Raw genomic sequence first — 72089 nt, 5'->3', positions numbered from 1 at the left:
ATCAAGTTACATCATCCCACATGGCTTTTGTGCAAAAACTGTCTTACACAGATGTGTCTCAGAGAACTTCATCCCTGGGGCCTCACTATCTGTAGTCTTAGATCAAATCATAGCACCTGGGGTGGAGAAGAGGATCTGCAAACTGTTTTCTAACCTGTGTTTTTCTCCTGGATGCGGGGCTTCAGATGTAGAGCCCCAGGGCTGAGAGTTTTACACATTTCTCCTGGGCACTAGGGGTTGGTGTTATGAAAGTATGTGGGTTAGGGTATTCATCACTTTCTATAAAGACCCACCTGCACATCTACACCCCAATTCACAAAACTTGTACATACCCCTGACACTGTGGGCTTTGCTTCCAGCCAGAATTTCAGCTTGTTGCAGTGATGTTTCCTTTGACTTTTCTAATCCTTTTCCAGCTTACCCCTTTTGTGAGTTTCTTGGTTGACACAAGCTGCTTTTCTAGAATGAAAAAGAGAGCACATAAGGATGGAGACGTGGTGATTGCTGGGTTTTTCCCTCTCTACACTTTTGGAGGAGAGCACAGCATCAGTGATACTTCTAAGCAAGGAGAGAATACGAGGTAAGTAACTCATCGTTTGATTTCCATTTACTGTTTTGTTCTCAGAGTGGGCACTGGCTGAGGAAACTATGGGTACACACATCTGTCTCCTCTATCCTTTCTTCCACTGCAGTAGAAACATCTGTTTTCTTCTCCTTCTTGTCATCTTTAGGTAGGTGTGCAAAGAGTTTTGATTTAACAAAGCAGTTCATAATATAATATATATTGGTCAGTGTCACCCTTTGAACATTCTTACACATCCCTCCCCTGCCTACCCCTTCCCTACCTACCCCTTCCCCCATTCTCCTTAATTTTGTAAGATATACATTGCAGTCTTCACCGCATTGTCCCCTCTTCTCTTCATTTTTTCACCTCTTTCCTCTTACCCCACTATTTTTGAGTGCCTACTTTCTGGTGTTTTCTTTTGCTAAACTTGGACTTAGCCTCTCAAAGCAATTATATACTTGCATGTACTATATTTTAGTTTATACATTTGCAGACACTCATCTACTTTTTTTTATTGTGAAAATACCACACAGAGGGGTTACAATTACATGGGCAAGATAACGAGTACATTTCTTATCAAGCATTGTTGCCTCCTCCTTTGTTTCCCCTTCCCAACCCTTCCCATCTTCCCCTCCTCCCTCCCCCCCGACAAAGTTGTAAAGTTCGTTTTTCGACATAACGATTTGTACATGTCATTGTTGCAATGGGTCCACCTGTATCCCAATTTAAACGATTTGTTTATTCCCTTCTCCTCCACCAATTATACCAACATCAAATACAGTGAAAGCAGGGGTAATACCGTTGGGGAAGGACATACAAAGCAACAAAGAAATAATCTTATAAATATGTTAGAAACAATTGCATGAAAGCAAAAACATTTGAAAACTTACCTTGGGGTTCATTTCACCTAACATCAACTTATCTGACCTTTTCTGCTTTTCTCAGACATATACTAGTTATTGCAAATAAGGGAAACCATGGGACGTACGTTTCTTTGGGACTGGCTTAATATAATTTTTTCCAAGTCTTTCCATTTCCTAACAAATGGGGCAATGTCATTCTTTCTGACGGAGGCATAAAATTCCATTGTGTATATATACCACATTTTCTTGATCCATTCATCTACTGAGGGGCATCTGGGTTGGTTCCATATCTTAGCTATGGTAAATAATGCTGCAATAAACATAGTTGTGCTGGTAGCTTTAGTATGGTCTTGTTTGCGATCATTTGGGTAAATGCTCAAAAGTGGGATTACTGGGTCATAGGGATGCTCTATGTGGAGTCTTTTGAGGAATCTTCATACTGCTTTCCAAAGTGGTTGAAAAAGCGCACACTCCCACCAGCAATGCAGTAAGGTTCCCATTTGGCCACATCCCCTCCAGCATCTGTTGTTATTAGAGTTCTTGATTGTAGTCATTCTAACTGAGGTGAGGTGGTATCTCAATGTTATTTTGATTTGTATTTCTTTTATGGTTAGGGAGGTTGAACATTTCTTCATGTGTTTATTGGCCATCCTTCTTTCCTCTTCAGAGAAGTTTCTCTTTAAGTCTTTAGCCAACAATTAATTGGGCAGTTGTTTCTTTGAAGATCTGTTGTTGGGGAATTTAATTTTTGAGTTCCAGGTATATTTTAGATATGAGACCCTTGTCCATTGTATGGCTAGTGAAGATCTTCTCCCAATCCATGGGCTTTCTATTGATATTGCTAGCTATGTCCTTTACCATGCAGAAGCTCTGCAATTTCATGCAATCCCATTTGTCCAACCTTTCTTTGATTTGTTTTGTTTCTGGGTCTCTATTAAGAAAATTTTGGCCTGTTCCAAGGAGACCTAGCATTTCTTCTATTCTATTCTGTAATGTTTTCACAGTGTCTGCTTTTACATTGAGGTCTTTGATTCATTTGGAGTTAATTCTGGTGCAGGGTGATATATAAGGATCTAGGTTTAGTTTTCTACAAGTAGTTACCAATTTTGCCAGCACCATTTACTGAAGAGGCTGTCTTTCTTCCATTCTATTTTTTTTAGCTCCCTTATCGAAGATTAGAGGGCTATAGGTATGTAGGTTCATTTCTTGGTTTTCAATTCTATTCCATTGGTCCTGAGGTCTGTTCTTGTGCCAGTACCAAGCTTTTTTGATTACTATGGCTTTGTAGTAGAGTTTGAAATTTGGTATTAATACTCCTCCAACCCTGTTTTATTCTGTTAAGCATCATTTTTGCTATTCGGGGTCTTTTATTGTTCCATATGAATTTTTGGATTGCCTCTTCTATTTCTTTGAAGAATGCGGTTGGAATATTGATAGGTATCACATTGAATTTGTAGATAGCCTTGGGAAGTATTGTCATTTTCATGATGTTAATCCTTCTAATCCAGGATCATGGGAGGTTTTTTCCACTTTCTAAGTTCTGTTTTGATTTCCTTTTTCAGGTTTTAAAAGTTTTCATCATAGAGGTCCTTCACTTCTTTGGTTAAGCTAATTCCTAGGTATTTTATTTTTTGTGGGGCTATTATGAATAGAGTTGCTTTCCTAATTTCAGCCGTGCTTTTCTCATTGTTGGCATACAGAAAAGCCATTGATTTTTGAGGGTTAATTTTAGAACTCTTTGTTTTGTTTTTGTCAGTCATAGGGACTGAACTGTGAGCCTGAGCACTGTCCCAGATCAAGGCTGGTGCTCTACCACTTGAGCCACAGTGCCACTTCCGAACCCAGAGGCTCATGCATACAAGGCAAGCACTCTACCACTGAGCCACCCTCTCAGCCCCTGAAGGTTAATTTTATATCCTGCTACTTTGCCAAAGTTTTGAATCAGCTTGAATAATTTGAGAGTGGAGTCCGCGGGATTCTTTAAAGACAAGATCATGTCATCTTCAAAGAGGGAGAGTTTTACTTCATCTTTCCCTATTTGGATCCCTTTTACGTTTGCATCTTGTTTTATTGCTGTAGCTAGGCATTCTAATACTAAATCGAAGAGAAATGGAGGGAGTGGACATCCTTGTCTCATTCCTGAGTTAAGAGGATATGGCTTTAGTTTTTCACCATGAAGTATAATGCTGGCTGTAGGTTTGTCATATACAGCCTTTATTGTATTGAGGAATGTTCCCTGGATTCCTAATTTTTCCAGGACCTTCATCATAAAGGGGTGTTGGATCTTGTCAAATGCTTTTTCTGCATCTATTGAAATAACCATGTGGTTCTTATCGGTGCTCTTGTTGATGTGATGAATTATATTAATTGATTTGTGTATATTGAACCAGCTTTGCATCCCTGAAATGAATCCTGTTTGATTATGGTGTATGATTTTTTTGGATGAATTGTTGAAGTTGATTGGACAAAATTTTGTTGAAAAGTTTTGCATCGATGTTCATCAAAGAAATGGGTCTATAGTTCTCTTTCTTTGATGAGTCCTTGCCTGGTTTTGGGATGAGGGTTATGATGGCTTCATAGAAAGAGTTCGGTAATGAACTTTCTCTTTCAATTTCATTGAAGAGTTGGAGGAGTATTGGTGTGAGCTCTGCTTTGAAGGCTTTGTAGAATTCTGCTGTGAAACCATCTGGTCCTGGGCTTTTTTTAGATGGGAGGTCTCATTGCTGTTTCTATTTCAATGCTTGACATGGATCTGTTAAGATGGTTTAACTCATCTTGGTTTGTTTTTGGCATGTTGATATTTGCTAAGAAAAGGTCCATTTCTGCCACCTTCTCAAACTTATTAGCATAAAGGTTTGAGAAGTATTCCTTTATAATGTTCTGAATCTTCGTTGTTTCTGTGGTGATATTTCCATTCTCATCTCTGAGTTTATTTATTTGGGTGTATTCTTTTCTTTTTCTGATAAGATTTGCTAAGGGCCTGTCAATTTTGTTAATATTTTTGAAGAACCAACTCTTTGTTTTGTTGATTCTCTCTATAGTTTTTTTTGGATTTTAATTCATTTAATTCTGATTTAATTTTGATTATTTCTTTCAGTCTACTGAAAAGTCTACTGCTGCTCTTTTCCAAGGAGGCTCAGATGTCTCATTAAATTGTTGGTTTCAGATCTCTCCAATTTGTTGATGTAGGAACTCAGAGCTATAAACTTGCCTCTGAGTACTGCCTTTGCTGTGTTCCAGAGGAGCTGGTAATTTGTGTGCTCATTTTTGTTGAATACCATGAATATTTGAATTTCTTTTCTAATCTCTTCTATGACCCACTGGTGATTCACCAGTGTGTTGTTCAACCTCTGTGTGTTATAGGACTTTCTTTGGTGGCTTTTGGTGTTGAGTTCTAATTTTATTCCCTTGTGATCTGAAAGAATGCAAGGTATAACTTCAATGTTTCTGAATTTGGACAAGTTTGCTTTGTGACCTAAAATGTGGTCTATTTTAGAAAATATTCCATGTGTTGCTTAGAAAAACGTGTATTCTCATGCTGCTGGGTGAAATATTCGGTAGATGTCTGTTAACTCTAGTTGTTCTATGCAATTGTTTAGATCAGTGGTTTCTCGGTTGAGTTTTTGCCGAGTTGATCTATGTGGTGGGGAGAGTGGTGTGTTAAAGTCCCCAACAATTAATGTCTTTGGATCTATGTGAGATTTGAGGGAAAGTAGTGTTTCTTGGATAAATTTGGGTGCTCCTTTGTTTGGCAAATAGATATTTAGAATTATAATATCCTCCTGAAGGAGAGATCCCTTAATTAGTATGTAGCAACCTTCTTTATCTCTTCTCACTAATTTCAATTTGAAGTCTATTTTAACTGATATTAGGATTGCAACTCTTGCCTGTTTATGGGGGCCATTTGCTTGGTAGATTTTGTTCCAGCTTTTCACTTTCAAAAGTTTTTTGTTTTTATGGGCAAGGTGTGACTCCTGAAGGCAGCAGATAGAAGGATCTTGCTTTTTAATCCAACTAGACAGTCTATGTCGATTAATTGGAGAGGTAAGTCCATTAATGTTGAGAGATAGGACTGAGAGGTATTTGGGAGTTCCTGCCATTTTATCTACCTTCTTGGGGCCTGCGGCAACTGGGTTCTTCCTGTGGTTCTTGGATTCTCAGATTGGGTGTGGTTTCTTGGCCTTTATTGTGGTCTTGTTGGTTTTCTACGTGTAGGACATCTTTAAGAATCTTTTGTAGGGCTGCTTTGGTGGAGATATATTGTTTCAGTTTTTCTTGCTGTGGAAGGTTTTTATTTGACCTTCGGTTATGAAAGAGAGTTTAGCTGGGTACAGTATTCTTGGTTGATAGTTGTTTGTTGTTAGGGCATGGCATTCATCATTCCAGGGTGTTCTTGCTTTAATTGTGTCTGCTGAGAAATCTGAGGTGATTCTAATTGGTTTCCCTTTATAGGTGATTGATCTTTTCTCCTTGACAGCTTTAAGGATCTTTTTCTTGGTCTGAATTGATCCTGTGCAGATTATAATGTGACAGTGGGATGTCCTGTTCTGTTCTGGTCTATTTGGGGTTCTAAAAGCTTCTTGTATCTGAATAGGCCTATCTTTTTGCATGTTTGGGAAGTTCTCTGCTAGGATCCTGTTAAACAAATTTCCTAGACCATTAACTTCTGTTTCTAGGTGCTCCTCTCCACCCATTATCCTCAGACTAGGCCTTCTGATATTGTCTTCCAGATGTTGAATAGATGTATCATATGTCTTAGATTTGTCTTGGATGGTTGTATGTTCTTTCTCTATAATATCTAGGCTGTCTTCAATCCCTGAGATTTGATCTTCTGCATAGTCTAACCTACTATCAAGACTTTCTACTTTGTTTTTTTTTTAAATTTCTTTTCCTTCTTATTGGTGGCTTTGATGGCTTCAGATTCTTCGTTGGAGCTTTGTTTTAGATCTTGTAAGAACTTCTTTACTTCCTCAATTTGGTATTCAGTGTTTATTCTCAAATCACTTAGTTGATTAGTTACGGTTTCCTTGGACTCCCCTTGCTTCTGTTGGTCTCCATTCAGCATTCCCTTTGTCATCTCCCTGACTTCTTTCAGCTGTCTCTTTATGGATTCCATGAATGACTCTATTGATCTTGGTTTATTCTCATCCTGCTCTCTCAATTCCTGTATTACTTTTTGATTAGCTTCCTCATGCTCACACAATTCCTGTAGTTCTCTTTGAGTGTTCTCAGCCTGCTCACACAATTCCTTTATTTCTCTTTGAGTGTTCGCAACCTTCTCATGCAATTCCTGTATCAATGTTTGAGTAGTTTCCTCATGCTCATGAGCTTCCTGTATTGATCTTTGGTTTGCCTCCTCCTTCTCCCAATCGCACTCACACTGAGTCCTTTGCAGGTTTTCAATCTTTTCATTCACCATGTTTACCAGTAGTGTTTGTATAGCTTTTTGGGAACTCTCCTCTGGATTATTCATTATCTGTTCTGTCACCTGATTATTATGAGTGGGAGTTGAGATATCTGGACTTGCCATTTTTCTTGTGTTTTTCTGGCTTGTTCTGCCCATTTGGTATGAAAGTAACACCATTTTCGTGCTAGAGCACTATTTTAAAGCAAGCATCAACACAAAGTCCTGTATTTGCACAGTCAAAAGTCTGCAGATACAATCTAGTTAAACAGATACAATCTATTCAACATCAAACAATTATGAATTAATGGGCTATGAGCAGCAGAGAGGAATTTGGCAAACCAGAAATTATTAGGTTTAGGGAGAAATGTGGGGAAAAATAGAATTAAAGGGATGTGGAAATGTAAAAGTAGAGTGAATTTAACCAAGTCCTAATCTCAAAGAGGGAAATGGATTGGACAGAATAGTAGGAGAGAGAGAAGAGAAAAAAAAGAAAAAAGAGAGACAAGAATAAATGGAAGAACAAAAATTTAAATTTAAAAAGTGAAACACTTAAAAATTATGCAAGTGTAAAAGAAGTAATATTGAGAAGAGAATGGGGATAGGATGAGAGGAGGGGAGGGATAGAAATGAAACATGAAAAACTAAAAAATAAAAATACTTAAAATATTATATAGGTATAAAGAGATAATACTGCTATTAAGGAATTTAAGCCTCAGAGTTTTTGAACTGAGTAATAAATTTCTGGATTAAGTGTGCATGCAATGGGGGATAAGGTCTAATAATTGACCACAGGTATATCTGAGTATGAGCAGAACAGTGATTAAGTCGCGCAGAAAAGAACGATAGAGAAGAAAAAGTAAAAGAATGAGAAAGAAGAAGAAAAAAAGGACCAAAAGGTCAGTAGAGATAAAAAAGCACCCACACACATATACACCTAAAATAAAAATTATAAATGGAAGGAAAAAAAACGATTAATAGTAAACAATTTTTTAAAAAAATTAAAAATAAAAAAAAGGTACCAAAAAAAGAGTTCTTTAAATTTTTTTTGGCGGCGGGGGGAGAGGGAGAGTGTTGGATGGGAAGCTCCTGTATCTCCCTTGTGTCCATAACCAGTCTCTTGGTGGAGTCTCTGGTCTGCTTGTGGTGTTTGATTTTCCTGTAGCTTGGATGGTGACTTAAGTCAGTTTGTTTAGGCAGGCAGTAAAATGCTCTGTTTTTCCCAGGATTTTGTAATCCTCCTCCCAGGCTAGTTCAGTGGGAGGGAGATCTGTTTTGAGTATCACAAAAGAGGGAGATGGCTGTTTCCTCTAGTTTGGAGATGCTGTGATGAGGATAGGTTCTGGGTATGCCTTTCAGTAAACAGTAGCTTTTCCCTGAGTGGGCAGCTCCAGAGACAGTCACAGAGCCTAGCCTGGAGCCATTCTCAGGGTTTAGGTTTACTGAATTTCAGTTGATTTTCTAGGCTGCTGTAGGGAGGGGAAGCCTCTGGCTCTGTTAACCCAATGAAGAAAGCCATTCCTCCAGGGGCAGAGTTTTCTCTGCCTGAGCTGGATGACTTTCCCCTGGGTGGAGCTGAGCCTGGCAGGTCAGGTTCCTGTGACCTGCTAAATGACTCTTTTGTTTTCTTCCAAGGCCTGAGTTGGAGCTAGCTGCTGGGCCTTTATCAGTATCAAAGATGGAGATCTCCAGTAGTGGGAGGGGTGAGGGGTGGCCTTCTCTCCTCTGCTCCCTGAGAAGGAGTGAGGGTGTTAGGGTTCTTCTCACACTGGAGTGTTGGTTCCTGGGTTGTCCCTGGCCTGCAATCTATAGGATGAAGATATGTGCTCCTTGTCAGTTCTTTCTGGTGTTGAGTAGAATCTGCTCGCCCGCTGCATCTACCTTTGTCCCGGACTCTCTGTGTTGTAGGTATGGCGGCTACAGCTGCCTCTGCCACTGCCACAGCCACAGCCACAGCCATGACTCCTGGCAAGTGCTCAGATCTGTCTCCTTGCCTAGATTTTCCCTCTCTGGCCAAACTCTCTACTGCAATGGGACACTTAGTGTGATTCTCTGGTCTAGGACTGTACACTGGAGCACTAAAACTGCTTTCTATGCGAGAGCTTGTTTAGCTTCCAGCTTCTCCTCCGCCATCTTCCCGGAACCAGTCCACTCACCTACTTTTGAGAGATTTTTTCTGTTGCTAATAGGAGAGAACTGTTTTCCTTCCATGAAGCTTCTCCTTTCCAGGGGTATAACCACTCTACTTGTCTTTGAATCCTTTTATCTCTCCCATCCCAGCTGTCTTTTCAGCTGATGAAGTGATGTTATTATTTACAACCCAAGTCAGTGGCATGAGTTCTGTACTTTGAGGCTGCAGACACCTTTCCTAATCCATAGGAGAGTGGTCGGAGGAGTTTTCTTCAGTAAGTATGAAGCGACATATATTTTGTTGACTTTAAAAAATATCTTACTGTAGAGATGCAGTTAGTCGTTCAGACTAAGCTCTATTTCATTATATGTCTGGTTTATTGCATGGCCCAGAGCTGATAGGCATATCTGGCCTAGATTTGTTTTCCTTATTGGTACACATACACACCCTGAGGTTCTGGTCTGCTAAAATGCTAAGGAGGAATTTCAAGAAATTATAGCATCTGATGTGATTCCTATTGCAAGAGAAATGCCATTGCTAAAGGAGTTGTCATATAACAATTTATGAATACAATATCTCCTCATCAATATCACTCTTTTCATCATCTCATTCATCCCTACCCTAGTCACCCTTTCCCTCAGTCTTCTTAATTTTATAAGACATACATTGAATTCTTGGCCTCTGTGAATTTCTTTCATCTGTTTTTGAGTACTCGTGTGACAACGGTAGCCTGAGGTAGCTTGCCACACATGGGGACAGAGATGGTGGGCGAAGCAATTACTGTCTTCCCCATTATTGTAGAGATCTGAACCATTGAAGGATCCAAACTCTGCTTTTTCCTATCACTCCTAAATACTTGTTTTTCTTTTTTTTTCTTAAATTTATTTTATTGTGAAGATGCTGTACAGAGGGGTTACAGTTACATGAGTGTGGCAATGAGTACATTTCTTGTCAAGCACTGTTACCCCCTCCCTTGTTCTCCCACTATCCCTTCCCTCCCCCACCTTCCTCACTCCACTCCTCTCCAAAGTTGCAAAGTGCATTTCCAATATACTATCTTGTGGGTATTATTGTTGCAATGGGTCATCCTATGCCCTTGTTTCAGCGTTTTGTTATTCCCCTTCCCCTACCTAAATTAGACAAATGTATATAGAAGATGCAGGGTACCAAAATCAAGTACAGTGACAACAGGTGATATACCATAGGGGGAAGAACATACAAAAGAAACAAAAAAATCAAGTAATACATTAAAAACAACAACAACAAAGAAAGGCCTCTTATGTCCATATCTTGGTGTTCATTTCACTTAGCATCATCTTATATTTGTACATAGCTTTTGAGCTTTTCTGCTATCTAATAAAATTATCCTAGGCATATACTAATTATTGCAAATGAGGGAAACCATGGGACCTATGTTTCTTTGGGTCTTTCCATTTCCTAAAAAATGTGGTGGTGTCATTCTTTCTGATGGAAGCATAGAATCCCATTGTATATATATATATATACCACATTTTCTTGATGCATTCATCTACTGAGGGGCATCTGAGTTAGCTCCATATCTTACTTGTTTTTCTTAAACTCCACTATTTTTCTACTTTTACTTGATTTTCCTTTCTCTGACATTCCTAATTATATTAAGTCATTTTAATATAATTTTATTACTGCTCTTAAATAGACACATTGAATCTTATTGCAGAAGTATCTGTATGTGTCTTACCTCCTTAAAAATATGAAGCATTGTTGTTGGTAATCAGGAAGTAAAATGTATGGATGGTACTGTTTAAACATACTAATATGTCCTCTAGGATGTCTTTGTCATAAATAGACCACTGCATTAGATTTCAGAGGGTTAAAATTTAGACTCAGATCTACACCCACAGACATCACACTAATGTTTTTCAGTTGTAATTCCAAGCTAGTGCAAGCAAGGTTTATTTTCAAGGTTGTGTGTGTGTGTGTGTGTGTGTGTGTGTGTGTGTGTGTGTGTCTTCCTAGTTTAGCTTTGGAAGGTGTTGCATGCCACTTAAACCATGCTACAAAATTTACTGACACGTCATTTTCTGTAAAGATCTTGAATGATCTTTTGTGTTTCTGTTTTCATTGTACTCACTTCAGTCTTCTCTCCTTTTTTCATAGCCTAAGACAAGGACTCCCCCACTTTTTTTTTTGTCGGTTGTGGAGCTTGAACTCTGGGGCTGGGTGCTGTCCCACACCTCTTCCGCTCAAGGAGAGTGCTCTACCTTTTGAGCCACAGCGCCATTTCTGGTTTTCTGAATGGTTTATTGGAGATAAAAGTCTCACAGATGTTCCTGTCTGGGCTGGCTTTGAACCATGATCCTCAGATCTCAGCCTCCTGAGTAGCTAGGATTATAGGTATGAGCAGCTTGTGCCCGGCTAGTTCTTGAATTTTGACTTGACCATTTGGTGGCTTAATAATAATTCATTAAAATTTTGTGTAAATTCAAATTTCCCTAATTTTACTGTTAATATCTACCTTTACTACACTGTGGACTCAAAGCATGTTAAGGAAAAATCTAATATTTGTTAAACTTTGAGGCAGGTTTTGTTTTTTTAATTTTTTTAAATTGTGAAAATACCATACAGAGGGGTTATAATTACATGGGCAAGGTAATGAGTACATTTCTGTCTTTTTTTTTTTTTTGGGTCCGGTCGTGGGGCCTGAACTCTGGGCCTGGGCACTGTCCCTCAGCTCTTCAGCTCAAGGCTAGCACTCTACCACTTGAACCACAGAACCACTTCCAGCTTTTTTCTTTATTGCTTATGTGGTTCTGAGGAATCGAACCCAGGGCCTCATGCATGCAAGGCAAGTGCTCTACCACTGAGCTACCTTCCCAGCCCATGAGTATATTTCTTATCAAGCATTGTTGCCTCCTCCTTTTTACATCCTTTTCCATACCTCCTTCCCATCCTCCTGCCCCGCGACCCCCTGCCTCCCCCCCCCCCCCGCTAAAATTTGTTTTGTGACATAATGTCTTGTACATCTCATTGTTGCAATGGGTCAGCCTGTATCCCTATTTAAACAATTTGTTTTTTCCCTTCCCCTCCACAAAGTATACCAACATCAAATACAGTGAAAGCAGGGGTTATACTGTGGGGGAGGGACATACAAAGCAACAAAGAAATCATCTTATAAATATGTTAGAAACAATAGCAAGAAAGAAAAAACATTTGAATCCTTATCTTGGAGTTCATTTCGCCTAACCTCAACTTATCTAACCATTTCTGCTTGTCTCAGAAATATACTAGTTATTGCAAATAAGGGAAACCATGGGACCTATGTTTCTTTGGGCCTGGCTTACTTCAGTTAGTGTAATTTTTTCCAAGTCTTTCCCTTTCTTTTGGCTCGGGGGCAGAGGGGGGGTATAGGAAGGGATAGTAAGGGGAAACAAAGGAGGAGGCAACAATGCTTGATAAGAAATGTACTCATTACTTTGCCCGTGTAATTGTAACCCTTCTATATGGTATTTTCACATGCACACACACACACACAAAACTGGAAAGAAAAGTTAAAAAAAAAGGTGATGTGCAGAGGGGTCATTATTTCAAAAGTAAGGTAGTGAGTACATTTCTTCTTGGATAATGTCATCCTTTCCTTCACTCTCTCCCAGTTTTAAAAATTTATTTTGAGTTAGCATACATCAGTGATATGAAGCACTTCCATTTTGATAATTATGCACATGCATATAAGAAATATTAGACAAGTCCACTCATTTGTTTTAACATTCTACTTCTATCATTTCATTTTTTCAAATAGTGTGTATTATGTTGTCATTTGTGTATATGACAGAAGAGGGAGGGAGAAAGAGAGTCCAAGTGAGTGGACTTTGATCCTCTTTACTCCCTGTATCCATCCTTTTCAGAATCTCAATGAATGCATTTTGGGAAGCAAGTAGTGATAATCTATGCATTTCCCAGAACTGCAGTTCACCATGGGAGATTTGGAACTGGGATTTCAGCATAAAGCTTCATTTCATGACAATTCTCTCCCCTTCCCTCAAGTTGGAGGCTCCTTTCTTCATGATTAGTTTCTTGAAATTTAGTGACATGAGTTAACATGGGAAATTACTTTCTGTTGAATTTTTGCTCTTCTATATAAATCAGAACTAAGATTTGTCCCTTGATATTTGCATTTTTGTTCTGGTAGCTAGTGCAGAAAGAGCTGTTGAAGGTGGTGGATCTCTGGGGAGAGCTGTAGGATCTTCCTCAAACAAGCCCATCACCTGCCCTGTAACCATGTAACATAAACTGGGTGGTTGAAAAACAAAGATTTGTTTACATACCTATAGAGCTAGTTTCCCCAAGATCAAGCAGAAAGATATTTGGGTGTCATGAGAGATTATTCCATGCTTTAAAGAAACCAACTACTTTGGTGTATTGCATATGAAAGAGAGAAAAATCACCCTTTCTGAGCATTCATGTGGACACTATTACACTCCATCCTGAAGGGTGTACTATTTCAGTATATTCATTTTGCAAGGAAATAAACATTTAACTCATCAAAGTCATTGCATTGACTTGAATATGAACTTTGAATTACTCTTGATAGATTTCTGATGTCTACTGTGCAGGTCTATCTTGAAGAACTACCAATTAATTCTGGCCTTGGCTTTTGCTGTTGAGGAAATCAACAAGAACCCTGATCTTTTACCTAACATGACTCTGGGTTTTGATATCTATAATGTGGATTTCAGAGTTTGGTCAACACTTGACAGTCCCTTTACTTGGCTCTCCGGGCAGTACAAGATCCCTAATTATACCTGCATGAGAGAAAGTAACTCTGTAGCAGTACTCACAGGAATATCAGGAAGAACATCTGCCCAGATTGGGACACTGCTGGAACTCTATAGGTTTCCACAGGTGAGGATGGGAGGGATGCAGATGTGAAAATTGTCTACTTTGGTGCTTTTTTATGATGATAGGAAGATATAAGATATAAAAACCTATCTAATTTTATGATATCAAAGGCTAAACACACAAACAGTGGGAAATTCATGTTTCCATTATTTAAGAGAGGATAGGGAAGTTGGAGCAGACTAGGGAATGACCTGGGACTGACAGCCTATTGAGTATTTTTTTTTGTTGTTGGTCGTGGGGCTTGAACTCTGGGCCTGGGCTCTGTCCCTCAGCTCTTCAGCTTAAGGCTTGAGCCACAGTGCCACTTCTGGTTTCCTAGTGGTTTATTGGAGATAAGAGTCTCACGGAGTTTCCTGCCCAGGCTAGCTTTGAACTGTGATCCTCAGATCTCAGCCTCCTGAATAGCTAGGATGACAGGTGTGATCCACCAGTGCTCAGCTTGAATAATTTTGTAGAAAGCATCCAGAAAGTGGGAAATACTTTCAAAATGTGAAATTAAAAAAAATAAACATGTGAAATTAGCCAGATGCTGGTGGGTCATGCCTGTATTTCCAGCTAACTCAAGGTGGATGGGGTATAAGGATAATGTTTGAAGCCAGCATTGGCAGGCAAGGACATGAGACTTTTATCTCTAAATAACCAGGAAAAGAGCTGGAAGTAAGCCAGGCACCCATGGCTCACATTTGTAATCCTAGAAACTCGGGAGGTTGAGATCTGAGAATCATAGTTTGAAGCCAGCGCAGGCTGTGAGACTCATCTCCATACAACCAGAAAACCTTTGGCAATGTGGCTAAAAATGGTAGAGTGCTAGCCTTGAGCAGAAAAAGCTCAGGGACAGTACTCAGACCCCAGACCCTGAGTTCAAGCCCTAGAACTGACACCCCTCCACCAAAAAAGAAAGAAAAGAAAAAAGAAAAAGGAAAGCTGGAAGTACTATGTCTCCAAGTGGTAGAGTGCTAGCATTTAGCACTAAAGCTCAGGGACCAGAGTTCATCCTAGGACTGGCAGAAAAAAACCACACATGACACAAAAAAGTAAAAAAACAAAACTGAAGTTATTTCATCAGGCTAAGACAAAATGGGCAGGTTTTCTCTCATCTATGGAAGTTTAAAATATAAACCTGAAATGTGAAATAAACATGAAAATGCATACATGCCATAAGCAAATATAAATGATAAAACTGACTGAAGAATGGTGTACAAAATGGAGGATTTCCATGGTGTAATTGTTCTGAAAAATGAGCAGAGAAAGTTGAAACATGTCACACCGATAATAGAGGTAAGTGTAAAGCGAATGGTGTGGGGAACAAAGGAATAGAGAGGAGTGATGGCAAATACAGTTATAATATTCAAGTATATATGTAAAAATGAGTGGGATTGGTATAGATGGGGAACAATGGAAACAGTTACACTGATCAACAGGCATTGCACACAGAAACTGACATGCACAGATGAAAGATCTTTGTATAGCTATTTAAAAACAATTTAAAATTTATTTTCTAAAACTAGAAAAGATCTCCTTCCTTTCACTCATTCAATTCTTTCTTACTATAAGTCGACTGAGATTGTGAAGGATGGCAATCCTTTCACAGACTCTTCAATTTTCTTTCCCTTTAGCTTACCTGTGGACCTTTAGATACTGTCCTGAGTGACAAAAGCAAGTTTCCTTCTCTGTATCAGATGGCCCCACAGGACAAATCACTAGCCATTGCCATGGTCTCCTTGATGGTTCATTTCAACTGGAACTGGGTGGGGTTGGTGATCTCACTAGATGAAAGTGGTTTGTGGATAATTCCAGAATTGAGGGAAGAGATGGCCAAGAACAGAGTCTGTGTAGCCTTTGAGCATGTGATTCCAAGCACTATCCTCACACAGATATTTAGCAGCCTGATAATCCATCGTGAGATTAATAACTCATCAGCAAATATATTTATCATTTATGGTGATAATGAATACCTTCTAAACTTAAGGCTGTATTTTGGGCAGTTTTTAATGTCAAGCAAAGTTTGGCTTATGACTTCACAGAGTGATTTATCCATGAGTAGAAGGTATTTCATGTTAGGCTCATTCCATGTTCCTCTCATGTTTTCACATCACCATCCAGACATTTCTGGGTTTAAGAATTATGTCAGGGAAATTAATCCTTCCAAATATCCAGAAGACTTTTACCTTGCTCGGCTGTGGTTTCTCTCTTTTAATTGTTCATATTCTGAATCTGACTGTATAACATGGGAGAACTGTCCCCAGGATGCCTCCTTGGAATGGTTGCCTGGACACATTTTTGAAATGGCCATGTCTGAAGAGAGTTATAATATATACAATGCTGTGTATGCTGTGGCCCATGCTCTTCACAAGATGCTTCTTCACCAAACAGAAGGAAATGGGAAAGAGATGGTTCCTTCCCCTGCACAGGTAAGGTCGTCTTTGTTAGATCTGACACAACAAAAATGAGGTGAACCTAAATATGTTGAAGCTTTTACAAATCCCAAGAGAAACTTTGTTTAAATGTTTCTGAAGTTTCTTCACACCTGAAAGGAGGAAATGCATTTCATGTTACAAATGACCTCAGTAAGCTCATAGCTAATGTTTTCAAACTTATAGCTTTTACTATGAGTTTCTTATATAGCAAAGGATTATCAGCTCTTTATGTAATTAAGTACTTAAATGATGATGATTTCAGAAAGTAGCTGGAGGGATAAGTGGGGCAGGAAAGATGGGGGAGAATAATGTAATAGGTGACACTGATCAAGATGTATTGTATTCATAAACTAACTCATTGAATTGAAACCCTTTTGTATAACACTTAAAGATAATAAGAAAAATTAAAAAATCAATGTACCACTTACATGTGTAAAATACTAATAAACATATATATATACATATATACATACATACATATATATATATATATATATATATATATATATATAAAACAAATGAGCTTGTTTAATTCCACTTTAGATACTATTAATTTAGCCAACTGCAACTCCCTGGATATTCACAAATGAGCAGTTCTGCTAACCTGTAACTATGAAACTCAGAACTGTCTCATTCATGACTATTTATGTGGAGGTGGTTTGTCTTGAAAAGAGGCCTTGTGATCCTTTCCTTGAGTGAGTAGCATTCAGAAACATTATTTCAGTCCTCTATAGACCTTTGTTTTGTTCTACTGCATGTGGTGTATGTCTTAATCTAGAAGGATAATGCAGGTACTAAAGACAATGAGGGGCAATGCAGAATTTAGGCTTTCTCTCTTAACTCTTGGATTAACTTCACCATAAGATGTATCTCGTTTAGCTGCACCCTTTTCTGAAGAAGACCCAATTTCATAATCCTGCTGGAGACCTAGTGATTTTGGGTGAGAAAGAGAAATTAGAAGCAGAGTATGACATTGTGAACATCTGGAATTTTCCAGAAGGTCTTGAAATTAAGGTGAAAGTCGGACTATTTTCTCCATATGTTCCACATGGTCATCAACTGTCAATATCTGAAGATATGATAGAGTGGACCATAGGAACTACTGAGGTGAGTTAGACCTGATCACAATGAGGAGTACTGCATAGAAACAAAATAATCCCTAGATTTCAGGTCCACCTGATCTTATTAATTATATAACATTGTAAATTTAATAACTTTCAGTTTGAATAACTTACTTATTTTCCAATTCTTTGATGAAAAGGAACATACTAATTCTATATGTGTAAGTGCTAGTTTATTTATTGTCAGAAAACCTAAATGACATAACAATTTTCTAATACTGTGACAAAACACCTGAGGAATCAATTAATAAGGTAGAAAGGTTCATTTTGCTCCACTGAGATTTTTTCGGTCTAGGCTAACTTGACCTGTAATTTATGCAGCAAGGGTGACAGGAATTATCTAACAAGACTATACCGGAAGAAGAGATTTTTACTTCCTTACTACTAGACATCACAGAGGAAGAGATGATGAGCCTGGAGTTCACATAACCTAATATAAGGGATGTCTGTGTTTTAGGGAATGCTTTGATAGCCTCAGTAAGGGTTTTCCTTCTTGTTTTCAGATTTCAGCAATCAGTAGGAGACAAACAATTATGAATTTGCCAGGTTCCTGTGGCTGATACCTGTATTCCTAGCTGCTCAGGAGGCTGAGATCTGAGCTTTGGGAGTGGAAGTCAGCCTGGGCTGGAAAATCTGTGAGACTCTTGTCTCCAATTAGCCTCAAAAAGCTGGAAATGGAGCTGTGGCCCCAATTTTTTCTGAACAAAATAGCTCAGGGAAAGTGCCCAGAGTTCCAACTCCAGAATCAACACACACACACACACACACACACACACACACACACACACACACACACGCATGCACACACAAACATAAATTTAAGAGGTTCCTTAAGGTTGGCCATCAATGACTACTTTAGAATTAGGGTTTACCTCTTAAAGGTTCAACACTTTCCAATAGTATACTGGACTACAGATCTAGACTATAGCACATATGCCTTTGGGGATCATGCTGTATGGAATCTCTAACAGTATCCAGTCAATGGATTAGCTTTAAGCATATAGAAATCATGTTTAATAGTAAGAACACTTAACTATTTAGTGTGGTAGGTAAAAGTCTGAACAGTTATCAACATATATCTGATTTTCCTCAGACTCCTCACTCAGTTTGCAGTGAGAGTTGTGGTCCTGGATTCAGGAAATCCCCTCAGGAGGAAAAGGCTGCCTGTTGCTTTGATTGCATCCCTTGCCTACAGGATCAGATTTCTAATGGGACAGGTAAGTCCATGACTTAAGTAGAAATTCTCCCTAATGTTCTCTGATTTATCCAATAGAAATCAAGATTTCAGAGCCAAAGCTTCCCTTCCTTCAGTTACTAAGTTGATTGTATTGCTCCTTGAAATTACACAAATCATCCATTTGAATTACATCTAGCATTATTTTTTCTCTAGCCCAGTATATGTATGGGAATCTTAAGAAAACTCACTTGATACTCATTAATGAAAGTTTAACTTCTAATATTAATATAAAGTCATATTAAGGACAGGCTCTCCATGTTTTTCCAGATTGCCGTTACAAAACAAGGAAAACATGGATCATGTACACAGTGCTCTTGCCACAGAGCAAGTGCTTAGAAGCTCAGTTTGGTTTAAGAAACAGACAAGTGTTGCGCATAGGATGATGTTAGAGCTTCAAAGTGTGGTTTGATTCTCTGTTCCCCACTGCTTCACAGGTGAAGAGTAGAGACAAATACAATGTCATGAATTCAAGGACATGCCACAGGGCTTTATTAACATCTCATGTATACATACATGTTAGTCATATTATCCACAATTTTAAATGGGACTAAGGAAGTTGTGCAGAGTGATAAGAATTAATATTATAGCAGCTTAAAATAATGTAGAAAAGAATTTTTAGAATATTAAAATTGACAAAATGGCATATTATCAATATGTTGATAGTCAATGAAGGTAAAGATTGAATCTGATTTTTCAAAAAAACACAAAAGAAATACAAATCAGGAGGCGGAAACAATGTTCGATAGGAAATGTATTCATTATCTTACTCACGTAACTGTCAGCACTCTGTATAGTATCTTTACAAGACAAATATATATTTAATAAAAAAACAAATGCAAGCCAAAACAACATTGAGAGTCCACCTCACTTCAGTTAGAATGGCTATAATCAAGAAATCTAATAACAACAGATGCTGGAGGGGATGTGGCCAAAAGGGAACCCTACTGCACTGTTGGTGGGAGTGTAAACTTGTTCAAGCACTTTGAAAAACAGTATGGAGATTCCTCAAAAGACTCCACATAGAGCTCTCCTATGACCCAGCAATTCCACTTTTGGGCATTTACTCAAATGATCACAAACAAGGCCATACTAAAACTATCAGCACAACTATGTTTATCTCAGCATTATTCATCAGCTAAGATATGGAAGCAACCTAGATGCCCTGTAGTAGATTAATGGATCAAGAAAATGTGATATGTGTGTGTGTGTGTGTGTGTGTGTGTGTGTGTGTGTGTGTGTGTGTGTATATTTATGTATGTGTGTGTGTATACTGGAATCCTATGCCTCCATCAGGAAGAATGACACCACCCCATTTGTTAGGAAATGGAGACTTGGAAAAAATCATGTTAAGTGAAATAAGCCAGACCCTAAGAAACATAGGTCCCATGGTTTCCCTTATCTGCAATAACTAGTACACTTCTAGGATAATATTACCAGACAAGCAGAAAAGGTCAAAAGCTATGCTATGCACATATGATCATATAAGATGAAGCTAAGTGAAATGAACCTCAAGATAGGGACACAAGAGGCTTTTTAAAAATTACTATTGTTTCTTTAAATGTATTTAAAATGTACTATGTGATTTTTTTTGTTTCTTTTGCATGTTATTCTCTCATGGTATAACCCCTGTTTTCACTGTATTTGATTCTGGTGCCCTGCGTCTTGTATATTACATTTTTAATTTGGGAGGGGAAGGGACACAACAAAATGCTGAAATAAGGATACAGGTTGACCCATTGTAACAATGAGATGTACAAGACACTATGTTGAAAATGAACTTTACAACTTGGGGGGAGGGAGGAGTTAGGGAGGTGGGTAGAGAAGTGATGGTAGGGTTAAAACAAAGGAGGGGGTAACAATGCTCTATAAGAAATGTACTCATTATCTTACTCATGTAACCGTAATCCCTCTGTACAGTATCTTTACAATAAAATGCATATTAAAAAGAACCAATGTGGGAGTGAGGTTGAAGTTATGGTTTAGAAAAGAGTAAAAAAAGTTCGTATACTATTTGGTAATACTTTTATGATCACAAATACTGACCTGTTAAGTTTTTAAAATAATTTTTAATGTGATTAAGTGATTACATAAATGTCACAAATTTTACAGTATTGTGAGATAGTGATACTTAAAGTTACAAATACATTTTAACCTTCATGAGGCAAATTGTCATTATCGTGGTCTATAAAGTTTGTGAATTCTGTGAGCTTTGACAATACAGCTATTTCTTCCACATTGGATGGTATGTACACTTCTTTCCTTTAGCTCAGGGTTAGCTGTACCCCCTATCTCTCTCATTCCCTCCTTTCCTTTGTTCCCCTTGAGTTGTTTAGTTCGTTTTCATCAATGTCCAGTGCAGCTGAGGAGCCCCTCTGTTGTATGCTTTCCCGTTTCCCTCTGATTCTGTGACCTCTTTCTAGTTTCCCTCAGATGTGTGCAAATATACTATATATGTGGTCAACAGCATGGGGTCATTTAATAATGATATGACAAGATGAGTGGAGGTCCTTCGTTTCTCGAGTCCTGTTTTTTTTTTTTTTGGTTGGTTGTTGGGCCTTAACTCTGAGCCTGGGAACTGTCCCTCAGATCTTCAGCTCAAGGCTAGAGTTTTACTACTTGAGCCATAGTGCCACTTCTGGCTTTTTCTGCTTATGTGGTGCTGAGGAATTGAGCTCAGCACCTCATTCATGAAAGGCATGCACTTTACCACTGAGCTACCTTTCCAGCCCTCAAGTCCTGTTTACTTTGTTGTATCTCCTTACATTTTGTATGTAACATCCACATATCAGGGATATTATGTGCCACTTGTCTTTCTACTCTTGGCTTACCTCACTCAAAATGATTTGTTCTAGTTCCATCCATTTCCCTTTGAATGCCATTATTTTGTCCTTTTGAATGGCTGCATAATATTCCATTGTATATAGGTACCACAATTTTTCGATCCATTCATCTATAGTGGGGCATCTGGGTTGTTTCCATATCCTGGCTATTGTGAACAGTGCTACAATGAACATGGAGGTGTAGGTATCCTGGTTCCTGTTGCTCAGGGTGGATTCTGAGGAGTGGTATGGCTGGGTCATAGGGGATGATCTATGTTTAGCTTTCTGAGGTACCTCCAGACTGCTTTACAAAGTGGTTGTATTAGTGTACATCCCCACCAGCAGTGCAATAGGGTTCCTCTTTCTCCACATTACCTCCAGATGAATTTAGGATGTGGGCCATTCTGACTGGGTTAGGGTGGTATCTCAGGGTTATCTTTATTTGCATTTCCTTTACAGCCAGGAATGATGAACATTTCCTCATGTATTTCTTTGCCATTTTAATCTCTTCTTTTGCGAAGTCTCCCTTTAGTTCCCTTGCCCATTTAGTAATTGGTTTGTTAGGTTTGGGAGGAATTAATTTCTTGGGTTCCCTGTACATAATGGATATTAGACCCTTGTCTGACATATTGCTGGTAAATATTTTTCTGACATGTTAGTTTTATCTTTAAGCAGAATGTTTAATTTCCATTAAAGAAAGTGCATTATTGAAAGGGGACTAATGGTTATTTATCTTCCTCGCCAGATATGGAGCAGTGTGTGAAATGTCCAGATCATCTCTATGCCAGTTCAGAGAGAAACCAGTGCCTCTTGAGGGCTGAAAGGTTCCTGGCCCATGGAGAACCCTTGGGCATGGCCCTTGCCTGCATGGCTCTCTGCTTCTCCACACTCACTGCTGCTGTACTTGGGGTTTTTGTGAAGTACCAAGACACTCCCATTGTCAAGGCCAATAACCGGGCTCTCAGCTACATTCTGCTCACCTCCCTCATCTTCTGTTTCCTCTGTTCCTTGCTTTTTATTGGTCGTCCTAACACCATCACCTGCATCCTACAGCAGGTTACTTTTGGAGTTGTGTTCACTGTGGCTGTTTCTACTGTCTTGGCCAAAACAGTGACTGTGGTTCTGGCCTTCAAGGCCACTTCTCCAGGGAGAAGGATGAGGTGGCTGCTGGTATCAGGGGCTCCTAACTTCATCATCCCCATCTGCATCCTCATTCAAATGACTCTCTGTGGAGTCTGGCTGGGAACCTCTCCTCCCTTTGTGGACACAGATGCAGACTCTGAACATGGTCACATCATCATCCTGTGCAACACAGGCTCCCTCACTGCCTTCTACTGTGTCCTGGGATACCTGGGCGCCCTGGCCCTGGCCAGCTTCACTGTAGCTTTTCTGGCCCGGAACCTGCCTGACACCTTCAATGAAGCCAAGTTCCTGACCTTCAGCATGTTGGTGTTCTGCAGTGTCTGGATCACCTTCCTGCTTGTCTACCACAGCACCAAGGGGAAGCTCATGGTGGCTGTGGAGATCTTCTCCATCTTGGCCTCCAGTGCAGGCCTCCTGGGCTGCATTTTTGCCCCCAAGTGCTACATTATCTTGTTAAAATCAGATAGAAATTCTCTGCATGGCTTCAGGGATAAACAAATAGATGGAAAAATAAGATTCAAGATTACCCTGTGTGTTTGATCAATGTATAGAAGGTCTGAATTAAATTGACACCATTTTCCAGTAAGCTATAAGTTCATACTATGGGAATTACTGCAATGAGTAAATGGCCCTTACTCATTTGTCAACTTGTAACCATCACTACCATAATGTAAATTTTATTATCTATTTATCTATCTATCTATCTATCTATCTATCTATCTATCTATCTATCTATCTATCTATCTATCATTCCTCCAATCATTAACATTACCATTCCCAATTAGTATATTACCCCTGTTTTCCTGTCTTACTCTTGATTTCTCAATTACTTTCAAAACATTTCAACAAAATACATCCTTCTTTATATCGTATTTATTAGCTATCCACGAATATTTTCCTTTCAACATACTTCCATATTGTAATATGTTCATTAGAGTATACTGAATTCAATTAGTTATATATTACCTTTCACACATTTGCCTTTTTAACCAATAAGTTTTTATTTATTTATTTATTCATTGTATTTTCCCAGGAAAGAAAGGGAAGGGAAGAGTCAGCATGTGTTACAAAAAAATGATTAGGGGGTGAGTGTAGTCATGAGATGGGAAGGCAGGGATGGTAAGGGAAAAACAAAGGAGGAGGCAGCAATGCTTGATAAGAAATGTACTCATTACCTTGCTCATGTAATTGTAACCCCTCTGTATGGTATTTTCACAATAAAAAACTTATTAAAAATGATTAGAAAAGGGGAAAGGAAGTACTCGGGTACAGCAAGAATCAATCATGAAATAAAACACCTCAGGACTAGGATCATCAAAGTCCAAGGAAGCTTTAGTCTGCAGGGATCAGAGAAAGGACAGATAGGTACAAACTTTCCCACCCTCCCTACCTATAAATTCAAGATTTCTCAAAAAGTTTTGGTTTCTAGCAGTAAACATGGAGTTACATTCGTCCGTCTCCTATTAAACAATCTTGTGGCCACTTTGACATAACTTTTCTTGCACCTATGTACAAGTTCCTGAGTGACTTGAACATCTATTCATATCCCTTTTCTGGTCTCCTGACCCCACTTTCTACATGGAAAGCCTCAACTGATTTTCTTCAAATTCTTTATTGTGATTTAATAATTTCCCAGATTTCACAGTATTGTGGGATAGTGATGCTTAGTTAAAGTCACAAACACATTCTAACTTTCATGGGGCAATTTGTTTTGTTTTGTTTTGTTTTTTCTTTTGGTCTCGTCGTGGGGCCTGAACTCTGGGCCTGGGTGCTGTCCCTCAGGTCTTCAGTTCAAAACTAGCGCTCTACCACTTGAGCCACAGTGTCATGGGGCAATTTGTCTATCGTGGTCTATAACATTTATGAGTTCTATGAGCTTTGACAATACAGTTATTTCTTCCACATTTGGCGATATGGACATTTCTTTTGTTTTGCATATCATAGGGTGTCCCCTCTTTCCCGCTTGTTCCCTCCCTCCCATCGCTGCCATTGAGTTGCTTAGTTCATTTTGATCAATGTCCAGTCCAGCTGATGGATCCTGCTGTTGTATGTTTTTCTCTGATTCCCTTTAGTTCTGTGTCCTCTTCCTGGTTTCTCTCCGGTGTGCACCTATATAGCATATATGTGATCAGCAGCATGGAGTTATTTAGTAGTGATTGGACCAGATGAGTGGAAGTCCTTTGTTTCTTAAGCCTTGTTAATTTTGTCATATCACCTTAAGGTTTGGATTTAACATCAACTTTTCAGGGAGGCCATGTGACATTTGTCTCTTTGCTCTTGGCTTACCTCGCTCAACATAATTTCTTCTAGCTCCATCCATTTCCCTGCAAATGTCATTATTTTGTCCTTTCTAATGGCTGCATAATATTCCATTGTGTATAGATACCACAATTTTTGGATCCATTCATCTGTGGTGGGACATCTGGGTTGTTTCCATATCCTGGCTATTGTGAACAGTGCTGCAATAAACATGGAGGTGCGTGAGGTTCCTTTTCAGGATAGATGCCTAGAAGAGGTATGGCTGGGTCATAGGGGAGGTCAATATTTAGCTTTCTGAGGACCCTCCTTGCTGCTTTCCAAAGTGGTTGTGTAAGTGTACATTCCCACCAGCAGTGTAATAGGGTTCCTCTTTCTCCACATTCCAGCATTTGTCATTGTCTGACTTTAGGATGTGGGCTATTCTTACTGGGGTAAGGTGGTATCTCAGGTTTGTCTTTATTTTATTTTATTTTTTTTCTTTTTTTTCCAGGGCTGAGGACCGAACCCAGGGCCTTGTGCACGCTGGGCGGGTGCCTTTCCACCGGGCTAAACCCCCAGTCCCAGGTTTGTCTTTATTTGCATTTCCTTCATAACCAGGGATGGTGAACATTTCCTCATGTTTTTTTTTTTTTTGCCATTTTTATCTCTTCTTCTGAGAAGTCTCTCTGTAGTTCCCTTGCCCATTTAGTAATTGGTTTGTAGGACTTGGGAGGGATTAGTTTCTTGAGTTCCCTTGTATATACTGGACATTAACCCCTTGTCTGATATATTGCTGGTAAATATTTTTTTTCCGTTAGTTGGTTGTCTTTCTAGATTGGTTGCTATAACTTTAGCTGTGCAGAAACTTTTTATTTTAAGGTAGTCCCATTTGTCAAGTCTCTTTCCAATTTGTTGTGACCCTGGGACTCTGTTCAGGAAGTTCCTGCCTGTGCCTATAAGTTCAAGTGTCTCTCCTATTCTGTCCTGCAGTAGTTTCAGAGATTCAGGTTTAATGTTAAGGTCTTTAATCCATTTTGAGTTGATGTTGCTGCATGGTGATAGGCTGGGGTCCACTTTTAATTTTCTGCATGTGGCTGCCTAGTTTTCCCAGCACCAGTAGTTGAAGAACCTGTGTTTCTTCCACTGTACGTCTTTGGCTCCTTTGTCAAATATCAGCTGACTGTAGGCATGTGGTTTTATTTCTGAATCTTCTATTCTATTCCATTGGTCTTCGGATCTGTTTTTGTGCTAGTACCATGCTGTCTTTGTTAGTATGGCTTTTTGTAGTAGAATTTGAAGTCCGGCATCGAGATCCCTCCCATGTTGTCTTTTTTGCCTAGAATTGTCTATTCTAGGTCTTTTGTTGTTCCATATGAATATTTGGACTGTTTTATGTATTTCAGAAATGTACATCATTGGGATTTTAATAGGAATTGCATTGAATTTGTATATTAATTTTGGCAGTATGCCATTTTCACTATATTAAGAGCATGGGAGGTCTTTCCATTTTCTGGTGTCCTCTGTAATTTCTTTCTTTAAGTTTTTATAGTTTTCATTAAAAAGTTCTTTTACATCTTTGGTTAGGTTAATTCCTAAATATTTTTATTTCTTTTGGGTTATTGTGAATGGGGTTGCTTCATTTATTTCCCTCTTTGCTTGTACATTGTCAGTGTACAGGAAGGTGACTGATTTTTTCTGGGTTGATTTTGTATCCTGCTACTTTGCCTAAGTGGTTTATAAATTTCTAAGAGATTGGGGATGGAGTTTTTGGGATCATGAAGGTATAGTATCATGTCATCAGCAAAAAGGGATAGTTTAACTTTTTCCTTCCCTATGTGGATCCCTTTCATGTCTTTTTCTTGCCTTATTGCCCTGGCTAAGGGTTCCAGGACTATATTGAAGAGGAGTGGAGACAGTGGGCATCCTTGCCTTGGTCCTGATTTTAAGAGAATTGGTTGTAGTTTTTCCCCATTAAGTATAATATTGGCTATTGGTCTGTTGTATATGGCTTTTATTGTTTTAAGGAATGTTCCTTCTATTCCTATTTTCTCCAGAGCTTTTTAACATGAATGAATGTTGTATCTTATCCAAAGCCTTTTCTGCATCAATGGAGATAATCATGTGGTTCTTGACCTTGGATCTGTTGGTGTGTTGGATTACATTTATTACATTTAATGTATGTTAAACCATCCTTGCATCTCTGGGATGAAGCCTACCTGGTCATAGTGTATGATTTTGTTTATGTGTTTCTGGATTCTGTGAGCTAGAATTTTGTTAAGGATCTTTGCATCTGTGTTCATCAAGGAGATTGGTCTGTAGTTCTTTTTTTGGTTGGGTCTTTGCCTGTTTTGGGGATGAGTGTGATATTGGCATCTTAGAATGAGTTTGGGATAGCTCCCTTTTTCTACTTCTCTGAAGAGCTTGAGGAGTATGGGTATTAGTTCTTTAAAGGTCTTATAGAATTCTGTTGTGAATCCATCTGGTCTTGGGCTTTTTCTTGTTGGAAGACTTCTGATTGCTTCCTGTATCTCATCGTAAGATAATGGCTTATTTAATTGATTTACTTCTTCTTTGCTCAGTTTGGGCAACTTGTATGTCTCTAAAAATGCATCAATTTCTGCTAGATTTTCTTTCTTTAGAGAGTATAACTTTTGAAAATAGTTCTTTTCTTTTTTGAAAATAGTTCTTTATAAATGTTTGGATGTCTTGGGGATTTGTTGTGATTTTTCCCGTGGCATCCCTGATCTTGTTAATTTGGGTTTCCTCTCTTCTTTTCAAAGGTCCATCAATTTTATTTATTTTTCAAAGAACCAGATTTTTGTTTTATTCATTTTATTTATAATTTTCGCATTCTCTATCTCATTAATTTCCACTCTGAATTTGATTATCTGGCTCCTTAGTAACTTTAGGTTCCATTTTTTCATGTTTTTCTAGCTATTTTAATTGCAACATGAGATTATTTACTTGGTCTGTCTCTATTTTCATGATGTGGGCACTGAGAGCAATAAATTTGCCCCTCAGGATGGCTTTTGCTGAGTCCCACAAGTTTCTTTGTGATGTATATTCATTTTCATTGAATTGTGGGAACTTTTTAATTTATTATTTATTTTCTTCTGTTACCCAGGTGTTGCTTAGAAGTGTGCTGTTCAATTTCCATGTATGTGAGTAATTTCTGAAGTATGTTTTGTTATTGAGAACTAGTTTGATTCCACTGTGGTCGAATAGGATACAGGGGATTATGTCAATCCCTTTGTATTTGCTTAAGTTCCTTGCATGAACTATGATGTGGTCTATTTTGAAGAAAGTCCCCTGAGCTGCTGAGAAGAACGTGTACTGTGAGTATGGCCTCACTTAATTTGGTAGCTTCTTTGCCAATCTTCTGGTTGGTAGACCTGACCTTTGGTGAGAGTGGAGTATTAAAGTCTCCTAGTATTATCGTATTGGGATCTATTTTATTCTGTATCTATTTGAGAGTATTTGCTTAACATATTTGGGTGCTTCACTGTTTGGGGAGTATATAAGTCGATAATGGTAATATCCTCCTCTTGGATTGTTCCCTGTATTAATATGTAGTGTCTTTCCTTGTCTTTTTGTACTGATTTTAATGAAAAGTTTATTTTGTCAGATATCAGGATAGCTACTCCTGCTTTCTTACTGGGAGAATTTGATTGCTAGATCCTTTTCCAACCCTTCACTCTTTGTTTGTATGTTTGGCTGAGAGGTGGGTCTCCTGAAGGCAACAGATGGATGGGTCATGTTTTCTGATCCAATCTGCAGTTCTTTTTCTTTTGAATTTAGTCCATTAACATTTAAGGATATTATCGAGAGATACATTGCGGTTCCTGTCATTCCCTGTTTTCCTAAGTTTTTCTTCTTTCCTTTCCTCCTGTGCTAAGTTAGACTTCTATTAATGCCTGTCTGGTGCAGGTCCCCGTTCCTGGTTGCTTCAGGTTGTGTTCCCCCTCTTAGTATTCTTTGTAATGCTGGCTTATTGTTTATTAATTCATTTAGTTTTTCTTTGCTATCAAAAATTTCAGTTTCTCCATCAAATGTGAATGCTAGATTTGCTAGATATATCAGTCTGGGCTGGCAGTTATTGGTTCTAGGGCTCAGATTGTACTTCCCACATTGCATTCAATGTGTGGAGAGATCTGCAGTGATTTTTTTTCCCCATTGTAGTATAGCTCCTTCTTCATTTTTGCTGCATGCAAGGTTGTTTCCTTATTATTCAGATATATCATTTTTACTATAATGTGCCTAGAAGTGTTTGTCCTGGGATCCTGCTTGCTAGGTATTCTATATGCTTCTGTTATGTATGTAAGATGTTCTCTTTTAAGATGTGGGAAATTTTCATTGATAATCTTGCTGAATAGGTATTGCATTCCCTCGATTTGATATTCCTCGCCTTTGTCCACTCCAATTATACGAAGGTTAAATTTCTTGGCACTGTCTGCTTGCTCTTGGATTTCTGTTTGGCATAATTTAAGTGATTTTTTTCATATCTGTGACTTTTTTTGTCCAGTTGGTGCATTCTGTCTTCTGTATCTGACACTGTAAATTCCATTTTGTTCACTTTGTTAACTATGGCTTCCATTGTGGTTTGCATGGAGGAAATGGACTCATGTATGGATACAATGTTGGTTCTCAAAGTACTAATCTCACCTCTTAGTGAGGTGTGTACTGCCTCTATTTTTGCATGCATCTCCTTTTGAAATCCCGAATGTCTTTTTATAGTTCATTCCTGTGTTCTTTAAATTTCTGATTTATTTCTCACTTTAATTCTTGAGTCATTGCTTCCAGAATCTCTTGGATGTAGCTTTTGTCTTCCTTTCTTGCTTTGCTTCCACTGGGGCTCTCCCCTGGGTGTCTGCTGGCTTTTGGGGGTAGCTTGCTATCTTTGGTGTTGATAAACCTTGTAATTTTTCTCTGTGATTTTTTTTTTTTTGTCGGTCATGGGGTTTGAACTCTGGGCCTGGGCGCTGTCCCTCAGCTCTTCAGCTCAAGGCGAGTGCTCTACCACTTGAGCTACAGCGCCACTTCCTCTGTGATTTTTGCATGGAGATTCAGGGATTATTGGAGATTATCTGAAATTTTGTTTTGGTCAATAGGTGTCTGTCTTTGCTTGGTTGCCGTTTCTGGGTTGGTGGAGAGAGTCTGTACCTGGTCTCGGTTCTGTTGGGGGCCGGCCTCCAGCTGCTGGTCTGATCCACATAGGGTTCTTGGCTGTCTGTTGTAGATCACTGGCAGTTTCAGCCTTTAGAAGGACTGAGTAGCCTAGACTGCTCCTGTTTACTCCTGGTGAGATCAGGTGTGCTGGATATACTCTCCCAGTTGCTGGAGTCTGCTATGGGCTCCTGATTTTTTTTTTTTTGTTGTTGTTGTTGGTTGTGGGCCTGAACTCTGGGCCTGGGTGCTGTCCCTCTTGAGCTCTTCAGCTCAAGGCTAGCGCTCTTCCATTTGAGCCACAGCGCCACTTCTGGCCCTTTCTGCTTATGTGCTGAGCAATCTGATCCAGGGCCTCATGCACACAACACAAGCACTCTACTGCTGAGCCACCTTACCAGCCTGAGCTTCTGACTATTATCAGGTGCTGGCAGGCTGAGTTGTCCAATTTCCAGCCTGGGATATATGGGTCAGGTTCTGGTGGGGTTTGGGCTTCTGGTTCTCTTGCCCTGGACACCCATGTCTTTTGCTGTCACGGGTGTGATTACCAGGGAGTGCAGTTCCTTGTTTTCCCCCCTTGCTGAGGCATATGCTCAGTTTCTGACTTCAATCGGGAGGAGTTGGTTGTGTTGCTCAGGCACCTGATCCCCAGGCCTGGTCCTGGCTCCTGATCCCCAGTCTGGGCCATGCCAGTTGGACCTGTGCTGCTGTGTATCCACCTGGGTTATGCAGCCTGGAGTACACAGTTCAGGATTCTTCCACTGTTGGCTGTTGTGACCCACAGGCGCTGTTCCTGGTGTGGTTTTTAAGCTCCCTTCCAGGGGCACTCTTGATCTAGCCTGGCCAGCTGGATGAGCTCCACAGGCTGGTGGAACACTCTCATGGTTCCCAGTTTTAGTGGGTCCTATAGTCCAGGTGTTGGTGTAGGGGTCTGGGTCATGATCTGGGAGTTCCCACCAGCTCTGGTCTCCCTTGAGGAGGGATACGCTGTCCCCTGCAGGTAATTACCCTGGAGCTAGTTGTTTCTGTGTGATGTAGGTCGCTGGCTGCTGCTGCAATCAGTGTTCAGTTGAGATGCTTGTGCGCTGGGTCAGGTGGTGGTGGCTCTGCATGTTTCTCCTCCATCTTTGCCTCTGTTGATGCTGTTCAGCTCAGCCCATGGGATGGGCCACACAGCAGGCGGGCTGCATGCTGGCCTCTGGCTGAGGGGTGGAGTAGGGGTCTCCGTGCAGGTTCTGAGCACTGAGGTTTGTCTCTGTTTGCGCTCTCTGGATCAGCACCACTACCTTGAATGTCTTCTGCTTTGGTGTTCTGTGGGCAACCTGTGTATTTCTGGGGTTCCCGCCGTGGGACTGAGTGGCTTTGGCAGGATGGAGCCCTTCTGCTCAGATAATGAGAGGTAGGGGAGTGGTCTTTGTGCAGGCTCCCAGCTTGTAGGTTTCTCAGTTCATCGAGATCTGATCTGACACTGGTATCTCAGGCATCTTCTGCTCAGATGATCTGGAGATGACCCCCTGCATCTTTGGGGACTCCAGCAGCCCCCTCTGGGCCAGGTTGGCCATGGCTTGGCGTGTTGCTGTGCAGCCAGTCAAGGTTGGGGGAGGGGTCTTCGTGCTTCTCTGTTCTGAAGTTCTTCCTTTTCTTTTCTTTTCTGCCTCCTGTTTTTCTCCGAGTGTTCATCATTTCGTTGTTGTCAGTCTCTTGGGGAAATTAAGCATTGGAACTCGAATTCTTTTTTTGGTTGGAGAGAGCTGTGGTGTTTCTCTACTGTCCCATCGCCAACTTGGTCCCTTCTCCCCAATTTATTTTCTCTAGTATTACAGAACAAATAGGTTTGGTCACAAATGTCATATTTGGTGAGAATTATGTTTAAAAAATATGGACTCAGGTTGGGAACAAGGTGTGTGTGTGTGTGTGTGGGGGGGGGAGGTTGGAGACCTAGCGTCTTCAGAATCTTTGCATAAGTTGCATAAAAGTTGAAGAGACATTCCAAGAATTATCTGTGTATGGGCATGTAGGTTTTCTTTTGAGGGAGAAAAGGGCAGGGGATAAGGACTTACATTTTTAGCAACAAAGATCTGTCCAAAATGGGAAATAGGGGAAGTGAGGGTACAAAAGAAAAACAATGGTTCAGGATCTTCACTTTAGACGAGGTCCCCCAATTAGCTTCAGATCCTTTTGTCTAGTGCAGAATCTTCTGTCAAAGATGCTTTGGCTATTTTTCTTAATTCCAAAAGAAGTTTGTAAACAATGAAACCCTAAAAAGAACATGGAGAAAAGACCCACACATTATTATTTGCACAAAATAGGCCACCTAGCAGCTCAGAAACTCAGTAAAGTCCTACGGAGCCTAGACAAATACAATTAACTAGAGAGGGCAGCATTTGTGGGAAGAAAAGAAACCAGGATCAGACACACATCACCCAATGCATTCTATTGCATTTGTCCTCAACATGGTGAGGTAGGTTTGCGGTGATCTCACAGCATGTAAACGAAACCCCCTTTTGCTCCCTTAGCTAACACAACACCACAAACCATTATGCAGCAGGGCAGGACACAGGCTCCGGGTACCACAGAATAGCCTTCACTTATGGGTTTCCCTGGAAGCTGAGACTGAGGATTTTGGTTCTAACTTTTTATAGACCCATCTCTGTGTGGCTAGTACAAGGTGGACACAAATCTGTGGTCTTAAAATCTAACCATATCATCTCCCATTCTTTAGAGGGAAAAATACATATACAGTTATATGCATGGTAATCCCTGGCTAACCTAGTAAAGGATAGATTTGGTATGTGGAAAGAAAATAAGTCCCAGAGCTGTAGGATTAGACAATCATCACTAACTTTGGCTTCCTCTTTGGGCCTCTTTTACCTTGTCTGCACCACCTTTTCCTGTTTAGACTAATTTCCATTCTTCCAGCAGAAGGAGAACAAGTCATGGGGCAAACCAATAAAAACCTAGTCTCCCATGAAACATTTCCAAGGGTGGAGGGGGTTTCAAGAGGACCCTATGGCAGAAAAGCCAGCTCTAATTGGCAAAAATGAGGTAGTTCAATAGGCTATGCACTACAAATGGTTGCTCTCCATGGTGATAAAACCAACAAAGTCTTCCTGCTGTGCAGACCTGGAGCTGCTGCCCACTGATCCCTGAGATTGCTCATGCACCTGAGAACACAGTGCAGGAATGAGGGCCTTAAGATTAAAATATATAAAAATACAAAACCAGAATATTTATAATAAGAAAAGAAGTTAAAATGCACAAAATATGTCATTGGCACAGATAGTGTAGTTTTGGCATCCTGGAGAAAGTGGGGACCCAAGGTGGAGTTATCTAAGGGAACAAATAAGTTACAGTCACATTGGCCCAGAAAGGGGTGTGTGTGGGTAGCTCAGAGCAGCAGGTTTGCAGCCATTCCTTAGTCACCCATGTTGCCTGTCATCACAACCCAATGCCTGGGCCGGCTCTCCCAGTACTGCTACTCAAGATAGGGTGATGAGGAAACAAGATGTGGAGGGGAGTGGGGGGGGGAGACAAAAAACCAAAACCAAACCAAACCAAAACAAAAATAACCTCCTTTGCTTCTGATGGGCCCTCCTACACAAGGTATGACACCTTGGGAATTTGGGCCCATGCATCTACTGGTCTGATGCTTAATTATTTCACACCCCGGCAAGGGAAATAGGACACATCCTTCTTTAAAGGAACAACTTGCCAATCTGGGTCATTTTTAGAAGCTGGAGGCTGGGGGTGGGGGGAGAAGGTGGGGCAGGTGAAGCTTATCATACTTTTATGCAGGTTTCAAAGGTGGTTCCCCCAAAACCCCTCACTTGAATTGGGATAGATCATGATGGGAGTTCCTATGCATCACCCCTTCCCCTCACCAAAAGAGAAGATGGGGTGATGCTGGGACATGGCGGCCTGAGACGTATGGCAGTGCCAGCTACTCGCCAACCCACCCTATCCCCACTTTCTCCACTTTGCGAATTGATGCCTGCTCCTTGAAACTTCCTGCTGGCCAGAGTAGCCACCACCCCGCCCCCCCCCAACTCTAGTTGCTCAATTTTGGGCCTCGAGGAGCAGGGCAGGGCTGAGGATCTCTTCTTCTTCTTCCTCCTGAAAGTAGGCAGGCTTTCCCTGGGAACTGGGGACGTGCTGGGCCTTCAGTAGACGGGAGGCCACCATGTGGTTGATGCTTTGGCAGAAGTGGCGCTTCTTGGGCTGTGGTGGCAGCATGCATTCCTTGGCATGATGGTCTAAACCAATTGTAGCACCTGTCTTCTTTGGATCTGGGCTTCTGCATGTTCTTCCCCTTTGGCCGCCTATCACTCCCAATGCAGAACACCCTACAGGGCACAGTAACTCAGATGGATTCTAGGCCTTTGTCAGACTTCTTCAAGATGAACTCCACATTCTCTCCCTCCTTCAGGCTACGGAAGCCCTCCATGTACAGCTTACTCTGGTGCACAAAGACATCCACGGGGGTGGGGGTGGGTGGGTGGGAAGGGTTGAGCGTGGCCCCAGTGCGGGCTATCATGGACAGGAAGCCGAACCCCATGCACACGTTGAAACACTTACAGATGCTGGCCCCGTGCAGCAGCTGTGCGGCTTCCCCATAGCCTTGGCGCAGCCACCTGCAAACTGCTGGTTGGACACCTAACCCATGGTCGTCGGCTGAGTCCGCAGCCCTGGGCCCCTGGTCGGGCGGCTGCTGGCCCCAGAGAAGTCCAGAGGCAAAGGGCACATTTGCCTTTTGAATGATAGGAAAGGTTGCTTAGATGTTACAAAAATACACTTCAACATAGTCTCACAATGGATTGAATGTATGAACTATTATTTGATGAAAGTTGTTGAGGCAAAATAGGAATAGTTGACTCAACTATGTTGGATATATTAGTAAATTTATCATTGCTTAATCACTGTATATTAGGATTCTGTAAATATATATATATATTAAGTACCCATTTTTACTATTTTTGTTGTCATATTACCAATAGATGTTTTTAGGATATAGTAATAATCTGAGGATGTTGCTCCTAATGTTGATCACATTAGAAATTATAAGTTAATAAATAATGACATAATGAATCAGCATTATACATATATCACATAATGTCAGTCCTTCCTGCTTTCTTCCATTGTTTATTGTGCTTCTTCTGTGTTTTCATTTTGCTAATATGATTATTGTTTGTAGAACTAAAGTTTCTATTACTTTTATTTTTATAGGAAACATTACAATATATTGATGAGAAACATCTGAATGTCACTTTTTTTTTTTTTTTTTGTTGGTTGTGGGGCTTGAACTCTGGGCCTGGGCACTATCCCTGCGCTCTTCAGCTCAAGGCGAGCGCTCTACTGCTTGAGCCACAGCGCCACTTCTGGTTTTCTGGTGGTTTATTTTTTATTGGAGATCAGAGTCTCACGGACTTTCCTGCCTTGGCTGGCTTTGAACCATGATCCTCAGATCTCAGCCTCCTGAGTAGCTAGGATTATAGGCATGAGCCACTGGTGCCCAGCTCAATGTCACTTTTTGAAGCAATCTTTTTCATTAAGGGCAGCAGTACAATGTTTGATTATAAATAGTCAAAATTACTCTTGAAAATTTCTTAAACCATCCCCAAACACATAATACATGATTTGTATATACAATCATGTATAAAAATATGTATTGGAGGGCTGGAGGTGTATTCCCATGTGTCCCCTCATCCAGGTGACTATCTGTGGACTCTGACTGGAGACTTTTTCCCCCCCTCTTTGACAAAGATCCATACTCTGAACGTGGCCATGTCCTTATTCTGAGTAAAAGGGCTCCCTCATTGCCTTCCACTGTGTCTTGGGATACCTGTTTTTGTTTGTTTGTTTTTTTGGTCATTCATAGGGCCTGAATTCTGGGCCTGGGCACTGTTCCTCAGCTCTTCAGCTCAAGGCTAGCACTCTACCACTTGAGACCCAGTACCACTTCCAGCCTTTTCTGCTTATGTGGTGTTGAGGAATCAAACCCAGGGCCTCATGGATGCAAGACAAGCACTCTACCACTGAGCCACCTTCCCAGCCCCAGTACCTGGTTTTCTTGGTCCTAGCCAACTTCACTGTGGCTTTTCTGGCCAAGGACCTCCCTGACTCCTTCAGGGAAGCCAAGTTCCTGACCTTCAGCATTCTGGTGTTCTGCAGTGTCTGGCTTACTTTTGTACATGTCTACCTCAGTGCCAAGGGGAAGGTAATGGTGGCTGTGTAGGCCTTCTCCATCTTGGCCTCCAATGAGGGGCTCTTGGGATGCATCTTTGCTCCCAAGTGCTATATCATCGTGTTAATGCCAGAGAGAATTTTTCTGCATGGCTTCTGGGACAAAACATATACTGGGAGAAAAAAGCCCTCTTAAGATGAAACTTACATGTGTTTATTTTTATTGTGAAAATACCGTACAGAAGGGTTACAATTACATGGGCAAGGTAACGAGTACATTTCTTAACAAGTATTGTTACCTCCTTCTTTGTTTCCCCTTCCCATCCCTTCCCATCTCTCCCCCACTCCCCATGCCAAAGTTGTAAAGTTCGTTTTTCAACATAACATCTTGTACATCCCATTGTTGCAGTGGGTCCACCTGTATCCCTATTTAAACAATTTGAAACTTACATGTTTGATCAACTGTACAGGAGAAAGTTTAGACTAAATCTAAATTCCTTTTTCCTGTTAGATACTAACTTACATGGTGGGAATCACTTCAATGACTAAGTGACTCTTACTCATTTCTCTTGCAATGGTACAATCACAAGTTGTAGGTAAATTTGAATTTTATTCTGTACATGTTTGGTTCTTCCTATTTACTCTATACTTAATCCAATCATCTCTGCTTGTATATTTTCACTGTTGATCTGTTTTCTCTTGAGGGCCTCTGATACCAGGCTATGAGACCTGAAAGTGTTCAAGAGCTTGGAATGCCAGCTCAAAGTTCCCTTGGAATGCTGGGGGCTGATCTCAAATAAGGTCAAGAGGTCGAGGCTGATGGAGGTAAAAGATACTACCATGTGTGTTTAAATTAGAGTTGTTTGGACACTAAGAGCTTTAGGCCTTGGAGGTAAGATTGAGGTCTGTTTTACAGATGGAATATTTCATTGTTCCCTTCTGATCCCCAATGCTAAGGGAGTCAATTGAGAATGTGTAGAACACTCACAACTTGGGGGCCTTAAAACAACTGAGTGTTCTATCTTGTCATTTGCAGCCTGAGCTCCAGAAGACTCATTAGCTTTCCAAGAATTTTGGGGGAGGGGAAAATCATATCTGTGGATGTGGACAGCAAAAAGAGAGGGGACAGCCCTAGATGCTAGGATGAACACAGGAGCTGCTTCACAGACACATTTTGACCTTCACAAGGCAAATTGTAATTATCATGGTCTATAAAGCTTGTGAATTCTATGAGCTTTGACAATACAGCTATTTCTTCCACATTGGATGACGTGTACATTTATTTTCCTTTTGCTTAGTGTAAGCTGTTCCCTCTTTCCTTCTCATTCCCTCTCTCCCAAGGCTGCCTTTGATTTGCTTAGTTTGTTTTCATCTATGTCCAGTGAAGCTGATGGGCCCCTCTGTTGTATATTTTCCCCTGTATCCCTCTGATTCTGTGCCTTCCTCCTAGCTTCCTCCAGATCTCTCTCTCTCTCTCTCTCTCTCTCTCTCTCTCTCTCTCTCTCTCTCTCACACACACACACACACACACACACACACCCCATACATGTGGTCAAGAACATGGAGTCATTTAGAAATGATATGACAAATTAAGTAGAGGTCCTTTGTTTCTTGAGTTCTGTTTACTTTGTCACATCTCCTTGCATTTTGAATTTACTATCCATATATCAAGGACCATGGCCATTTGTCTGTCTGCTCTTGGCTTACCATTCATTTCCCTGGGAATGTCATTATTTTGTCCTTTCTATTGGCGGCATAATATTCCATTGTATAAAGGTACCACAATTTTTGAATCCATTCATCTGTAGTGGGGCATCTGGGTTGTTTCCATATCTTGGGTATTGTGAACAGTGCTGCAGGTGTCCTTGTATCCTGGTTCCTGTTGCTCAGGGTAGATGCCTAGGAGTGGTATGGCTGGGTCATAGGGGAGGACTATATTTAGCTTTCTGAGGTACCTCCAGATTGCTTTCCAAAGTGGTGGTCTTAGTGTATATTCCCACCAGCAGTACAATATGGTTCCTCTTTCTCCACATCCTCACCAGCATTTGTTGTTGGCTGAATTTAGGTTATGGGCCATTCTGACTGGGTTAAGGTGATATCTAGGGTTGTTTTTATTTGCATTTCCTTTATAGCCAGGAAGGATGAACATTTCCTCATATGTTTCTTTGGCATTTTTATCTCTTCTTTTGAGAAGTTTCTCTTTAGTTCCCTTGCCCATTTAATGTTTGGTTTGTTAGATTTGGGAGGATTAGTTTCTTGAGGTTCTTTGTACATACTTGATATTAGGCTTTTGTCTGATATATTGCTCGGAAATATTTTTTCCCAATTGTGTGGCTGTCTTTCTAGTTTGGTAGCTATGTCTTCAGCTGTGCAGAAACTTTATTTTAAGGTAGTCCTATTTTTTGAGTCTCTCTCCAATTTGTTCTGCCCCAGGGATTCTGTTCAGGAAGTTCCTGCCTGTGCCTATAAGTTCAAGTGTCTCTCCTACTCTTTCCTGCAGTAGTTTCAGGTTTGATATTAAGGTCTTTAATCCATTTTGAGTTGATGTTAGTGCATGATGACAGGCTGGGGTCCACTTTTAATTTTCTGCATAGGGCTGCCCAGTTTTCCCAGCACCAATAGTTGAAGAGACTATATTTTTTCCACTGTATGTCTTTGGCTCCTTTGTCAAATATCAGTGGCTATACATATGTGATTTTATTTCTGGATCTTTAATCTGTTCATTGGTCTTCAGGTCTATTTTTGTGTCAATACCATGTTGTCTTTGTTATTATGGCTCTATTGTAGAGCTAGCTTTCTGTTATCATGATCCTTTGAGGAACCTCCATACTGCTTTCCAAAGTGGTTGAAATAGTTCACACTCCCACCAACAGTGCAGTAGGGTTCCCTTTTGGCCACCTCCCCTCCAGTATCTGTTGTTATTAGATTTCTTGATTATAGCCATTCTAACTGGGGTGAGGTGGAATCTCAATGTTGTCTGTGCTCCATTTGTAAGGAAATGGAAGGACTTGGAAAAAAATCATATTAAGTGAAGTGAGCCAACCCAAAGAAACAGAGGTCCTATGATATCCCTTATTTGTAATAATTAATATAAATCTAGGATTGTCTTAGCAGATGAGCAGAATAGCTCAATAGCTATGTACATATAACCATGTAAGATGATACTAAAGAAAATGAACTCCAAGACACAAGAGGTTTTTCTTTGTTGCTGTTGTTCTCAATGTACTACCCGATTTCTTTTTTCTTTTGTGTTTTTTTCTCCCTATGGTTTATCACCCGTTTTCTCTGCATTCGATTTTGGTACCCGAGTATTGTATATATGTTTATTTGAACTAGGGAAGGGAAGGGAACAACAAAATGGTGAGGCAAAGGGCAACGGGGAAACCTATGCAACAGTGATACTCACAAGACAATATGTTGGAAATAATCTGTACCACTTGAGGGGGAGGGATTGGGCGGGGAGGGAAAGAGGGAGAAAAATGAAGGAAGAGGTAACAAGTTATACAGGAACTGTAACTACCACCTTATGTAACTATAACCCCTCTGTATATCATTTTGACAATAAAATTAAAAAATAAATTATAATCTAATATATGTTTAATAATGTTTAATAATAATATTTAGTAAAACTTGCCATTATTATTTGGTACATTAGTTGTCCAGCCTTGATCACTCTCATCACATGGAGCCAGACTATAGGCTTGGGTCACTATGTCAAGCAAGGTTACAATTTTTTTTGTCAGTCATGGGGCTTGAACTCTGGGCCTGTGCACTGTACCTCAGCTCTTCAGCTCAAGACCAGCCTTCTACCACTTGAGCCACAGCACCATTTCCAGTTTTCTGATGGCTTATTGGAGATAAGAGTGTCTCACTAACTTCCCTGCCCAGGCTGGCTTTGAACCGTGATCCTCAGATCTCAGCCTCTTGAGTACCTAAGATTACAGGCATGAGCCACCAGCACCCAGCAAGTTTAGAATTTTTAAATTATCTTTTGGAGATAGGATAAGTTCTTTGGTTTGGTTTGTATCTAGACCATTAACAAGAAAAACTTTGTTATAATGGTAAAATGTGACAAATTGTTTCTAAAAATATTGAATTTGTTAAAGAAAACTTTAATAGTTCAGAAAAGAAGAGCTAACATTGACAAATGGGTTTATATCATACTACAAATCTTTGGCACAGTAAAGTAAAGCCATCAGTAGACTGAATAGATGTCCTGCAGAAATTGCCAGCTAAGCCGGGCACCGGTGGCTCACACCTGTAATCCTACTCAGGAGGCTGAGAGCTGAGGATTATGGTTGAAAGCCAGCCTGGGAAGAAAAGTCCATGAGACTCTGATCTCCAATAAAACCACTAGAAAACTGGAAGTGGTGCTGTGGCTTAAGAGGTAGAGGGCTTGCTTTGAGCTGAAGAGTGCAGGCCCAGAGTTCAAGCCCCACGACAGACAAAAACAAAAACAAAAACAAAAAACCCACAACAACAAAAAGAAATTGCCAGCTAAATTATCTGGCAAGTGATTCATAACCACAATATACAGGAAGCTCAAAAACTAAACTCCTAAAGAATCAACAAGCCAATTAGCAGATTGTCAAATGAACTTAAAGATGCTATGCAAAGCAAGAACAAATGGCAAAGAAATACAGGAAGAGATGCTTAATTTCCCTGGCCAAACCAATTGCAGTGCCAAATATCATTGAACTTTATCTCACTCTAGTCACAAGATCTATCATCAAGATCATGACAATAAATTCTGGTGATTCCCATTATGCATGGGAATGTAATTTCATGCCACCACTATGGAAATCAGCACTTAGATTCCTTAAGAAACTATGGATTTATGCATCAGTAGTACTCAGTAGACACCAGGTTGAAAATGAACTATACTAATTATGAGCTGGAATGGGAGGGAAAAAACTGGAAGAGAGAGAAGAGGGGTGATATTGTTAAAAAAGAAATGTACTGTTCATCTGACTTACATAACTGTAACCCTAGTGTACATCACCTTTATAATGATAATAAAAATTTTTAAAAAGAAACTATAGATTTATGATATGATCCAGTGTTACCACCTTGTGATTCTGAATGGGAATCATTGAATTTACATATGCACATGTTTAAAGCCCTCTGTGTACCTAACATATACTACTAAAATTTTAAATGATAAGGGATAAAATCCTATATATTGCAAATATACAAGTATAAGGGGCCTGTGGCAACTTCATCAGAAATGGATTTTTGCAGCATTGTTTACCATAGCTAAGATATGGAATCAACCTAGATGTCCCTCAGTGGATGAATGGGTCAAAAAAATGTGATACACACAAATACACACAGACACATACAGACACACACAGATACACACACACGCACACACACAAACAATGGAATTCTTCTCATTCATCAGAAAGAATGATATTGTACCATTTATAAGGAAATGGAAACACTTGGAAAAAATTATATTAAGTGAAGTAAACTATACCCAAAGAAACAGGCTGCATGTTTTCCTTCATTTGTGGTAACTAGAATGTATCTATAAATCTACAAATAAGCACACTTGAATGACACACACACAAACATACACACATAAACACACTGGAACTTCCTAAATTATATAGGACCTAGTTATAAACATACCGAGGCCAAAGGAGGCTATGCATAGGAGTAGTGGACAAAGGCTCAATAGCTAAGTACAGATGATCATATAAAATAATATTCTGTGAAATGAACTCCAAGAACAGGAACAAGGGATATTTTTTAGTTGCCATTGTTGGTGTTTTTGTTTTCTTTTCCTTTTGTCTTGTTCGTTAGTTTGTTCTTATTTGGGAGGGTGGAGGGCACATAAAAGGTGGAACAAGGATGAACAATTACAACAGTGACACTCACTAGACACTATCTGGAAAATGAACTGGATATCTTGTGGGTTGGATTGTAGGGAAAGACTGGGAGAAAGCGACGGAAGGAGAGATATGGTTCAAAAAAGAATTGTAGGGGCTGGGAAGGTGGCTCAGTGGTAGTGTTAGCTTTGCTTGCATGAAGTTCTGGGTTCGATTCCTCAGCACCACATAAGCAGAAAAAGCCGGAAGTGGTGCTGTGGCTCAAGTGGTTGAGCGCTAGCCTTGAGCTGAAGAGCTGAGGGACAGCGCCCAGGCCCAGGGTTCAGGCCCCACGACCGACAAAAACAATCAATCAAACAAACAAAAAGAATTGTACTCATTACTTGTTACCTGATTAATGTAACTGTAACCTCTCTGTATATCAACTCTTTGATAACAATAAAAAAGAGAGCCATATGCTCTTTAAAGAATATTCACTTTTAATTGAAAAGGTGACGAGCAGGGGGGTTACAGTTACATAAGTAATGAGAACATTTATTTATTTATTTATTTTTGTTGGTCGTGGGGCTTGAACTCTGGCCTAGGCATTGTCCTTCAGCTCTTTAGCTCAAGGCTAGCACACTACCTCTTGAGTCTCAACACCAATTCTGGTTTTCTAGTGGTTGATTGGAGATATGAGTGTCATGGACTTTCATGCCTGGGCTGACTTTGAACCATGATCCTCAGCTCTCAGCCTCCTGAGTATGTAGGATTACAGGCATGAGCCACAGGTGCCCAGATTTTTTTGAGTACATTTATTTTTAATCATTGTTACCCCATCCCTCATTATTTCCCACTTACCCCTTGCCATTCCCCCTCCCCCACTCCCAGTTGCAATGTTCATATCCAATTCACTTGACACTTCAAGTATCAATGTTGCTTTGGTTTCATCTTTGTTTTGCTGTTTCTGTGACTTCCTTTCCCTTCCACATATTGAATAATCTTATATGCATGACATGATGTACAGAAAACTAAGAGAAATGGAAAAAAAGAACAAACTACCTACAGGGTCTAATAAGAACCTCACGTTTCCATATATTGGAGCTAATATTGATGAACTTCATTATATATGGTCCTATGCACTAAGCAGTTGGGTTATTGAGATCTTCTGTTTAGAATATCATAGACATATAAAGAATATAAATTGTTTAGGTCTTAACGTATTTGGTAACTTTATTTTTTTTCTACCATCAAATTTCTTTTGTAAAGGCAATGTACAGAAGGGCTACAGTTACATAAGTCAGGCAATGACTATATATTTAAAAAAAATTATTTTAATTTTTTATTTTCAGTATATTTCTTTTTGAACAATGTTACCTTCTCCCTCATTTTCTCCTCATTTTTCCTTTCCTGACTCTCTGGCTCACCAAATTGTATAGTTCATTTCCAACGTAGTTTCTAGTGAACTAGTTTGCCCTTAGTACTACCTTTTCAGTGCTTCCTCTTCCCCTCCCCAAATCAGATAAACCTATATACAAGGCAAAGTGTACAGAAATAAAAACAGCCACAAAAGGAATAAACCAAAGAAAAAGAAAATGAAAAAAAAAGAGAACCACAAACAGTACAACAAACAACCTCTGTTTTCCATTTCTTGAAGTTTATATCGATAAGCACCATGTTATATGATCATAGGCTTATAGCTATTGAGCCTATGTGTTCCTCTCTACTAAGAATATCCCCCTTTAGTCTCACTGTGAGTTTGGAGGGCTGTTTGTTTAATCATATCCAAGTGTAATTATTTGTCTGTGATTCTTATATCTGATTCTGGGTGCATGATTATGGGCAATGTATCATAATATATATTAAACACTACAATCTTGTACAGAGTATGTTTACTGTCCGGAAATATCTCTGTTCTCCAGGACTGCTGATGCTTTTACATGGGATTTGATTCTAATATACATTGACCAGTATAAAATATAGAGGTGGTCTGATATGGATTTAGGTTTGTGAAAGACAGGATTTCCACCATAATTACGTGTTCTGAGAAAACCCTAAATAGAAAAATACACTGGCTCTATCAGTGCACCATGAAAATGTCTTGATCTATGTTAGCATGTTTAGTACAAATTACTTGTTTGAAGGTCAAAGTTCAGAATGTAAATGTGCAATTTACCTTTTGCATCAACATGGAGTTACTGAGTTGCCATTGCTGGTTTCAGCAGGTGCATTTGTGAAGACTTCTGAAATATGGAATAGTTATTGCAACCTGCCTGGATCAACTGGCAATGTTCTGTAATGGTTATGGACATTGGATACGTGAAACAACCTTGTGGGTTTGATGCTCTATTAACTTTGGTTGGCTGACATCTTACTAGCTTGGACTTTTTCTGCCTATTTCATCATGCACTTGACATGTCATCTTCTGATATATTCGTTATATCATTCTTCATGGCCTTCATGCAAACATTTACTTGACACAATATCTGAGACCACATCTGACAAAGAGAACTTCAACCCTGGGGCCTCACTATCTGCGGTCTTAGATCAAATCATAGCACTTGGGCCCTCAATAGATGAATGGATCAAGAAAATGTGGTATATATACACAATGGAATTCTATGCCTCCATCAGAAAGAATGACATTGCCCCATTTGTTAGGAAATGGAAAGGCTTGGAAAAAATTATATTAAGTGAAGTAAGCCAGGCCCAAAGAAACATAGGTCCCATGGTTTCCCTTATTTGCAATATCTAGTATAGGTATGAGTCAAGCGGAAAAAGTCAGAGAAGGTGATGTTAGGAAAACGAACCCTCAAATATGTATTTTAATGTTTTTGTTTCTTTCATGCATGTGTTTCTAACGCATTTATAAGATTATTTCTTGGTTGCTTTGTATGTCCCTCCCCCACAGTGTAACCCCTGCTTTCACTATATTTGATGTCAGTATAACATGTGGAGGAGATGGGGACAAACAAGTCGTTTAAGGATTCAGGTGGACCTGTTGCAACAATGAGAAGTACAAAATGTCATGTCAAAACCAGCTTTACAATGTCGGAGGGGGGGGAGGGGGGGTATGATTGGGTGGGGGGGAGGGGGGAGGCTGGGAAGGGAGGTGAAGGGTAAACAAAGGAGGAGGCTGCAATGCTTGGTAAGAAATGTATGCATTATCCTGCCCATGTAATTGTAACCCCTCTGTACAGTATGTTCTCAAATAAAATAAAATAAAATTTAAAAAAAAAAATCATAGCACCTGGGGTTGAGAAGAGGCTCTGCAAATGTGTTTTTCAACTTGTATTTTTCTCCTGAATGCGGGCCTCAGATGGAGAGCCCTAGGGCTGAGTTTTACACCTTTCCTCTGGGTATTATTTGAGGGTATGATGAAAGAAGGCAGTTTAAATGGCCATCTCTGTCCATAAAGACACATCTACACATATATAACCAAATATAAGATATAAGTATATACTGGTCTGAAATTGTTGCCTCCACTTCCAGCCAGAATTCCAGCTTGGCAGATGTTTCAGTGATGTTTCCTTTGACACTTCTAATCCTTTTCCAGCTTCCTAGATTTGCCAGTTTCTTGGCTGGTGCGAACTGCTTTTCTAGAATGCAAGAGAGAGCACACATGGATGGAGACATGATGATTGCTGGATTTTTTCCTCTCTACGGTTTGGGAAGCGAAAGTTTCAGTGATACTCCAAAGCAAGAGAACACACGGTAAGCAACTTATTGTTTGATTTCCATTTCCTGTTTTGTGCCCACAATGGGAAATGACTGTGGTAATTCTGGATGCAAACATCAATGTTCTCTGTATCCTCTACCCTGACGTTTATTGAAGTAGACACATCTTTAATCATTATTATTACCACCATCTTCTTCTTTACATAGTTTTACAAAGGAGTTGCCATTTAACCCAGCTGTTTATGAGTGTAATGTATCTTGATCAATGTTGCCCTTTCCACATTCTCATGTATCCCTCTCCTACCTATCACTTTCCTTTCTCTTCTTAATTTTGTAAGATATACAATGGATTCTTGACTGAGTTCTCTCCCTCTTCTCCTCTTCATTTGTTCATCCTTTTCCTCTCACCCAATTCCTTTCAAATACTTGTTCCCTGTTTTTTTTTTTTTTTGTTCTTAAATTTGGCTTTGCCGATCTAAGCACTTACACAATTTGAGTTCTTTCTTGAATCTATCACATTTCAGTTAATACGTTTGTGTATGCTCATCTATTTAGGAGAGATTTTCTATCTGTTAATAGGAGAGGACTGGTTTCCTTCCATGTGATTTCTCTTTTCCAGGGCTGTGAACTCTCCAATTCACTCCAGCATCCCTCTATCTCTTCCACCCCATCTGTCTTTGCAGAAGATGAAGTGATGTTATTACTAACAACTTGAGTCAGTGGCATGAGTTCTGTACTTTGAAGCTGTAGATACCTTTCCTACCCCATAGGCCAGAGGTCTGAGAAGTTTTGTTTAGTAAGTATGGAGTGACATATATTCTGCTGATCTTACTGTAGAGATGCAGTTAGTCTTTCAGACTAAGCTGGGCATCAGTGGTTCATACCTGAAATCCTAGCTACTCAGGAGGCTGAAATCTGAGGATCACAGTTCAAAGCTAGCACAGGCAGGAAAAGTCCATGGGACTCTTATCTCCAATAAACCAATCAGAAAACTGGAAGTGGTGCTGTGGCTCAAGTGGTAGAGCGCTGGCTTTGAGCTGAAAAGCTGAGGGACAGTGATTAGGCCCAGAGTTCAAACCCCAGGACTGACAAAAAAAAAAGAAATCCCACTGTTTAGGCAATCCTAGGAATAAAGTTTTGTTCAAAAGAATCACAAAGGTGAAAAGTCCTGAGCAGATTGTGCCTATGAAAGTCCTGCATACCAAGTGCAAGGCACTGAGTTCAATCCACAGCACTGCTGAGAAAAGTTAAAGCTTCAAATTTATCCACCAATTAATTGATGGACCTACAGGTAATTTCTGTTTATCAGTGACTGTTACTAATCATACAGAGAACATGGCAGTGATGGTGCCTTTTTACTGTATTAATTGTATTCCATTGGTTATGCAGCTATCACTGAGGTTACTGAATCATATGGGGCTTTGACTTAATTTTGATGTTCTCAAACAAAAGTTTCCACAGTGTCTAGACCAATGTACATTTCTGCCAACTGAGTGCAGAAATTCACTTTTCTTCAACTCCTCACCAGCCCCTTTTGTTCTTAGTCTTCCATACATTAACTATTCTTAACCTTGTGAGATGATGTCATTATGTTGTTAGATTTATACTTTGCTGAAGATTAAGCCCAAACATGTTGTATCAATCCTCTGTTCACCATCTGCATCCCTTTCTCTCTTTCTCTTCCTCCTCCCTCTCTGTGCACACATATTGTGACTTGAACACGAGGCATTGCAGTCTCCCCTTGCTTCCTTGCTCACAGCAGGTGCTCTACTTGTGGAGCTATGTCTATAATCCTGCCTTTTCTGATAAACCAGAGAATCCAAGACCATTTTGCTTGTGCTGATTACAACTGAAATCCTCTGATCTTCCATATTTACACAAGAATCTGGCAGGATAGGATTCAAATGTAAACCTATTTTCAGAATTTTGAGGAACCTCCATGTTGATGCCTATATTGCTTGCCCAAATGTTTACAGACACAACAATGTAAGAGGTTCCTTTCTATGCGTTACAGCATTATTCGTTTGCTTCATGACTTCTATTTTGATACCAAATGAAATGTTAATGTAGGTCTGAGTTGCACTTCATTTCTGTTGAAGGATGTCAAACATTTCTTTGGGTATCTTTAAGTAATTTGTATTGCTTCTTCTGGGACCTGTCCAAATCATTGCTCATTTATTATTTAGATTCTTTGTTCTTTTCCACTTTTTTTTGAGATCTTTGGAAAACCAGGGTAGTTTTCTTTTCTTGACTAGCTAGTGAAGATTCTGGTAATTGTTCCTTTAGAGCTGAAACTTTAAGAGTATAAGATTGTAATTCATTTTTCAATTCGTGCTCATGCAGAACAGGCTATTAGTGTTGTAATCAGCTTGTTAGTATATTGATGAGGATATAGGCCACTATGTTTATCATAGGCATCAAATATAGTTATTATAGTTTAACTTCCTTCTCTGGTTTGGTTTTAGGGTAATGTTGGAGTTATGAGATGTGGTTAAGAAATTCCTGCCACTTGCTGTCTTTCAAAATAAGAAAAATGAGTTTTAGCAGCTATTGAATGTTATTTGGAACAATTCAACGATGAAAAACCAGTACAACGTTAAAAAATACATATTTTTGTCGGTAGTGGGGCTTGAACTCTGGGGCTGGGCACTGCCCTCAGCTCTTCAGCTCAAGGCTAGTGCTCTATCACTTGAGCCACAGTGCCACTTCCAGCATTTTCTGCTTATGTGGTGCTGAGGAATTGAACCCAGGGCCCCCTGCATACAAAACAAGCACTCTACCACCTTCTCAGTCCATGACAAAGTTTTTTTTTTGTTTTGGTCGGGGCTTGAACTCTGGGCTTGGGCGCTGGCCCTGTGCTCTTCAGCTCAAGGCGAGCGCTCTACCACTTGAGTCACAGCACCACTTCTGGTGTTCTAGTGGTTTATTGGAGATAAAAGTCTCAAGGACTTTCCTGCCCAGGCCAGCTTTGAACAGCGATCGTCAGATCTCAGCCTCCTGAGTAGCTCGGATTACAGGCGTGAGCCACTCGCTCCCGGCTGACAAGGTTTTTATTACTGACTGAAGTTCATAAAATGCATATTTTCCAAATGTATTGTTTTTGTGTCTTCCTATTTTAGCTTTGGAAAGTGCTCCATGCCATTTCTTCCATGTTATAAAATGTAGTGACATGTCATTTTCTGAAAATATCTTTAACGATCTTTTGTGTTTGTTTCTTTTCTTTCTTTTTTTTAATCTTTCTGTTTCTGATTTCATGTTAATGGCTTTGTTTTTCATAGTCTAGTCAATGACTTTTCCCTTTTGTTTTTGAAGAACCTCCTCTTTATTTTATTGATTACTATTGTGTTTTTTTAAATTTAAAATTTAATTTTATTGTCAAGGTGATGTACATAGGAGTTACAGTAACATAAATAAGGCAGCAATGTATATTTCTTGTCAAACCATATCTGTGTTTTTAATCTTAATTTCTTTTACTCCTATCAAATTATTTGATTCACTCTGTTAATTTTGGAGTTTGGTTGTTTTCCAGTTCCTTGAAATGCAGGTAAGGTTCAATGACTGTTATAGTTTCCATTGGAGTCAAGCAACTTGGTTGTATAGATGGGGCTGGGAAGGATGGGGAAGAACAATGGAAGGGATGATATTGAGATACATTTTACTTATAAACTGACATGTTAAATTAAAACCAATTACTTAAAGATAAAAAAGCCAGATGCTGGTGTCTCATGCTTGTAATGTCTAAGTAGTCTCAATGTATGTTAAAGAAAATTCCAATGTTCTCTATATTTTGAGATTGGTTATGGGTCATCTCCCTTAATCTATCAGGAAAAATGTTCAATGAGTGAAGAAGAGCTGTCCTATTCATAAACTGGGTGATATTGTTGTAACCATCTTTGTAAGGTGAACCCAATCATGAGAAACAGAGAAGCCACATTTTGAGAGAGAATTAGAATCTTTATTAGAAAGTCGGCATCTGCAGGTAGACTATTGTCTCAAAGCCCTGCAGCCCTGCACAGTGGGTACCCCAAGCTTTTAAATATAAAATCCACATGTTTGGGTGATGACAAAACCCCAACAAAACAAAGGCACCAGGAGCATGGCTTTTTCCCTCTGGGTCTAAACAACTGGATACATTTGCATATCATCCAGATCAGAGCCCTCCTTGCTCTATCACCCGAGCAAGGCATCTGCAAAGAAAGGATGGCTTGTCTCACCTCTAGGCTTTTGAAGCTGGGAGAAAACACGCCATCACCCAGCTAGGCACCATGGTAGCTTGTGAGAACAAGGTGATAATACTTAGACCTATTTTCCTTAGTTTAATATGTTGTGTAGCTGTGAGGCTCACTTGATCTAAGGTGTAATTTCTTTGGCCAACTTCCCAGCCCCATCTTTGTGATGAATCTCTGTGCTTTTGTCTGAATAATCTCTCCAGTCATTGTTTAGCGACGATTGTACTGGGGACCCCCTTCTCTCTCTTTTTTTCTTTTGCTATTTCCTTCATGGAATGAAGTGCTTGTACAGTGAGTAAACATACATTTAAAACTGCTAAGTCCTGTTGGTGATTTGATTCTTTTGTCTTTGAAGTGTGACCTTTGTCACTTTTCATTGTGTTGAAAGTCTATTTGACATGTGTTATGGATACTCCTGCTTTCTTTTGGTTTCCACTTGCACGAGCTGTCTGCATTCCTTGCAGTGTATGAGAGCTCTTAAAGGTGAACTGTGGTTCTTAGAGGTAGCATAGAGTTTGGCATATGTTGGTACTGGGGTCTGAAATCAGAACCTGGGTGCAGGTCCAGAGTTCTTTTGGTCAAGCCTAGCCCTCTACTATTGATCCACACCTCTACTTCAAGCTTTTTGTGGCCAACTGGAGATCAGAGTCTCATGCCTTTGCTTGCCTGAGCAGGAAAAGTCATGATTCTCAGATCCCAGACTCCTGAGTAGCTAGGACTACAGGGAGGGCCACAGATGCTTGGCTTCAGTCACATATCTTTTAAATGAAGAATTTCATCCATTTTTGATCCTAGTCACGGATGATAGATCACTTCTCCTTAGTGTCATTATGTGACTTGTACTCTAGTTTCATTAAAGGTTTTTCTATTCTTTGTCCCTTGACTCAATGGTTCATAAGTGAGTTCACTAGTAGTCTATTTTTTAAGTTTTTCAACTTTTTTGTACATTGTTACAGGTAATTTTTCCAATATCACAATAATACAGTGACAATAATGAAAGCAATAATATCTCTTCTTGTTAGATGCTTATTGAAACGTTCTTATTTGTTCTAAGTATTATTTATTTTAATCTTCACTACAACTGTGATTTAAGTATTTCATTACCCCCACTTTATTAGTGAGCAAGTTAGGCATTTAGAAATTAATTTATTTTCCGAATTTACACAACTCTAGCATTTAGCCTAGGTTTCTGGACACAAAATCTGTGGTAGTAATTTTTTTATTCATACTCTCAGCTTACTAAATATGTCCTGAAACATTCTGTGGAAATGCCATTAAAGAAAACATCATAGTTCTTGCAGCTACTCTTTTTTTTAAAATACATTTTTATTGTAAAAATACTGTAGAGAGGGGCTACAGTTACATGAGCAAGATAATGAGTACATTTCCTATCAAGCATTGTTATTTCCTTCTTTGAGATACTCTATATAGAGTTTCATCTCAGACAACATACTAATGCAACAAATTATTAAAACTTAACTTTCAACAATACATAGTTACTGCAATTTTTCCTTTTAATAGATTACTCTTCTCAGTTTACATTTGTGTTAGCAATTCTGAGGTAATTCATGAACATTTCTGTCTCAAATTTTATACCCTACAAATTTCTGAAGTTACTGATGCATGGTTGTGAAAAGAATGCATGCTATAACATCAAAAATGCAAATTCAATAAATACAAGTAGCAAAACATCAACAATCTGAAGGTATACTTGCTGTGATAAAAATTGTCCCCAGATACTAAATATCTGTGAAGACTCAGAGGCCACTGACTACTAACTGACTGGTTCCAAGTTTGAGGCATAGGTGCATTTTGAAGAATGTACAATAACAGAGTAAAAGGATTATGTAAATGATAACTAATTTCAATATCATAATACATTTCAAATTTGTGTTGTATTTGTGCCCTCTCAAACCATTAAAGTTTCCTGTTGTCTACTTAAAGGACTTTGGGGAACACAGTTCTTTGACTTCGTATTTTGAGATAATTTTAGATTTATAGAATAATTACAAAAAATAGCTCCAAGAGCTACTTGTCTTTTATTAGCCCCTTGTAAGGCTGAAAACCCACAGAACCTTAATATAATCACCAAGAGATGTGTAATGGTTTTCATATCGATTCTCATAGTGTTAATTTCATCTTTTAAGGAAGCATGTGTCTATTTTTGACTGAATCTTTTTTTTAGGTCTTGGAATTCCTTTGATATTTCTTCTTTGTACTTTTGAAATTGCTGTTGTAACTCTTTTTTTTTTTATTACTTTGGTCAATTCTGCCTTTTTTTTTTTGTCAGTTGTGGGGTTTGAACTTGGTCTGGGCGCTGTCCCTCAGCTTTTCAGCTCAAGGATAGTGCTCTACCGCTTGAGTTACAGTGCCTCTTCCAGTTTTCTAGTGGTTTATTGGAGATAAGAGTCTCATGGACTTCCCTGTCTAGATTGGCTTTGAACCGTGATCCTCAAATCTCAGCTTTCCGAGTAGGTAGGATTACAGGCACGAGCCACAGACACTTGGCTCATAATTCTTTAATCTTTTGTTCTCCATTTCTTCTTCACTCTCACTGGAGTTCTATCCTGGGTTGCTGCTGGAGCACACACATGTTTCATGGTATCAGTCAGAATCCAGTGGCCTAGGCGGCTTAGGATCTCAGTTGGGGTACACTTGCTTGTCAGTTCCCAGTGGGTTGGTGGTACTCTTCCAGGTGTGCAAGTTTATGCATGATTCCCAGCTCCATTATCTAGGGACCCTGGGTGATGGCTGCTAGACCTCCCACTTGGGGCACACAGGAGCAGTTATAGGTGGGATTTGCTTCAGAGGCTGCTGGAGCCTGCACACAGTTCCTGTGGCAGGGGCAGAAGGGTGTCCCCTGTGGGGTACTCACTGATCCTGGAACAGGTTAAGGGCTGTCCAGCGATGCTGTGGCAGAACTCTGTATGTATGTGCTGTAGTTTGCTGGTTCCCATGGCCAACACATTCAGTTGTGGTGATTAAGGGTTGAGCAGTATGGAGGTGGAAGCTCTGGGTCTGGGTTTCATGGTAGCTTGCCTCTCCCTAGTAATCTATTTTGATCTCTTTTTTTTTTTGTCTAAGGCCAGATTCAAACTGTTTTGCTCATTGGTAGGAGCCCTACCACAAGATCAATGCCTCTAACTCCTGTTTTGATTTAAAAAAGTTTTTTTTTTATTGTAAAGATACTGTACAGAGGGGTTACAGTTCCACGAGTAATGAGTACATTTCCTATCTAGCCTGGTTATCCCCTTCTTTGTTTTTCCCCTACTATCCCTTCCCTTCCCAGCCTGTTTTGATTTCTTACTCCTTTTTGTCTATTACGGATTTCCATTTGTGGTTATAGGAAGCTTAAAATATACTTGATTACGGCAAATTATTTTGTAATTATAACCATTATCCTTGATGATAATAATGAAAACCAAATGAAAGAACAAGAGAAAATGTACACAGAAAGCAAACTATGGTCAAAATCCATTAAGTAAATGTAAAATAAGTCACAGCGAAATCTCTTCATATAATTAAAGCAGCAAATATGAGCTGGGTGCCAGTGACCCATGCCTGTAACCTTAGCTATTCAGGAGGCTGAGATGTAAGGATCATGGTTTAGAGCCAGCCTAGGCAGGATATTCCCTGAGATTCTTATCTCCAAATAAGTACTCAGAAAACACTGGAAGTGGTGCTGTGACTCAAGTCACAGGGCATTAGCCTAGGACACAAAAAAGCTCAGAGATAGTACCCAGGCCCAGAGTTCAACCCAGAGTTTCAAAAGAAAAAAAACCCAAAACTAAGTATGTACAATGAAATATAAGTATGTACAATGAAAACTCTGTTACTGGATCATGGATCATATTTCTCATCATTTCAAGTATTATATATCTGATTTTACATTTTTGTATATTGAATATTAGAAATATGCTAATATTTTCCATTTTGTAAGAAATATATGTATGTTTGAACTAGCACATTTACATGGTAGAACATTGCCACTATGTTTGTATAGTCATTTTTACCAGTAAGTATGATCCATTTCTATATATTTTTGTTTTTATTTATTTATTTTATTGTGAAAATACCGTACTGAGGGGTTACAATTACATGAGCAAGGTAATGAGTACATTTCTTATCAAGCATTGTTGCCTCTTCCTTTGTTTTCCCTTATCCTTCCCATCTCCTCCCTGACCACGCCAAAGTTGTGAAGTTCATTTTTCAACATAATGTCTTGTAATCTCATTGTTGCCTTCCATATTAATGGTTCTTTTCAATTGGAAACTTTCCTTTATTATACCTTCTAGAGTAGATCTGCTACAAATATATTTTCTTAGTTTTGCATGTTTGGGAACATGCTTATCTAGCCTTCATTTGTGCAGGATATTTTTCCTAGGTGCCATATTCTTTGTGGATAATTTATACTTGTTATCTTCAGAATTATATAGCTCTCATTCCATGCCCTCCTGGCCTATGTGGACTATACTGAGAGAAGTATGCTATTAGGGAATCAAGGTCATATTTTCTTGCAGACTTGAGAATCTTCTGTATATTCCTATATATTTCACTTATGAGATCTTGATCATAAGAGATGTCATTGTAAAAGTTCCATTTATGGGGCTGGGATGTTGGCTCAGTGGTAGAGTGCTTGCCTCACATGCATGAGGCCCTGGGTTCAATTCCTCAGTACCACATGAGCAGAAAAAAAGCCAGAAGTGGCACTGTGGCTCAAGTGGTAGGGCACTAGCCCTAGCCTTGAGCTGAAGAGCTGAGGAACAGTATCCAGGTCAGGGTTCATCCCCCATAACTGACAAAAAAGTTCTATTAACCTTTGATGTTCCTAACCATGGATATTTGTACTTTTATGTACAGTAAGCTAGAAATCTATAGAATATTTCTCAATATAATAAAGGCTGTGTATTACAAACTAACAGCCAGCATTATGCTTAATAGAGAAAAATTAAAACCATTCCTTCTAAATTAAGGCATGATACAAGGATGCCCACTCTTTTCACTCCTCTTCAAAACTGTGCTGGAATTCTTAGCAAGAGTAATAAGGCAAGAGAAAAACATATGAGGATCCAAACAGAAAAAGAAGCAGTAAAGCTATCCCTCTTTGCAGATGACATGATCCTATATTTAAAGAACCCTAGAGATTCCTCACCCAAGCTTCTTGAGTTGATTTGAAACTTTGACAAAGTACTAGGGTAGAAGATGAACTCACAAGACCAGTAGCCTTCCTGTATGCCAACAATAAGAAGAGTGATGCTGAAATCAGGAAAGCAACACCATTTGTCATAGACTTAAAAAAATACCTAATCATTTACTTAACCAAAGGTGTGAAAGACCCCTGTTGTGAAAACTTTAATACTCTGAAAAAAGAAATTGAAGCAGATTTAAGGAAATGGAAAAACCTTCCTTCTTCTGGATGGGGAGAATCAACATAGTAAAAATGGCAATTCTGCCCTGAGCAATATACAAATTCAATGCAATACCCATCAAAATCCCAACAACTTTCATTAAGGAGATAAAGAAATCAATAAAAATTGATATGGAATAATAAAAGACCCAGACTAGCAAAAAAAATCCTTAGCAGGAAGAAAAAAATGATGGAGAAATATCAATACCAAACTTCAAGCTTTATTACAAAGTCATAGTGATAAAGCAGCTTGGTACTGGCACAAAAATAGCCCGAGGACCAATTGGATAGAATAGAAACCCAGAAAAAGCCCACAAATAAAAAAAGCCCTATCTAATATTTGATAAGGGAGCCCAAAACACAGGTTGGAAGAAAGACAGCCTCTTCAACAAATGGTGCTTGCAAAAATTAGCTGTCTACATGCAGAAAACTGAATCTAGATACAAATATATCACCCTGCACCAAAAACATCTCTAAATGGATGAAAGACCTCAATGAAAGGACAGATACCCTTAAAATATTATAGGAAGTAATATGGGAAACACTAGGGCTTCTAGGCAGCAGTCAAAAATTTCTAAATAAAGATCCAGAATCGCAACAAATTAGAGAAACACTGGATGAACAAGATTGTATCAAACTGAAGACCTTCTGTGTGGCAAAGGGCATAGCTAGCAAGATAAATAGAAAGCCCACAGAATGGGAGAAGATCTTTATTAGCTATACACCAGACAAGGACCTCATATCTAAAATACACCTAGAGCTCAAAAAATTATCCATCACCAAATAAACCCTCAAAAACTCAGCCAGGTGCTGGCGGGTCACGCCTGTAATCCTAGCTACGCAGAAGGCTGAGATCTGAGGACTGCAGTTCAAAGTTATCCCAGGCAGGAAAGTCCATGAAACTCTTATCTCCAATAAACCACTAGGAAACCAGGAGTGGTGCTGTGGCTCAAGTGGTAGAGTGCTTGCCTTGAGCTGAAGAATGCAGGGATAGTGCCCAAGCCCAGAGTTCAAGCCCCACGACCGACCAAAAAACCAAAAACCAAAAAACAAAACAACTTAGTCAATAAATAGGCTAAAGACTTAAAGATGTGACCAAAAGGAACTCTACTACACTCTTGGTGGGAATGTAAACTTGTTTAACCACTCTGGAAAGCAGTATGGAGGTTCCTTAAAAGAGTAAACATAAATCTTCTGTAAGAGCCAGCAATTACTCTTCGGCATTTACCAAGTGGACCACAAACAAGGCCACTCTAAAGCCACCAGCACAACCATATTCAGTGCAGCATTGTTCATGATAGCCAAGGTATGGAATCAACTTAGATGTCCCTCAGTAAAAAAATGGATCAAGAAATTGGGAGGGAGAGGGAACATGGGAGTAAATGAAGGAGGGATAACAATGTTCCACAAGAAATGTACTCATTACCTTACTTATGTAACTTTAACCCCTCTGTACATCATCCTTACAATACAATAAAATTAAAAAAAGAAATTGTGTATATATACACAATGGAATTCTATTAATCCATCAGAAAGAAGGATATTGCACCATTCCTAAGGAAATGAAAAGACTTGGAAAAATTATATTAAGCAAAATTATCCCGAGCTAAACAAACACAGGCTGCATGGTTTCCCTCATTTGTGTTAATAAAAAAGTGCCCATAAATCTACAAGTAAACACATGTAAATAATTTAAATAAGTAAATAAATAAAGATATACACACACACACATTGGGACATGATAGATTACATAGGACTCTAGACAATCACACAATGAGACTAAAGAAGGTTATGTTTAGGAGTGGTTGAGAAAGGCTCAATAGCTATGTGCATTTGATCATATAATATAATAATCTATGAAATAAATGCCAAGAAAAGGAAACAAGAGGCACTTTTTATCTTTTATTTATTTATTTATGGTACTAGTTTTGAAAACATTCTTAAGTCATATACAAATGAAAGACAAATTATTGACATTTTTTCTACAAAAAAGCTTAATCATTGGAAATTGGTATTTTCATTTCTTTTTTTGGTTGGTTGTAGGGACTGAGCTCTGGGCCTGGGTGCTGTCCCTGAGCTCTTCAGCTCAAGGCTAGGACTCTACCACTTGAGCTACAGTGCCACTTCTGGCTTTTTCTGCTTATGTGGTGCTGAGAAATTGAACCCAGGGCCTCATGCATGGAAGGCAAGCACTCTATCACTGAGCCACCTTCCCAGCCCATACCATTTTCATAGTTTTCAAGTTGTTTTCCTTGTAGTATCCATATGCAAGACATCAGTCTTGACATTGAAAAGTTGACTATGACTTACAGGTAAATCACATTACTCTTCTGTTCTATGTAAATGTCTCACCGATCATCAGTTTCAGACAAAGGATGAAACAGTGGTAAAATTAGATACAACAGGCCATTTTACAAATTTATCTAAGCACAAACAAAAGCTATGTTGCTCTACAATACACAAAACTTCAAGAGGCACTTTTTAGTTGCCATTGTTGCTATTTTTTCTTTTACCTTTGTCTTGTTTGTATTTGGGAGGGTAAAGAAGGGCATATAAAAAGTGGAACAAGGGTGAACAAACAGAACAATGATATTCATTAGACACTATGTGGAAAATTAACTTTATGTCTTGTGGAAAGGAAAAACTGGGACAGAGGTACAGAAAGGGAGACAATATTCAAAAAGATTGTATTCATTACTTATTACCTGATTCATGTAACTATGACTGTTTTCTATATCAACTCTACAATGACAATAAAATAATTTTTTTTAATTTAATTTGTGAACATACTGTACAGAGGGGTTACAATTACATGGGCAGGATAATGCGTACATTTCTTACCAAGCATTGCAGCCTCCTCCTTTGGTTTACCCTTCACATCCTTTCCCCCCCTCCCCCCCAATCCCAATCCTTCTCCTTCCCCCCCTCCCCCCCCCCCCCCCCCCCCCCCCCCCCGCACCGACGTTGTAAAGCTCGTTTTGGTCAACTTGTACTTCTCATTGTTGCAATAGGTCCACCTGTGTCCTTAAACAACTGGTTTTTCCCCATCTCCTCCACAAGTTACACTGACATCAAATATAGTGAAAGCAGGGGTTATACTGTGGGGGAGGGACATAAAAAGCAACAAAGAGATAATCTTATAAATGCGTTAGAAACACATGCATGAAAGAAAAAAACATTAAAATACACATCTAAGGGTTCATTTTCCTGACATTACATTACCTGACCTTTTCCGCTTGACTCATACATATACTAGATATTGCAAATAAGGGAAACCATGGGACCTATGTTTCTTTGGGCCTGGCTTACTTCACTTAATATAATTTTTTCCAAGTTTTTCCATTTCCTAACAATTGGGAAAATGTCATTCTTTCTGATGGAGGCATAGAATTCCATTGTGTATATATACCACATCTTCTTGATCCATTCATCTACTGAGGGGCATCTGGGTTGGTTCCATATCTTAGCTATGGTAAATAATGCTGCAATAAACATTGTTGTGCTGGTAGCTTTAGTGTGGTCTTGTTTGTAAACATTTGGGTAAATGCCCAAAAGTGGGATTGCTGGGTCATAGGGGAGTTCTATGTGAAGTCTTTTGAGGAACCTCCATACTGCTTTCCAAAGTGGTTGAACAAGTTTACATTCCCACCAACAATGAAGTAAGGTTCCTTTCTGTCCACATCCCCTCCAGCATCTGTTGTTGTTAGAGTTCTTGATTTTTGCCATTCTAACTGGGGTGAGGTGATATCTCAATGTTGTTTTGATTTGCATTTCTTTTATGGCTAGGGATGTTGAACATTTCTTCATGTAATAAAATAATTTTTATTCTGTTCTTTGAACAAGCATTTTACATTATCCTGCCATTTACTAAACTTCAACAGCAGTGACATTTATTTTTTTTTTTTTGCCAATTTATAGCAATTTTTTTTAGGGTCCAGTCGTGGGGCCTGAACTCTGGGCCTGGGTGCTGTCCCTCAGCTCTTCAGCTCAAAGCTAGCATTCTACCACTTGAGCCACAGCGCCACTTCCGGCTTTTTTCTTTTTGCTTATGTGGTGCTGAGGAATCGAACCCAGGGCTTCAGGCATGCAAGGCAAACGCTCTACCACTGAGCCACCTTCCCAGCCCCATAACAAATATTTTTCTTTTCTTTCTTTCTTTCTTTTTTTTTGGGTCCGGTCGTGGGGTCTGAACTCTGGGCCTGGGTGCTGTCCCTCAGCTCTTCAGCTCAAGGCTAGCGCTCTACCACTTGAGCCACAGCCCCACTTCCAGCTATTTTTTCTTTTTGCTTATTTGGTGCTGGGGAATCAAACCCAGGGCCTCATGCATGCAAGGCAAGCGCTCTACCACTGAGCCACCTTCCCAGCCCCGATATAACAAATATTTTTCATGTCTACAATTCTTCCTTTGGTTTAGTTTTCCACATGAATATTTTCAATCTCTTTAGATTTTCCTCAAGCTCACTATTTTCTTGTTTTATCTGTTTAAGATTAGTTTTTTGCATTTTAAAATTTTCTTACTATTAAAAAGAGAGGGTACAATTTCAAAAGTCAGGTAATGAGTATATTTCTCTTTGGACAATCACTTCCTTTCGTTCACTCTTACTAAATTTTACAAATTTATTTTCTTTTATTTTAATTTTGAAAATACCATACAGAGGGGTTACAGTTACATGGGCTAGGTTAAAATTTATTTTCAAACAGCATAAATCAATGACAAGGAATTCCATTTTTATTAATTCCACACATGCACATAGGAACTGCTGGAGAAGTTCACTCTCTCACTTGTAACATTCTACCTCAATCACTTCCTTTTTTCAAATAGTGTGTTGCATTTCATTATGCTGTTATTTGTTTATATGACAGAGAGAAAGAGAGGGGGGATGGAGGAAGAAAAGGATGGAGGGAGAGACAGAGTAAATGGACTTTGATCCTCTTTACTCCCTGTATCCTTTCCTTTCCACTATCTCAATGTACAGCAAGCAAGTAGTGATCATCTAGGCATTTTCCAAAACTGCATTTTGCCATGGGGGATTTGGAACAGGGATTTCAGCATAAGGCTTCATTTCATGACAATTCTTTCCCCATCCCTCAAGTTGGAAGCTCCTTTCTTCATTAGTTTCTTGAAATTTAGTCAAGTGAGTTAACATGGGAAACTACTTTCTGTTGCATTTTAAGGTGTCTTATTTGTTCTACTATTTAAATCAGAACTAAGATCTGCCTCCTGATATTTGCATTTTTGTTCTGGATAGCTAGTGCAGAAAGAGCTGTTGAAGGTGGTGGGTCTCCGGGGAGAGCTGAAGGATCTTCCTCAAATGAGCCCATCACTTGCCACAAAACCATGTAATATAAACTCTGTGGCTGGAACACAAAGATTTGTTTTTCACACACATGGAGCTAGTTTCTCCAAGATCAAGGCAAAAATATTTGGTGTTTCATGAGAACCTATTCCACTTTTAATAGAGAGCAAACTTTTTGGTGTATTGCATATGAAAGAGAGAATAATCATCCTCTCTGAGCATTAGAGCATCATCCTCTCTGGACACTACATTACTAATCCATCTTGAAGGCTGTACTATTTCAATATATTCATTTTGCAGACAAACATTCAACTCATCAAAATCATTGCATTGAGTTGAAGATGAATTTTGAATTACTCTTGATAAATTTCTGATGTCTACGGTGCAGGTCTATCTCGAAGAACTACCAGTTTGTTCTGGCCTTGGCTTTTGCTGTTGAGGAAATCAACAAGAACCCTGATCTTTTATATAACATGACTCTGGGATTTGATATCTATAATGTTGATTTCAGAATTTGGTCAACACTTGACAATCCCTCTACTTGGCTTTCTGGGAAGTACAAGATCCCTAATTATACCTGCATGACAGAAAGTAAGTCTGTAGCAGTACTTACAGGAATATCAGGAATAACATCTGCCCAGAATGGAACACTGCTGGAACTCTATAGGTTTCCACAGGTGAGGATGGGAGGGATGCAGATGTGTAAAGATGTCTTCTGTGGTGTTTCTGCAGATGATAGGAAGAGATAAGATATAGAAACCCATCAGATTTTTTTAAAAAACCACACCTTTACAAAAAAAAAAAAGAAACCCATCAGATTTTATCATATCAAAGCTAAACACACAAACACAATGGGATATCCATGTTTCCATTGGTTAAGAGAGAATGGGGAAGTTGGAGCAGACTAGGGGATTACCTAGATCTGAGAGTCTGTTGAATAATTTTGTAGAAAACAATCTGGAAGTGGGAAATAACTTTAATAATGTGAAGTGAAAAAAATAATGGATAAAAACTGAAATTATCTGGGTACTGGTTGCACATTCTTGTAATCCTAGCTACTGAAGGAGGACTGTTGTTTGAAGGTAGCACTGCCAGGAAATGCCATGAGACTCTCATATCCAATTAACCAGTAAAAAACTAGAAATGGACTTGTAGTTCCAAGTGGTAGAGTGCTAGCATTGAGCACTAGAGCTCAGGGACAGTGCTCAATACTTGGTTTTAAGCATTAAGACTGGCAAAATAAGTGAATTCATTTCCTGAATGAAGTCAGGCTGAGAAAGACAAAATGGGCAGGTTTTCTCTCACATATGGAAGTTAGCTTTAAAATATAAACATGAAATATGAAAACACACAGGCATTAGCACGTATACATGAATGTGCTGACTGAAGTATGGTGTAATTAAGGTAAAAAATGAACATCAGGAGGTTGAAAACATGTATCACCTGATAATAGGGGTAAGTATATGGGAATGGTATGTGGAACAGAGGAATGACGAGATGAATGATGGCAAATACAGTGATAATATTCAAGTATATATGTAAAATAAAATGAGGAGACGAATGTGGTTGGTATAGATTGGGGGAATAATAGAAACAGTTACACAGACAGGCATTGCACACAGAAACTGACATGCTCAAATAAAATATCTTTGTACAGCTATTTTAAAACAATTAAAATTTGTTTTTTCCAAAACTACAAGAAAAACCCTTCCTTCCACCCATTTAATTCTTTGTTAATGTAAGTCAAGTCTGAGATTGTGAAGATTGGTAAACTCCCCAATTTTCTTTCCCTGTAGCTTACCTGTGGGCCTTTAGATCCTGTCCTGAGTGAACAAAGCAAGTTTCCTTCTCTCTATCAGATGGCCAGAAAGGACACATCACTAGCCATTGCCATGGTCTCCTTAATGCTTCATTTCAGCTGGAACTGGGTGGGGTTGGTGATCTCACTAGATGAAAGTGGTTTGTGGATAATTCCAGAATTGAGGGAAGAGATGGCCAAGAACAGAGTCTGTGTAGCCTTTGAGCATGTGATTCCAAGCACTATCCTTACACAGGTATTTAGCAGCCTGAAAATCCATGGAAAAATTAATAACTCATCAGCAAATGTATTTATCATTTATGGCGATAACGAATACCTTCTAAACTTAAGGCTGTATTTTGGGCAGTTTTTAGTGTCAAGCAAAGTTTGGCTTATGACTTCACAGAGTGATTTATCTATCAGTAGAAGGCATTTCATGTTAGGCTCATTCCATGTTCCTCTCATGTTTTCACATCACCATCCAGACATTTCTGGGTTTAAGAATTATGTCAGGGGAATTAATCCTTCTAACTATCTAGAAGACTTTTACCTTGCTAGGATGTGGTTTCTCTCTTTCAATTGCTCATATTCTGAGTCTGATTGTGGAACATGGGAGAACTGTCCCCAGGATGCCTCCTTGGAATGGCTGCCTGGACACATTTTTGAAATGGCCATGTCTGAAGAGAGTTATAATATATACAATGCTGTGTATGCTGTGGCCCATGCCCTTCACAAGATGCTTCTTCATCAAACAGAGATGCCACTAAAGGGAAATGGGAAAGGGATGGTTCCTTCCCCTGCACAGGTAAGGTCTAGTTTGTTGGATTTGACACACACAAAACAAAGTGAATTGACAAATGTTAAAAATTTTTAAAATCCTAAGAGAAACTGTTTATAAATATTTACCTAAAAAGCAATGAGTTTGTTAAAATCCACCTTAGGTACTACCAATTTAACCATATCCCGAGATAGTCATAAAAAGTCATATCCTGAGATAGTCATAAAAAGAAATGAGTTATTTTAATTCCACTTTAGGTTGTACTAATTTAGTCAACTGAAAGTTCCTGGCTATTCACAAAATGAGTAGTTCTTCTGCTATACAACTTAGAGCAGTCTCATTCATGACTACTTGCATGGAGCTGGTTTGTCTTGAAAAGGGGCCTTATGATCCTTTCCTGAGTGAGTAGCACTCAGAAACATTGTTAGTCTTTGATAGACTTTTGTTCTATTTCATGTGTCAAGCTAGACTTATAAAGGAAGTGTTAAAGACAATGAAGGGCATTGTAGAATTTTTTCTGTCCTAATTCTTGAATTCACTTCACCAGAACATGTATCTTTTTTAGCTACACCCTTTTCTGAAGAAGATCCAATTTCATAATCCTGTTGGAGACCAAGTGATTTTGGATGAGAAAGACAAGTTAGAAGCAGAGTATGATATTGTGAACATCTGGAATTTTCCAGAAGGTCTTGAACTTAAGGTGAAAGTAGGACTATTTTCTCCATATGCTCCACATGGTCTTCAACTGTCAATATCTGAAGATATGATAGAGTGGACCATAGGAACTACTGAGGTGAGTTAGACCTGACCACAATGAGGAGTACTGCATAGAAGCAAAATAATCCCTAGATTTTAAGTCCCCTTGTTCTTATTAACTATCCAGCATTGGATAATTATTTTTAGCTTGATGAAGTTTCTTATTTGGTGACTCTTAGATGGAAAAGGAATATACAAATTCTATGTTTCTAAGTGTTAAATTATTTATTATCAGAAAATCTGAACACATGTAATTACTGTTTTGTAATATGGTGACAAAATACTTGAGGAATCAAGTTATACAGTAGAAAGGTTCCTTTTGCCCCATACTATGGCTGTTTCAGTCCAGGTTGACTTGATCTTTGATGTCTGCATCAGGAGGGACAGGAATCATCCAAGAAGACTGTACCAGAATAAGATTTTCACTTCCTGGCAATTGAAAATCAGAGAGGAGGAGATGATGAGCATGGGCTTCACATGATCCTGTGTGGAGCATGTCTGTACTTTAGGGAATGCTTTGACAGCTTCAGTGAGGGTTTTCCTATTTCAGGAATCATTAGAAGACAATAATGAATATTCTGGGCACCAGTATCTCATGCCTGTAATCTAAGCTGCTCAGGAGGCTGAGACTAAGGATTGGGGTTTAGAGCCAGACCAGGCAGGAAAGTCTGTGACACTTATCTCCAATTAAACCCAAAAACTGGAAATAGACTTATGGTCTAAATTGGTAGAGCATTAGCCTTGAGCAAAATAGCTCAGGGATTATGTCCAGGTCCATAGTTCCAGCCCCAGGACCAGCACACACTCGGACACACACACACACACACACACACACACACACACACACACACACACACGCACACACACACACACACACGCACACAGCTAATTCCAAGAGTTCCTTAGGGCTGGTTATCAATGACTATTTTAGCATTAGGGTCTACCTCTTAAAGGTTCAACACTTCCCAATAGTACACTGGGCTACAGATCAAGACTATAGCACATAGGCCTTTGAGGATCATCACATGGAATCTCTGATAGTATCCAATCAACTGATTGATAAGTATATAGAAACTGTTTTTAATGACCCAATTGCTAAGGAAACCTAATTATTTTGGAGCGGTAGGTAAAAGTTTGAAGAATTGCCAACATATATCTGATTTTCCTCAGATTCTTCACTCAGTTTGTAGTGAGAATTGTGATCCTGGATTCAGGAAATCCCCTCAGGAGGAAGAGGTTGTCTGTTGCTTTGATTGTATCCCTTGCCCAGAGGATGAGATTTCTAATGGGTCAGGTAAGTCCATGATTTAAGTAGATATTTTCTGTAATGTTCCCTTATTATTCCCAGTGAAAAGAAATCAAGATTACAGAGCCAAAGCTTCCCTTTTCTAACAATTGATGTTGCTCCTTGAAATTACACAAATTATGGCCTTGAATTACATCTGGCATTTTTTTTCTCTAGCCCAATGTATGCATGGTTATTTGAAGAAAACTCACTTCTTGATACTTAGGAATGGAAGTTAGACTTTGGTCATAATATTAAATACAAAGCCTTACTAAGGACAGGATCTCTATGTTCTTCCAGACTGCATTTTACAAATCAAGGAAAACATGGATCATGTACCCAGTGCATAGAACTGCTCTTGCCACAGAGGAAGTGCTCAGAAGCTGGGTTTGGTTTAAGAAATAAACAAGTGAAGCCAGGAGCCAATGGCTCATGCCTGTAGTCCTAGCTACTCAGGAGGCTGAGATCTGAGGATGTTGGTTCAAAGTTAGCCCGGGCAGGAAAGTCCGTGAGACTGTTATCTCCAATAAAGCACTAGAAAATCAGAAGTGGTGCTGTGGCTCACGCGGTAGAGCGCTCGCCTTGAGCTGAAGAGTGCAGGGACAGTGCCCAAGCCTAGAAATAAACAAGTGTTGTGCATAGCATGATGTTAGAACTTCTCAGAGTGGTTTTTCTGTTTCCCACCACTACACAGGTAAGGAGGAGAGACAAAAATATGTCATGGATTCAAAGACGTTCCCCAGGGTTTCTATTAATATTTCACAGAGATATTTACTAAAGTGTAAGCCATATCCACAATTTTCAATGGGGCTTAGGGAACCGTAAACAGAGTGCTAAAATGAACATTATAGCAGCCTAAAATAGTGTGGAAAATCATTGTGGTATTAAAAATGACAAAAATGGCACCTTATCAATATGTACGATAGTCACTAAGCTAAAAGGTTCAATGTGACTGAAAAAACACTGTGGTAGTGTGGTTGAGGTCATGTGTTAGAAAAGAGTACAATAAAACAACACTGAATATTCTTAAAAAATTTTATTTTTGTTATTACATAGTTGATATACAGAGGGGTTACAGTTACAAGAATCAGGTAATGAGTACAATTCTCTTAGAGTGATGTCTTCCCTTTCCTCATTCTCTCTTACTTTTTCCCTCCTTTCCTCACCCAAAAGATTTATAGTTCATTTTCCATAGTGTCCACCGAGTACCACTCTTGTATTTGTTCTGCCTTTCAGTGCCCACTTTTACTGTCTCACAAACAAAATAACAAACAAGACAAAAGGAAAAGAGACCAAGAACAGCAACAACAGCAACTAAAAAAATCTCTTGTTTCCTTTGGCTGGAGGTCATCATAAAATATTATTTTATATGATCATATGCACATAGCTACTGAACCTTTGTCAATCCTTCCTGTCCATATCCTCCTTTGGCCTCAGTGTGTGATTGTCTAGAGTCCTAGACATTTATCATGTCCTAGTCTCTCTTTCTCTCTCTCTCTCTCTCTCTGTCTGTCTGTCTCTCTCTCTTATATACATACATATATAATGAATGACACACTGGATGAATAAGCACAGTGAATGATTATCTATCTATCTATCTCTATCTATCTATCTATCTATCTATCTATCTATCTATCTGTCTGTCTGTCTGTCTGTCTGTCTGTCTGTCTGTCTGTCTGTCTGTCTATCTATCTAATTTAGTGTTTATTTGTAGATTTATAGGTGCATTATATCTACCATAAATGAAGGAAACCACAAAACTCATGTTTCCTTGGCTCTGGCTTACTTTGATTAATATACTATTTTCCAAGTCTTTCATTTCCTTATGAATGGTACAATATCATTCTTTGTGATAGATTAGTAGAATTCCATTGTGTACATATACCATATTCTCTGGATCCACTCATCCACTGAGGGGCATCTGGGTTGATTCTATATCTTGGTATGGCAAACAATGCTGTAATGAACATGGTTGTGTTGTTAGTCTTAGTGTGGTGTTGTTTCTGTTCCATTGGATAAATGCCCAGGAGTGGGATTGCTGAGTTATAGGGTAGTTTTATGTTTTGAGGAACCTTTATACTGCTTTCCAGAGTAGTTGAACAAGTTTACATTCCCACCAATAGTTAAATAGATTTCTCTTTTGGCCACATTCCTGCCAGCATTTGTTATTGGTAGTTTTCTTGATAGTGGCCATTCTAACTGGGGTGAGGTGGAATCTCAATAACTTTGAACATTTCTTACTCTAATTGGCAATGCTTTTATGATCACAAACACTGACGTGTTAGTTTTATCTTTTTTTTTCTTTATTTTTGTCGGTCAGGAGTCTTGAACTCTGTGCCTGGGCACTGTCCCTCAGCTCTTCAGCTCAAGGCAAGTGTGCTACCATTTGAGCCACAGTGCCACTCCAGTTTTTCTGGTGGTTTATTGGACATAAGAGTCTCATGCACCTTCCTGCCAGCTCTAGCTTTGACCTGTGATCCTCAGATCTCAGCTTCCTGCATAGCTAGGATTACAGGTGTGAGCCAGCAGTGCCTGGCTGTTAGTTTTATCTTTAAGGGAGTTTTTAATTTTAATTGAAGAAAGTGTATCATTGAAAGCAGACTAATAGTTATCTTACTCACCAGATATGGAGCAGTGTGTGAAGTGTCCAAGTCATCTGTATGCCAACACAGAGAGAAGCCAGTGCCTCTTGAGGTCTGAAAGATTCCTGGCTCATGAAGAACCCTTGGGCATGGCCCTGTCCTGCATGGCTCTCTGTTTGTCTACACTCACTGTAGTTGTTCTTGGGGTTTTTGTGAAGTACCAAAACACTCCCATTGTCAAGGCCAATAATCGGGCTCTCAGCTACATCTTGCTCATCTCCCTCATCTTCTGTTTCCTCTGTTCCTTGCTCTTTATTGGTCGCCCTGACACAGTCACCTGCATCCTGCAGCAGGTCACTTTTGGAGTTGTGTTCACTGTGGCTGTTTCTACTGTCTTGGCCAAAACGGTGACTGTGGTTCTGGCCTTCAAGGCCACTTCTCCAGGGAGAAGGATGAGGTGGCTGCTGGTATCAGGGGCTCCTAACTTCATCATTCCCTTCTGTACTTTGATACAAATGACTCTTTGTGGAATCTGGTTGGGAACCTCTCCTCCCTTCATTGACACAGATGCACACTCTGAACATGGCCACATCATCATCCTGTGCAACAAGGGTTCCCTTACTGCTTTCTACTGTGTCCTGGGATACCTGGGAACCCTGGCCCTGGCCAGCTTCACTGTGGCTTTTCTGGCCAGGAACTTGCCCGATGCCTTCAATGAAGCCAAGTTCCTGACCTTCAGCATGCTGGTGTTCTGCAGTGTGTGGCTCACCTTCCTGCCTGTCTACCATAGTGCCAAGGGGAAGGTCATGGTGGCTGTTGAGGTCTTCTCTATTTTGGCTTCCAGTGGAGGGCTTCTGGGCTGTATTTTTGCCCATAAGTGCTACATTATCTTGATAAAATCAGATGGAAATTCTCTGCTTGGCTTCAGGGATAAAACACATAAACAGCAAAATAAGGTGTAAGATTAACCCTGTGTGTTTGATCAAAGTATAGGAGGTCTGAACTAAACACCATTTTCTCTTAAGCTAGTAGTTTATTATGGGAACTATTTCAATGAGTAATTAGGTATTGTTTGTTAAGTAGTGGCCAAGTTATAACTATCACCATCTTAAGGTGAATTTTAGTCTATATGTATTATACATTTTCTTCCAATTCAATCTGCATTTAATACTACCACCCCCAATTAGTATATTATCCTTCTTCTCCTGTTTTACTTGATTTCTCACTTTTCAAAACATTTAAATAAATTGAATTCTTCCCTATATCATATTTTTTAGCTGTCTAATACCTTCCATTATTATTTCCTGTTACCAGATTTCCATACCCATTAGAGTATGTTGTATTCAGTAGTTATATAATACCATTCACACATTTGCCTTTTGAAATATTCCTGAGTATATTTTTCAGAATTCAGCCCTTCCTTCCCCTCTCTGTCTTTTCACTTGTAGGAAAGGCTAGGTAGATGCTATAAAAATACTCTTCAGTGTTGTCTCACAGTGTATTGAATTTAAGTACTAATATTTGATGAAAGTTGTAGAGGCAATATAGTAGCAGTTGAGACAACCATGGCTGGGTATACCAGTGAATTTTTCCTTGCTTAATCACCTCTATTAACATAGTATAAATATGCAGATATTAGATTGTCATTTATAATATTTTTGTCATATTTATCAGTAGATGACAGAGGTTTATTTATGTATTTATTTTTTTTTTACTGAAGGCTCATGGTCTATCAGTTTGAGCAACAGTGCCACTTCCAAGTTGTTGGTGTTTAATTGGAGATAAGAATCTCACAGAAGGGTAAACAAAGGAGGAGGCTACAATGCTTGATAAGAAATGTACTCACTATCTTGCCCATGTAATTGTAACCCCTCTGTACAGTATATTCACAATAAAAAAAAAGAATCTCACAGACTTTCCTTCCCAGGTTGGCTATGAATGGCAATACTCAGATCTCAGTCTCCTGGGTAGCTAGGATTACAGGCATGAGCCACCAGTGCCTGGCTCCCATACACCATTTTGAGGCAATATTATGTAACAAATGAAACATATTTTTATATTTCTAACTTCTGTACTGTGTTTTCAGAGAAGCTGTGAGAATATAGCTCCATGTCCGAAGAAGTTATTTGTATATCTTGTCTCTTAATTTTAAAGATTTCATTGATATGGTTAACTTCCATTACTGAGAAAAACAAATCCCCATTATATAATGCGGCTGTTGAGAGAATATATATTTAGTACTCTTTCATTGCATTTTGAAGACTTAGCAAGTAGTATTCCTTTCTAGTTTTCTTGTACCTGTTTTTCTTTTGGGTGGGGGAGAGGAGGGCTTGGGGCCTGAACTTAGGGTCTGGGTACTGTCTCTGGGCTTTTTCACTCAAGGCTAGCACTCCTCCTCTTTGAGTCACAATGCCACTTCTGGTTTTCTGGTAGTTAATTGGAAATGTTCTCCTGGACTTTACTGCCCAGCTTGGCTTCTAATTGCGAGCCTCAGACTCAGCCTCTTGTGTGTGTGTGTTTAGGGGCCTGAGCCACAAATGCCTGACATAGCTGTATTTTAAAGTGAGTTTTTTCATTAAGATGATAGTGAAAAACTTGTAGGCATGGATGGATGCATGTTATAGAGGATAAATAGGAGGCAGGCAGTAGGTTAATGACACAAAGGACAGGAGAAATTCATAAATAAGTAGATGGAGGAACAGAGGCAAGGGGAAAATGAACAAGAAAATGCATGCATGAGTATACCCAAAGGAAGCATATTTGCTGATTAAAAGTCTACTCAATAGCATCAGCCTTTCTCTCCCTATTACCACACTTGCTGCCACCTTCTTCTGGGCACTGTATACAGGAGTACAAGAATGCTCTAATCAAAGTTATTCTAGTTTTCTAGTCCTTAAGAACTAATGAGTTGAAACATTGAAAGTACTACAGTACAGATAATGAAAACAATGGAATGGAACATTTTTTTGGGGGGGTCCGGTCATGGGGCCTGAACTCTGGGCTTGGGCACTGTCCCTCAGCTCTTCAGCTCAAGGCTAGCACTCTACCACTTGAGCCACAGCGCCACTTCCAGCTTCTTTTTTTTCTGCTTATGTAGTGCCGAGGAATCGAACCCAGGGTCTCAAGCATACAAGGCAAATGCTCTACCACTGAGCCACTTTAGCCCCTGGAACGGAACATTTTGTAAGGCAGTAATATCCTGAATGAAATTCAATAGTTCCTCAAAGAAGAGCAAGAATTGACAAATGGGATTACATCAAATTACAATCCTTTTGGCACAACAAAATAAACAGTCACTAGACTGTTTAGAATAGATGGCCTGAGAACTTGCCAGCTAATTATCTGGCAAAGGCCCAAAGAATCATCATTCCCATGGTTTCCCTTATTTGCAATATCTAGTATATGTCTGAGTCAAGCAGAAAAGGTCAGATAAGGTGATGTTAGGGAAGTGAACCCTAAGATATGTATTCAAATGTTTTTTTTCTTTCATGTGATTGTTTCTAACACATTTATAAGATTCTTTGTTGCTTTGTATGTCCCTCCCCCACAGAATAACCCCTGCTTTCACTGTTTTTGATTTTGGTATAATTTGTGGAGGGGAAGGGGAAAAACAAATCGTTTAAATAGGGATACAGGTGGACCCATTGCAACAATGAGATGTATAAGTCATTATGTCGAAAATGAACTTTACAACTTTGGTGTGGGGGGGGGGCTAGGAGGGAGATGGGGAGGATTGGGTGGAGGGGTGGGGGGAGGATGGGAAGGGATGGGAAGGGGAAACCAAGGAGGAGGCTACAATGTTTGATAAGAAATGTACTCATCTTGCCCATGTAATTGTAACTCCTCTGTGCAGTATTTTCACTAAAAAAAAGAAAAAATATATGCAAATCAATTAAGATAATTCACATCAACAAGAGCAAGGATAAGAACCACATGGTTATCTCAATAGATGCAGCAAAAGCATTTGACAAGATCCAACACCCTTTATGATGAACGTTCTAGAAAAACTAGGAATCCATGGAACATGCCTCAATACAATAAAGGCTGTATAGGACAACCCTACAGCCAGCATTATACTTAATGGTGAGAAACTAAAGCCATTTCCTCTAAACTCAGTAATGAGACAAGGATGTCCACTCTCTCCACTGCTCTTCAATATAGTATTAGAATGCCTAGCTACAGAAATAAGACAAGATGCAAACATAAAGGGGATCCAAATAGGGAAAGATGAAGTAAAACTTTCCCTCTTTGTAGATGACATGATCTTGTCTTTAAAGAATTCCATGGACTCCACTCCAAAATTACTCAAG

The 72089-nt window shown here is 39.4% G+C and overlaps 1 protein-coding gene and 2 pseudogenes across 1 annotated transcript; 2 read left to right on the top strand and 1 right to left on the bottom strand.

The window, feature by feature from the left end:
- Nucleotides 1-12655: 12655 nt before the first annotated feature.
- On the top strand, nt 12656-23115 carry LOC122119913 (vomeronasal type-2 receptor 116-like). The gene is made up of 6 exons (XM_042693966.1): nt 12656-12697; nt 13566-13841; nt 15455-16249; nt 17135-17362; nt 18470-18593; nt 22178-23115. The coding sequence occupies exons 1-6, from the start codon at nt 12656-12658 to the stop codon at nt 23113-23115; spliced, it is 2403 nt and encodes an 800-aa protein (XP_042549900.1).
- Nucleotides 23116-34032: 10917 nt separating this feature from the next.
- Nucleotides 34033-34638, bottom strand: LOC122119988 (annotated as a pseudogene).
- A 10953-nt stretch (nt 34639-45591) lies between these two features.
- On the top strand, nt 45592-68741 carry LOC122119912 (annotated as a pseudogene).
- Nucleotides 68742-72089: the final 3348 nt, after the last annotated feature.

Source organism: Dipodomys spectabilis, unplaced genomic scaffold (assembly GCF_019054845.1).
Source record: "Dipodomys spectabilis isolate Male_0828 unplaced genomic scaffold, ASM1905484v1 ptg000173l, whole genome shotgun sequence".
Lineage (NCBI taxonomy): Eukaryota > Metazoa > Chordata > Mammalia > Rodentia > Heteromyidae > Dipodomys > Dipodomys spectabilis.
Note: the sequence above shows the minus strand (reverse complement) of the source record. Positions and strands in the feature narration are given on the sequence as shown.

What these genes read in the sequence shown, in the direction of transcription:
- LOC122119913 (XM_042693966.1), top strand. Translation starts at nt 12,656, where the DNA reads ATGCACATGCATATAAGAAATATTAGACAAGTCCACTCATTT. An exon ending in TTAGACAAGTCCACTCATTT is followed by an intron (nt 12,698 to 13,565) that starts GTTTTAACATTC and finishes TCTATCTTGAAG; the next exon opens with AACTACCAATTAATTCTGGC. An exon ending in TCAGATTTCTAATGGGACAG is followed by an intron (nt 18,594 to 22,177) that starts GTAAGTCCATGA and finishes CTTCCTCGCCAG; the next exon opens with ATATGGAGCAGTGTGTGAAA.